The sequence below is a fragment of the Brachionichthys hirsutus genome, chromosome 14, assembly GCF_040956055.1.
Source record: "Brachionichthys hirsutus isolate HB-005 chromosome 14, CSIRO-AGI_Bhir_v1, whole genome shotgun sequence".
In the NCBI taxonomy this organism is placed as follows: Eukaryota; Metazoa; Chordata; class Actinopteri; order Lophiiformes; family Brachionichthyidae; genus Brachionichthys; species Brachionichthys hirsutus.
The window spans coordinates 10,419,918-10,478,610 of NC_090910.1; the positions used below are offsets into that span (position 1 = coordinate 10,419,918).

A 58,693-nucleotide genomic window follows, 5' to 3' on the forward strand; every position below is an offset into this window, starting at 1 on the left:
GTTAATGCGCCGACACGCACACGCACACGCACGCACACACGCACACACGCACACACAGACGCAACAGTGGAAGCCGGGCCTCGCTCCTGCTGATCCAAAGGAAAGTCGAGTACGTCCTTTGATCTCCGCGTTAAAGGGACAGTTTGACGTTTTCGCTTTCCTGCTGAAATGAAATGATGTCTCTAGAGAGAGTCCGCAAAACAAAAGAATTCAAAGCTGCCGTTACGAGGCTATGACGTCATAGCCCACGCCACGCTCTGGTGAGCCTGAGTGAATATTTCTGACATGCGGCTGCATTTGTGTCGTTGTCCGCTTTTGTTTGTTTCTTACTTTAAATGTTGTCTTATTGCTGGATGTGTGTGTGTGTGCGCGTGTGCGTGTGTGCGTGTGTGCGTGTGTGTGTGTGTTCGGCTGAGGTGAAGCAGATTCAGGTGGATTTGGGTACGAGGTTGTTCTTCCTGGGATCAATGATGCAGGAATCGGTGGCGCTTCCTCGGGGCCTTCTGGTCGTTCTCCTCCCTTTCCATCCTCCCTCCATCTCTCTCTCTCTTTGCTGCTCTGGCTTTCTTGCGGAGGACTTGTTGGGGGGGGGGGGGGGAGGGGGGGGTCAGACGAAATAGTGGATTAAGAGCCGCAAAGTTTCACCGATCAAAGAATTATTTCAGGGTTTTTTTCCAGGAGAAATCTTTCTGGCGTGATTTTGGAATTTATCCAATCAGAAGAGGGGTTTGTTTTTTGAGGAGGCGGGCCTTAGCTTAACAAAACCCGGCTTGTTTGAGGCAGAGGATGAGCTGAAGGTGAAATAAATAAGTTAGATTTTAACCGTGAATAATTCAGCGTCTCCGAGCTCAAATGCAGCGCAGGAAAAGGGGCGGAGCAAGCCTGTCCTTTATAGATGTTTTAATGAGTTCGTTTTTTCTGTTCTAGACCCGGGACTTCTTTTGAGGTTCACATTTTAAGCCCCTGAATAGCCCCCCCCCCCGCGCTGCTGCTCCAGTTTCAGAGTCGCTGCAGCCGACGTTGCTCTCACCAGATTGGCTGTTAGTCCTGGGTGCAAGGCAGATTATTCCGTTGTCACGGTTACAGCAAACAGGAAATACCCCCGAAGCAGGTAAGGGCCTCAGGCCCTTGTTCTGGCAGGGCGTCGCTGCTCGCGGGGGGGGGGATTGGGCTCATTACTATGCCACCATCTTCCCATCTGCTCCCACAATGCACTCCTCTGAGCTCGACCTGAAACACAACATCCGACCCGACATCCGACGGGCTTGGGCTCTTGGCGTGACCTCCGGATGTCCTTGTGGCATTTTCAAACAGAATCACTTCGATCACAAAATATGAGCAGATGAAGCTTTGATGTTCTGCCACCGTGGGAGATTTTCCTCTTTAATCCCCCCCCCCCCCCCCCATCCGTTAAGGCGCGGGGCGGCGTGCTTTTGTGCATTCCTATTGATGCTGCCTGGCGGCCATTGGGCAGCTTTTTGCCGTTAAGCAGCTTGAGCTGGGTTTTGTGCGCCGCTCTGAAACGGAAGAAAGAGAAAACCGGAGCGGTCCAGAAAGGGGGAGGGACTTTTCTCGGGGGGGGGGTCCCTTTCGTGCACCCCCATCTGTCTGTGACAATAACGCTGTGGCGGGCAGGTTGCTGGCTCCTCTGAAGCAGGCTAACTGGGAATGTTAAAAGGGAGGGCAAATCCTCCATTTATGGATTTCTCTTCATTCATTTCTCCCCAGACGAGTAAATGTTATAATCTTATCGTCGTTTGGAAGGAAGAACAACTTGCGAATACCGTTAGATTGATAATCAGGCGTCTCTGTAAATGCCTGAAAACATATTTTTACATCGCTATAAACCTGCACAAAAGATCTTCCCCCACAGTTGAAGCTTCACATATTTATTACAATGTTTAATGATGAAAAGTATATAAAAAAAAATCATATTTATATTAACAAAATGTGTTAACATATCAGATTTAGACTATTTTATAATGTAGCTCTATTTCCGTTTTTTGGTGTTGAAAGTGGGAGGGGCTTAGCTGGAAGTCACTACTTCTATGCACCAATCAGATTTCAGCAACACCTGAGGCAACGCAGCAGATTTTGCATGTTTTATTGATCTGGCATGAGACTGGGCTCTTCGTCTCCCTCTTGTGGCCAAACGGGAAGTGCACAATAAAAACAAAAAAACAAAAAACAAATACATTTATTGAGAAACTGTAATTCAGAGATCAGAATAAATACATAAATAAAAATCATTCCTGATGCTTTGCGTTCAATCATTTGTGCGTCCGGGCCTCGAACCTGGATCCCTCCTTCCATTCCTATAGTTGCACCGGCCATGCCTGGCTGCTCCCTCTGCAGGTCATGAATAATCCTGCCGCTCCTTTACCCCCTGTTACCCCCCTCTACCTACCCCCCCCCCCCCCCCCCCTGTCTGCTGCACACAGGAGTATTACCATTCGGTGAGGGAGACGGTGGGGCTCTGGCAGGGAGTACTCCTGCGCTCGAGGCTCTTTCGTGCATCGACCGAGCGGCGGCTGGCTCTCTTTGTTATCGTTGAACCCACTCGCGGTCGCTGGAGAGACGGGAGATTGGCACAGTCCGGGAATCGTCCCAAACGTTTTGACCTGGCAGCAAACGGAGACCCCCCCCCCCCCCCCCCCGCACGGCTGAAATCACGCGTGTTTCACGTGTTAGTGCTGCGTGACGTCAAAGGGGGGGGGGGGGGCTGACGCTGTCGCAGTGGATCGATGCTCCGGTGGGGCAATTTAGCAGCAGAGTTTAGGGTTCTATCGGTTCCTCAAAGCCTCCCTCTTATCAGCTGCAGTGCAACCGTTTCAACAGCAGGTGTCGCCACCAAGCAACACATGGGGCAGGCCTGCTTGATCGATAAGTAGATTTCTCATCTCTTTACTCTCCATCTTGTTTTTTATTTCTGTCTGCATATGTGTTTTACGTATTGCACATGTCCAACAGCTCAGGTTATTTTGGGCGCCTCTGAGGGACGAAGGTCGTGACCTCTGACCTGAAGGTCAAATACTCGCCTAACCAGCTGTACAAATAATATCTGCTGCTTTCTTTTTTTCCCTCCTCCCCACACGAAGCGGCCGTTTTTGTATCCTTCAAGGCTTTTCAGTGTCTCACGCTGATTAAAGTGAGTCAAAACATTCCAGCATGAACTCCTGAAACGTTTCCCTTCCAGCGCCTCCTAATTGGGGATTAGAGCCTTTAGGAATGTCAGGATCTGCAAGACGAGACCTTGAACCCGCCACGCTTCACCTTCACAGAAACTCGGGACGTTTCGCTCCCGTCATCCGGGAGGCGAGGGAGCCGGTCAGAATGTTTCCGCTTTTTTGCGGGCTTGTGGGTCGGAACCGGTCGTACTGATCGTAGCCCGCTAGCAGGCTAGTGGGTGAAAGCTAAAGCTAAAGCTAATGAGGGGCGAGCAGGAAACACTCCTAACCCACAAATGCACTCTGACAAAGGCCGGCGGAGCAACGGCGGATGTGAAGGTGCTCCAAACGTGACTTCGGGCGCCACGGAGCGGGTTTAGATCCCATTAGTCCTGGACTGGAGCGCTGCCTCCTCTCATGAGGTCGCGACCCCATCGTCTATGGCGGCCGCCTGTGTGTGGCGTTGACGCTACGCAACTTGGCCCTTTTTTTAAAAGTCTTAATTCTTTTTTTGAGATTGAGCCCAGGACTCGGAGCTCCGGGTCCCGACCGTGCCCCCCCCCCCCCCCGGAGGAACGGCTCACTGACTCTCACCTCCCCCGGCCTCCTTCAGACCAGGAGGCAGCCTTGCGTTGCGATGTGTGCCCTTTATCTACCAATGGAATGCAACAGCTGTGCGGTGGTGGGGGGGGGGGGGGGGCATCGGTGTGGGCTGGCTGAAACCCCCCTGCCAGACCCCTTGCGAAGCACTCCTCCCCGCCGCCCAGCACCTCCTCCGAGCGACGTGCGGGGCTCAACCGAAAAAGTGAGCGAGACACAGCGAGGGACGCGAACCGGGCTGCTGCACGTTCAAAATAGACAAGGGGAGGGAAGAGAGAGAGAGAGGGAGAGAGAGAGGGAGAGAGAGGGGGGGGAGAGAAGGAGAGTCAGGGACAAGCAGCGCTGAAGAGGAGAGCACAAAGAGAAGGAAAGTGGAGCAGGGGAGGGGAACAGGAGGCTGGGAGAAGGGAGAGGGAAAGACAAAAGAAGGAGAGGGGAGACGTAGCCGGGGGGACGGCGGGGACGGAGGGGACCGAGCAAATGGCTGCGGAGGAGACGGCGGGGGGAGCCAGGAAAGCCACCAAGAGCAAACTGTTTGAGTTCCTGGTCCATGGAGTGGTGAGTGCGATTCCCACGAAGGGAGCTGGACTCTGGCACGCGCCTGCGTGTGTGCATGTGTGTGTGTGTGTGTGCATGTGTGTGCCTGTGCGTGTGTGTGTGAGACGTAGCCGGTAAAGCCGGCCATGTGAAGGTTATTTCCAGCCTCCCACTCTCCTCCCTCTGGATCCCGGTAAGGAGACGGGCTTGAGAGGAGGAGAATCGGAGCGGCGTGGATGGATGGAGACGGAGACGGAGACGGAGACGGGGACGGGGACGGGGACGGAGACGGGGACGGAGCCGGAGGAGGGATGAGGAGCAGAGGATTTATAAAACGAGAAATAGAAGCTTCAAAAGCAAAAAAAAAAAAAAAGGGAGCCAGCTCCCCGATCGGAGCGCTGTGGAAGTCACAGACATCCAGAGGAGGAGGAGGAGACGTGGGGTGGGGGGGGGGGGGGGGGGTTCGGTGTAGGATTCGAACCCGTCGGTTCACGAATCGTACCGGCGTAGTAGACGGAGCCGTGGCTGGAAATCACGCAGAACAATCGGTTCATTCACGCGAAGCCGGCGTGAAATGTTAGTCGCTCACGGAGGAGGGGGGGGGGGGTTAAGAGCGGAACGTGCGGCGGTTTTTGGTTCGAATCTCGACCCTTCTCTGTCCAAACTTTGACATTGAGTTAGTAAATGAGGCTGATAACGCTGCATGTTCCGGTGACGAACGGAATAAAAACGCTTCCAGGCTTTTCACGCTTCAAGGTGATTTCAGCCAGTTTCATTTTTGACCAGAATTTAATTATTTTCAAGCTTTGATAAATGAAGAAGAGAGAGAGCCTAGAAGCAACGTGACCTTTTTTTCATTTCCGCTTTTGCCAGAAGGCAGCGAGTCTGTTATCAAAATGTCAACTGATGCCAAGCTAATTAGTTTTTTCTCCTTTCGGCTGTCATATTTTTGGAAAGTATTTGAACCTTTATTCGAGACTCATCGGTCGGCATCGATGGCGATGCAAGTCGATCCGAGCTTCGACTTCGAGTTCCGCAATACAGACGAGCAAAACGGCAATAAAACATCCGATTTTGATGCCGCAGAATTATTGATAATCTGACGATGGCTGAAATTAAACTTTCTTTTCATTTGTCCCGCCTTTTTTCTCTCCCCAAAAAAGTAATATTTCAACCCGACCGGCCGTCCTGAACTCTAGAATCACTTCCCGATCCTCAAGTAACTCTGAAAACGTTTGATCTATTTGATCATTTCTGTCACCACGTTTTTGGGGGGATTAAATGTTCTGCCGGGAGAATCCGGGGCCAGGATGGAGAAGAAGCAGACATCATCCCCGTGGATGCTGCAGTTCACGGGCCGTCGCCGTCTCCTCTTTGAGTCGTCGCGTGAAGACGTGGAAGCGCCCGGGCCTTCTGTGCGGTCCCTGCATGCCTCCAGCTTGGAACGCAGCCTCCAGAGCAGCAGAACATTAATGACCATTTATTCTGACGCCTGATTATGAAGCAAAAAAAAAAAGATTTGATTTGTTTTCTGGAAGTGCTTTTAACTTCCCTTCGGAACCGAACCTCGCCTTTGCAGGGATTCTAAAACTTGGCGGCACGTCTTGAATCGCAGAGAAGGGTCAAAAGAGACTCCTTGTCATTTTGTTTGCGTCCCGGTCGACGGCGGTGGCCGGTTTTAATCCAGATGACGTATTGCGTCTTTGACGGGGAGCGGTCACCACAGAGGCCGGCGTCCTGCACGCGGCGACAGACGCCAGGAAACGATGGCCCAGGTGATTGATGAGCCGCACGAACGCGTCCTCTCGACAGACCAATTAACCTTGATGAGGATCCGGCTGCTCCGAGCCAAATATTTCCCTCTGATTATTAGCGTCTCCCCATGCTTGCCTCTCTCCCTCTCCTCCTTTTCCTCTTTACCCCCCCCCCCCAGATTGAAAAGTCTCGTTCTAACAGTCGGGGTCAGGTTCCTCACCGTCCTACAGCGGAATAGAGAAATAATTATTATGCGAGATGTGTGGGGGGGGGGGGGTGACGTTTACTTTGCCCTCATGGGGCGAATGTAAGCGAAGGAGGCGTGCACAGATGCACAAACGTATTATAGGATGGCGTTGTTGTGGTTTCCGAAGGTCAGGGTGTTCCTGCCTCCCGTTGGCAGCGTGCGTTGCGTGGGAGAGCGTTTGGCCGAGTTCTGGGGCCGATGGGTGGGCTCAGGCCGTTCTCCTTTTTCGTTATCTGCCTCCCCCCCCCCCATCGCGTGTTGTTACACCTTCTAAACATGGAGGTCAGCGAGGTTCGTCTGTGTGGGAAATCCCGATAAATTGAAACGCAACGCGGCGCGTGGTGACTTTGTCATCTGCAAATGTTTTGCGTGTATTTATACGAGATCAGACCAATGGGACTTTTGAACATACGCTTCACATTTGCGCTCAAATCCAGATTGTCATTTCAACTTGCCTCAGATGCCAAAAAGGGTTCACATCCCAAAACATCTTTTCTACTGGTTTCCTTTAACGGTATTCATCCCTATAAGATAGTTTTAGTTTTTCAGATATAAGAGGGGTTTTTTTTCCTGCCACACAAATGCAATCAAGATTTCATCAGCAATGCAGGCAGCATTGAAATGTGGTATTTAAAGGAACGAAAAGCAGCTGCATATTTTACCTTGATTGACTCGCAGGGAAATTCCTGAGACGGGATCTTAAGAAAGACGAGAATTTTATCAAAATTACTGGATGATTAGGGGAATGCGTCAAGGCTGAGAGCAAGTAGTTCAAACAGACTGCGTAGTTTTATCTTGTTTCTGCCATATTGATATATTTCTGTAGGTTTGGATTATGTGCAAATACAAGCACATCATCTGCATAGCAACATCCTGTCCATCAAGAAGTGCTCATAAGTCTAGCAGGTTCCTGAGCTCACGGGCGCATTTTCAAATAAAGATTTTGAAAAGACAACAGCGATTGTGAAATAAGTAGATTTAAAATGAAAGAAAAGTAAAGAAAGCAACAAAGCATCACATGACGGAAGCTGAAATCAGAGGATGAATCACTGTTTGGGGTTTTTGAGCTTGGAAAATGACTGAAACAATCTGTCAGAATTCAAAAAGTCATCATCAAATACATTCATGGGAAATAAGCAGATTTATCATCTGTTTTCTGTTATTCTATATTCGCACGAAAGCTGTAATAATTCACATTGTTAGAGTCTGATCGTCATTGAAGCCGAAAAGAATCAAGACTGTTGATAAATGGTAATAAATAAACATAATCAAGACTTGCATTAATCATCGTCGCACCTGAAAAAGCAATCTTCTTCTGAATATCTTAGAAAACAAGTGAGACTTTTTCTCAGGTTTTTGGGGTGTACTAAATATACCAAATGATAAATCAATTATCTTAACTTTAAGCCTCGTCTTCACATTTATAGTCTGTCGGCTGTTCAGCCCACGGACTCGTATGTTTAGTGCAGTGTGGGTTAAGTTTGGCCTCTTCAAATCCCTCCGTGGATGCCAACACACTTCTCAGATATCCGTCCACATGGCGGATTCGATTGCTGCCTGGCTGGCTGTCTGAGCTTCGGGCGACGTGCTGGAGCCGGTTCAGCGGGTCAGATTATAACATGTCGTGTGTGTGTGTGTGTGTGTGTGTGCGGAGCTGAAATTCATCTCATCCAGCCGTCGTTCTCCGGGTACGTCGTCTGAAAGGCTCAGACTTTCCAGACAGGTGTAAATGCACATCCGTCCGGCTGCTGCGCATCCAGTCCGGGGACCATTTGGGATTAATTGTCCATTTTAGGTGGGACGTCCAAGAAAAGAAGGGCTCTATGCAGTCTGCATTGAAGCAGGTGGCTGCCATATGTTGTCTTAGCCCTCCTGTTTGGTTACCCTTGTCAGTTGCCCCGACAAACCATGCCCCCCCACCCCCAGCTAGATTGACAGCAGCGCCTGGCCGGGGCGTTTTATCGCATAATCTCTGCTTGGTCACATGCTGTTCTTTTTTTTTTATTACTATTATTAAATCTGTGACTGCATTTCCAATCACCGGCGCTGTTGGATTCCAAAGGGACGGTCACATGTTTGTGGACGGTCTGAAGATCACATCTCGTGCACGTATTCGCACGCGAACAACAAATGGTGCGACATTTTTGGGAAATGAGCGTCGGCATATATCCTTGTCCTCTTTTACAAAAGGTTTCAGCCGCTTTCTCCGGTGGTTTGAAAAAGAAAAAGTCATCTTTTGTAAGGCTTTTGTGAGTGACGGAGGCGGAGAGGAGTTTTAATCTGTGGGTTAAAACACGCAGTGACCAGTTGTCTGCCCCGTTTCAGAGGATTTATTTATATATTCATGTTCTTCTACTCCTCTTTTACCTCACTCCATTTTTAAAAACACGGTCACAGGCTTATGAAATATGCATCACTGCATATCAGGCCACACAATAGTCAGGGCCTGCTCGACCCCGCGACCTGAGGCCCAGACGAAAGCCCCCCCCCCAACCAAATTATCTTTAAGTTGATTAAATGCTAAATAATGTAAAAAAACAACCTTGAAATACATTTGGCAGAATTTTTGGAAAGTAAATATGAAGGCGTTACAAATGAAAGGTAAAACAAATAAGAGCGAGCTGCTAATCTAATGCCGCTGCGTTGAAGCTAATGCTAATCCGGTTAGCAAGCTGTTAGCTGTTTGGCGCAGATGGCAGGAGCAAATGAAGTAATGTTCAGCCTATGTTCATACTATGTTTGAATTATGTTTGGATTTAAATTTTGAAAGAAAACAAAGTGGTACAAAGTGTGCATCGTCCCAAAGCATTACGAAATTAAAATCTTTCTTCGTTCTAATTTTAAAAAAACGTAAACTTTGATAAAGCGTTTCGGAGTGAAACGGTGCCGTTTGAGCGAAGGTTTAAATCGAGTCCTTGAAGTTTGATTGGATTGTGAGGGGAGTCTGCGAGCATTAGCGATAGGGAGCTGCTGGATTGTTCGCCTCCACCCACGCCTCCCTTAACTCCTTCCATCAGGAGGACGATAAGGATTCAAATTATAAATTGCACTTCATTCGCCTTCTTTGGAAATGCAAACTTTATTCGCAGCCGTGGAAACGCTGAGGTAGTTAACGTTACAAATCACACTTTATTGAATTCATTGATGGAATAGTGGACAAAGATGAATCTGAGCACTAATTCCTGTCAGAATATAAAATAATTTTGCAACGGTCGTGTTTAACATGTAATAAGAAATGAATTAGCAATAATCAATATGCAGGATTAATTCAATAAAAATCAAATCACAATGTAATAAAAATGTATGCTTTTATGCTTTTAGTCAATTCTTCATACGTCGCTGCGCCCTCTGGAGGACCGTCAGGGACATTTTTACCAGACTCTACGTTTACTCCTGTAAACCGTATATTTCTTTTATCCTGAGCGGTGGTTTGTGCTCCGATCCGGGTCAAAGTTTCCTTTGATCGCACAAACCCAAAAGTGGCTTCAAACAAAGAAGGGAGGCGGGACGCAGCTGTTGCTATGGGAGTGACAAGCGCAGGTGAGCGAGCGCCCCCCCCCCCCCCCCCCCCAGTTGTTCCCAGGCGTCAGGATGGGAGTGTGGGACTGTGGACTCCAACACTGTTTGCATTGTTCAGGAGTGTGTGTGTGTGTGTTTCAGATCATGGCTCAAAAAAACAAAAACAAAAAAAACCTGTGTTTTGAAGTCTGAAGAAGAGAAGGCGAGACAATGCTGTTTGTTCTCAGAGCCGCTCCTTTCAGTGTGTTATCTTTAGTCGGGACAAAATAAAGCTACTCCGGAATCAGCTGATGGGTTTTTTTCTTTTCTTCAGATGTCGAGTTATTTGTGTTCTGCCAAAATGGCTTTAGCTGAAACCGTTCGGCTCCATAGTTCATGTTGGTTTGTGTCGTAAGCCGTCCAACAAACGCAAAACCCGCACGGCCTCCGGGCTCCGCCTCCGAGCTCCGCCTCCGGGCTCCGCCTCCGGGCGCTTTAGCGAAAAGATTCCAAACATCAGCATTGACGTCACAGCGTTGCCTAATGCGTGTTGGAGTTCATCATCACGCTGCCTGTTTGAATACTCAAAGGTTGCCGAAGGTCACAGCGGGGAGGGGGGGAGGGGGGGGGGCACTCAGGTTGAAGAAATAAAAATAAAAAAGCTAAATCTGTGAAGTTGTGATTCTGAGCGTGAGTCTTTGTTTCTGAAGCTTCTTTCAACTCAACCTGACACCAAAAAGAAAAAAGACAGCGACTGATCTAAAGTTTCCTTTGTTATATTTTTAGAAGCTTCAGTTTGACACGAATTAATAAAATAATTTCTAAATGTGCAGAATGTGAAACTTTTGCTCCTGCTTCTTTTCGCCGCAGCGTCCTGGCATGCCATCTGGAGCGAGGATGCCCCACCAGGGAGCTCCGATGGGCCCCCCCGGGCCGCCGTACGGAGGCAGCCCGGCGGTGCGGCCCGGCCTGCCCGCCCCGGTGATGGAGCCCAGCCGTAAGAGGCCCGCCCCCTCCCAGCAGGTCCAGCAGCAGCAGCAGCAGCAGCAGGCCGTGCAGAACCGCGCCAGGAAGTGAGTGGAAAGCCTCCACCGGAACGCCGCATGGCTCACTTGTAGGGCTCCCCTGCTTTTTGTGCGTGGCGGCGGTCGCGGGTTACGCTGTGAACTGGTTCTGCTTGTGTTGGCGCCGCTCCTCCTGTCCAAACATGGACACACAGTCATGGGTCGTGTGCGAGAATTCTTTTTTAGCGCCCGCCATAAGTAACGAGCACAATTCCATATTGTCATAATTCAGCTAATCTTAGACCTCATGTCGTTTGGGAAAAGTTCTCTCATGCGTTTAACGGTCCGCAACGTAGACCCGTCTTACTGGGACCAGTAGCGCAAGGTTTCAATGCAAAGAAACATTTATTGTGGGGTTATTTCTGTCTCGACCCCCCCCCCCCCCCACACACACACACACACACACACGCAAGTCCAGCTGGTGAAAGTATTTTAGATTCCTTCTCTTTTTATTTTTCCGTTCTATTCTCTGATGCATTTATGAAAAGAAAAAAAGGACAATGTTGCGTCCACCGATTCAAAAACGAAAGTGAAGCCGCGACCCGTCGGCTTTTAATTTGACTCTCGTGCCGCTCGGCTCTTCGCACCCTTCGCCGTGCTCGCCTCTCTGTGCATCATCATCATCATCGTCATCATCATCGTCTTCCAAACTGTGGTTGTATCCGTGCGGTTGCCGTCTGCTAGCGCTTTATTGTCGCGCCATCGATTGTCTGATGTTTGATTATCGGGTGGAAAGGATCCGACGCACGCACACACGCACGCACACACACACACACACGGTGAGTGGATGGATGTCTCTTAGGAGACAATCGTGTGGCAGGTATGGTCATTAGAAAGGAGATCAATAAGCGCATCATCCAGGGACGGCACATCTTCCCGTGGGTCCGATCAATGGTCCAGGCGGAGTGTGTGAGACCTGATTGGTTCACGGCGTGTTGTGTGTCTGTGTGTGTGTGTGAAGCATCGCCGTTTTGGTTCCCCCCTGGAGGCTTTTTGTCGAAGGCGCTCGCTCCCCCCGCGGAGACGCCTCCCAGCGCATGGACACACACGCCCGGTTACACGCCCATCCCAGTGGCTGCCCTTGCCTGAGCCTCCCAGTCTGCTCCCGCTAACGGAGTGGAAAACACGTCCCAAACGCACAAACAGCCGGAGCCGCCAGGGGCCACGACTCTAATCGCACAACCTTCGAATCCCTCACCGATTCTCAGGAAGCCGGTCGGATTCCCCGGAGCCAGCGAGATGCCGGCGAGGCAGATGGACATGAGAGAGCCCCAATCAGATCCCACGCTCGGATCAAAGTAGGATTTTATTCTGCTGCATGTCTTCCTTTTGGTGACTCTTTCACCTGAGCCCGGCTGCAGGGCCTCGAGGTTGACCCCTAATATGTAGCATGCTTTGGACCGGAGCATGGCATGGCGTTCCTTTTAGCGAGAGAGGAACAATCAAAATAATCCCCCCAACCCCCTTTTAGAAACAGTTTGAAATGGCGGATTGTTGTGTTGGAGATTTGTGTGTTTCCCTTTGCACCCCTGGATCTTTGAACGCTCCTTTGCATCAGGCTTGTTGGCGTATTTTTTTTTTTTTTTAATACTGATTTTAAACCTTTAATTCGGAGACATTGCATTGCATATTTGGCATGCTGATGTAATGCACCGCCTCACAGATTGTTCCAGTGCGCTGTGACAGGAAATGTCTCTACACTGCAAAACAAAATCCCCTTCTAGAAACAAGACAAACACACAATAAAATGATAGTTTGGTTAATTTTATTAATAAACAGTGTTTTTTTCAGGTATTTTTAAATCCAAAAATCACATTGAATTTGTCTTTGTGTGTAATGACGTATCAAAGTAATAGTCAGGTCAACACAGAGGTTTTAAACTCGTACTTAAAGGCTGTAACTATGTCTGCTCAATTACACTGTTAGCCTAGCTATTTCTTCAACACCCGGGAATGGCCATTTAAATTTTTACAAGACAAATCCAGAAGGATCCGTTGTGTTTTCATGCAGCGGTTGTGTCCGGCTATTACTTGTCTGGCCTCTCTTTAGCTTAACGGCTACAGATTCAGACCGTTCTTCTTCTTCTTCCTTTGATTCTATTTACCTGTTCAAAGGGCTTCCATTACCCACAATGCAATTCGTTGAATATCGGCTATTTGTTTTAAAACGTTTTATTTTATTTTTGCAGTGTCGTTCCATCCTGCATGGGTTTTCATTGCTGCTCCATCCACCCATGTATATATATGTATTTATCATAGCTTAGTAAGAAGGTTCTGATGCTGACCCGGCCTTAATATCCCGAGTCCATCCCCGGTAAGTAACGTAGGTGGCGCCGGTAAACGCCGGAATTCACCCGTGAAAATAGCGTCTGCATGATTTTAATCAGCGTTATTCCCCTCGAACACATTTTGTCATCCTTTCTGATGCTGCTGGAGTCGGGCTGGACCGCTGCACACACACACACACACACACTCACACACACACACACACACACACACTCACTCACACACACACACACACACACACACTCACACACACACACACACACACACACACACACACACACACTCACACACACTCACACACACACACTCACACACACACACACACACACACTCTCACACACACACACACAGCTGGGATGCTGGGGCGCTGGATATGGCCCAGCATTTTAGCAGATGGCCTGGGTGCTACGTTATCTGTCACCATAGTAACATCTTTTTCCTCGTTCTCTCGCTTTCTCTCCCCCTCGCTAGTGCTAAGAGGAGGAAAATGGCAGACAAGATTCTTCCGCAAAGGGTGAGGCGTCATTTATTTATTGTTTTTGTTCTTGTTTGTGTTATTTTTGTGTGGAGAACAGAAAGATCCTGGTTGGGGAAGGAAGAGGGCCGGATGGTTTTGTGTTGTTTCCAAATGAGAGGATAAGGGGAGTGATCGGGGGGGGGGGGGGGGGGTCTATCAGCAGGAGGAGGCGGACGCTGAACCGCCAGGAGTTGCCACAGGTGAGTCTGTGCCGATGTGCCCCCTTATCCCTGACGATGGAGGTCTGGACAGCGTGAGCGGGTCTTGCCCCCCATCCCCCCCCCCCCCCAACATAACCCAGACGGAGAGATAAGAGTCTGCCGCACTCGCCCGTCTGCTCGGCACCTCCGCCCGGTGAAAGGCTCCGAGATGGAGATAAAGAAGGAATGAGAGGGAACAATGAAGGCAGCCATTTAGAAAGGAGGGGGGGGGAGCGGGGGGGGCTGAGCGAGGGGAGTGTCTGTGCACCGTTTGGTAAGTGAGCGGCAGTCCTTGATGCTCCGGCGACTTTCAGCGGTTTGCTAATGGAGTCTGGAGTCCCGTCTGGTCGGCTGCAGACGCCGCATCTCACTTTTGTCCCCGCGGCGACGGCGACGGCGCGGTCATCATTTTACCGATGGACCGAGCAGCGGCAAAAGGACGCCCCCCCCCCCCCCCCCAAAAGTTAATGAACGTAACGCGTCTGGGTAACATCAGCTAAGGAACGCTATCGGTTAATTCTCCTCCAGATGCGTTCTGGGGCGGCAGGTTACAAGTCCTTCATCTCCTCACAGGCGGAATGTCACATTTATCTGATGCCCCCCCCCCACAAAAAAAAGAAAAATGCAAATAGGATTATTAGGAGCAGGAAAATGTCCTTGATGCGGAGGCTGACCTTTCCTCCTTGTTGCCGCGGCTCATCCTCGCATTAAGTCCCGTTTTTCTCAAAGTTAAACCATTCCGTGGAAGGACGCTACATGTCTCCCGGTTCTAAATGCCCTTGGAACCAGACATCGCCCCCCCCCCACGTAACCGGGACGGGACAGACGGCTCAGCTGCTTAAGCTTTTTATTCATATTCAGCCCATATATGTGAATAAATCTGGCTACTTTAATCTTGAGATTTTGCTGCGGTGGCGATTCAAAGGATTTAAAAACTCCTCCTCCCTCCTGAGCAGATCCGCGAGCTGGTCCCCGAGTCGCAGGCCTACATGGACCTACTGGCGTTCGAGCGCAAGCTGGACCAGACCATCATGCGCAAACGTGTGGACATCCAGGAAGCGCTGAAGCGACCCATGAAGGTTAGGACAGGAAACCCGTCGTGCGCGGACTCCGCCCCCTTTTTAAATCCACTCGTCCTGCCGATCGGTCGGTTTAAAACTGCGCTTTTCTAATGTGCCCTCGTGTCAGCAGCAAAAGCGTAAACTGAGGCTGTATATCTCCAACACGTTCAACCCCGCCCGGCCCGACGCCGACGACTCGGACGGCAGCATTGCATCCTGGGAACTGCGAGTGGAGGGGAAGCTGCTGGACGACGTGAGTTTTTTTTGTTCGTCGAGGATGTGTCGGATTCGTTTCGCGCGTCTCCTTCACCTCGGAATCTATGATTCACAGCCGGGGAAGCAGAAGAAGAAGTTCTCCTCGTTCTTCAAGAGCCTGGTGATCGAGCTGGACAAAGAGCTCTACGGTCCCGACAACCACCTGGTGGAGGTGAGCCCGAACGTGGCGCCGGTCGGCACGGTGACATGGAGAGCCTTTTCTCCTTTTTCTAATTTCGTTTTCAACATTGCACGGCTTACTTTTACAAAATCAAATCATTATCTGCCCTTCGCTTTTTTTTGTCTCCACGAAAACTGTTAACTAAAAAAAAAATCCCACTTAAAGAGTTCCAGAGTGAAAACGAGAACTTCTCAAGGCTCGTCCTCTTCAGAGTTTTTTTTTTTTTTTTTTCTTTCTTTAGCAAAGCACTCAGATGTTTCGCTTTGAATGATTTTCCATCAAAAGAATCTTTTCTCTACCTTGAGGCACAATTAGTGCTTAATCTGTCGCGAGTCCGCCGCTGATTGGAGGACGGCGTTCGCCTGGATCGCGTGCGCAAAGTCGCTGCTGATGGGACGTTTGAGTGCTTTTTCAGAGCAGTCGGGATGAAATTGACTTTGCGAATAACATTTCGTCTGTAGTGAAAACACGGGGGGGGGGGGGGGGGGGCTTCCCGAGATATTAAAACGCACAAATAGAATACCGAAACGGATCACTCTCAGCTGCTGCGGCGGCGTGGCTAACGTCGAGAGAGACTTAAGTTTGCGTCTGAAATCTATTCAGTGAAAGTGTCGACCGATCAATCGCAGCGATCGGCGAAATATATTTGAAGGACTTTGATTTGCCGTTTCAGTGGCACCGCACGCCGACCACGCAGGAGACGGACGGCTTCCAGGTGAAGAGGCCCGGAGACGTGAGCGTGCGTTGCACTCTGCTGCTGATGCTGGACTACCAGGTGAGGGGGGAGGGGGGGGTCCAGAATCAGACTCCCCACTGTAACTAATGCGGCGTTTCAGGCCTCAAAACCTCTGATAGCTGCTGTAAAGCCCCCCCGAGGTGGGCGACTGTAACATGTGACGTCGTCTTCCACAGCCCCCCCAGTTTAAGCTGGACCCTCGCCTGGCGCGCCTTCTCGGCATTCACACTCAGACCCGCTCCTGCATCATCCAGGCCCTCTGGCAGTACATCAAGACCAACAAGCTGCAGGACTCCCACGACAAGGAGTACATCAACTGTGACAAGTACTTCCAGCAGGTGTGGGACGCGTCCCGGAAGCGTCGCTGAAAGCGCGCAGGAAGTAACAGGAAGTGCCCCGCAGGAAGTCTGGCAGAGGAATAAACCTCCCGCGGTCGTTTCAGTCGCACCCCTGACTTTGACGGACTTCCTCTCAGGTGTCGCTTGTTCCCCCCGACAGATCTTCGACTGCCCTCGGCTGAAGTTCTCCGAGATCCCTCAGCGCCTCACCAACCTCCTCTTGCCCCCGGACCCCATCGTCATCAACCACGTGATCAGGTCAGCGTTCCGTTCTCCCGCGTCCACAACCCAAGTGAACGATCCCGTAGAAACGTACTTTCGTCTGCCCCCCCCCCCCCCCGCAGCGTGGATCCCAACGACCAGAAGAAGACGGCCTGCTACGACATCGACGTGGAGGTGGAGGACCCCCTGAAGGGCCAGATGAGCAGCTTCCTCCTCTCCACCGCCAACCAGCAGGAGATCGCCTCGCTCGACAACAAGGTGAGGTCGCTGCCGCGCTCCGCTCCGGCTCGGCTCGGCTCGGCTCGGCTCGGCCCGTAGTTCTCCTGGTTTGTCTGTTCAAAGAAGTTTTCTTTTCTTGGAGGTTCGTCGGCTCCTCTTCCGGCTCCCCGGTTCTTCTCCCCTTTTGCAAAGAGGCTCTAAAAGACGTTTTCGTTAGTTTACGGCTTGATTTTTCAAAATAAAACACATTTTACACTAATAATCGATACAACGGAAATCGTATAAATGAGTTATTCTTTCTGTGCGGCCCGGTAACAAATGCCTCGCGGTCCGTTGGGGACCCCCCGCTGTAAATCACGCCATCATGCCCCATGACCCGAAAGGTCGGCAGAATTCTTTCATTTCTTTTCTCACGGCCAACAAACGGTGATCGTCGTTCAGATCCACGAGACGATCGAGTCCATCAACCAGCTGAAAATCCAGAGAGACTTCATGCTCAGCTTCTCCCGAGATCCCAAGGGCTACATCCAAGACTGGCTCAAGTCCCAGAGCCGAGACCTGAAGGTTCGACTCCTTCATTTATATCAACCAGTGATGTCATACATGACGTTCATAAACGTGCCTTCTCATTGGCTGCAGCTGATGACGGATGTGGTGGGCAACCCTGAAGAGGAGAGGAGGGCGGCGTTTTATCACGAGCCCTGGTCCCAGGAGGCCGTCAGCCGCTATTTCTACTGCAAGGTGAGGGACTCGCTCGCCCTTTACTCTCGCCTCGCCTCGCCTCAAGCCTCTCGCTCCGATCTTCAGCTTCACGCCCGTTTCCTCTTCCGCCGCCGACAGATCCAGCAGAGGAGGCAGGAGCTGGAGCAGGCCTTAGCCGTGCGCAACGCCTGAAGCGAGAGACGCTCCTGAACGGGATCGCGGAGCGGCGTCTGCGTCTGGATGCTCGTGAGGCCGCCCGCCGCTGTCGTCGGGTTTTCCCTCACGACGGCGGCGGACACGGACGTATGGAAGGCAGATCCCGATCCCGCTTCCACCCGCTGTAAATATTCCACAAACGCATCACGAGAAAACTTCCCGCCGTGCTTTTTTGGATTCTCATCTCAGACGGATCGCCGCGGCGACGGTCAGAAAAGCCACCCGGACGATCCTTCGGACGCGGCGCCGTTTTCCATTTCTGTTCTTAATGTACGTGCTTTGGTTTCGTTCTCATTGGGAGATTAATTACACCAGCAAAGCCGAGAATACCGAGCGACTCAGAGGGCTGCAGGGAATCTATAAATCCATAAACACGGGGGGGGGGTCTCATATTTGTCTTTTTACAGTAATTCCCTCTCCAGTATTAGTTACATGAGATAAAAGTATTATCGTATGAACCGGACCGGGTTTGTTCCGAGCAAGAGGAGTGTTTTAATGAAGGAAAAGCTAGTCCAGATTTTCAGAGTAACGTTATTTTCCTCTTAATCCCGGCAGATTGTCGATTTTCTTTAGCCAAAGTCGCCCGATGCGTTTATGATCTGAAGGTATCACCGTAGGTTGCAAAAAAAAAAGAAGAAGAAGAAGAAGATCACTGAAGCAGAAGTGGGCAGAAGGTTCCTCGTCCGGGTTTTAATAGAAATCGCAGAAATGTATACAGAAACGGTCCAAGAGAGAATTTATTCCCAATTTCGGCGCATGAGGCCTCAAATTTGAATTGAACCCAGATTCTGGATCATTCTGCTCATTTCTACCCTTTTATTATGGGACATGAAGAAAAAGCTCGTTTTTTTCTTTTCTAGAGATGTGAATGTAAATAAGTTTTTTGTCCCTTAGCGGGGGCCGACTGTACAGTCTACGCCAACAGACTATCTGTGTGTTTGTTTTTTGGGGGGGGGGGGGCATGAGTTTTGAATCAGTAGGGCAGGAATGCGAGTGTTCCTCTGTGTACTATCTCGGGTCGGGGCGGTTTATTTTAGATCCATCCCGTAACTATCGTGGGAGCGACACGCTGCAACAAAGAGACTCGTCCCGTCTCAGTTTTTTTTGGGGGGGGGGGGTTCTTTGCACTGTGCTATAATTCTCCTTTCTCATCCCAGCGTACACACACACACACACACACACACACAAAAAAAGGGATTGGATGATTTCACAATGACCTATGCATGCTCCATGGACGTTAACCAATACATCTAACGGGAAGGTACGTGTACATAGAACAAGTTGCCGTAGCGACGTGTGTGAAAAGACTTGTTGAAATGCCTTCTGGAGACCATTTTGCCAAAAATGATAAGTCCTACCAGCAACTAACAGTCGGTGTGATTTTTATTTTATTTTATTTTATTTTAAGTTATATTAACTGCACTCATTAGAGGAGAAACAGTCATTGTTAGCATCTTAGACCTGGGAGTGGTACTTCTTTGTATGGCCTTGGCATTCACATTATGTAGTCACTGATTCACTAGCGCCCTCTTGTGGAGGAAACTAGAAGCTGCAACTCCTGAGCGACCTCATCTTTTGAGCGCCACAGTGACAGACTGCTGTTGACATGCTTGACCCACCGCCTGCATGTATAAGTGAAGAGTGGGGGCTGCTCTTCCTCTCCGTTTACACTGTTTTCAGAGCGTCGCCAACAGGGAGGGGGGGGGGGTCAAATCACACACCTGATTACTGTATGGAGCAGAAACGTGCGCGGTGATTCTAGGAATACGAGAGAAAGGGGGGAGAGAGAGCTGCGACTCTGTGAGACGGCCTGGATGTAAATAAAAAAAGCGCTTGCCAAAGTTTGTAAATGCCACGATTCCTAAAGTGTTTTTCTTTCGCCGTTTTCACGCCGTGAACTTGGATTACGTTACAGATTCCTTAAAAATGATTCACGCCTGTTAGACATAATCCGGATTAGCTGCGAGATGATCTGAAAGGGTGACGCATCAGTGAACGGTTGCCTGGATGCTCACGCCCATTGCTGGGTGCAGCATGCTGACCTGCATCAGAGGTGTGGTGGGGGATGGGATGGGGGGGGGGGGGGGCAGGACAGGCTCTTCACTGTTCTGTCCTCGCCGTGAGGAAGCAGGTGGGGGCGCCGGCTCTCACTCTCTCTCCCCAGAAAGAGTCCCTTTCACTCCATTTTGTTACTCGCTGGGGCGGATTGACACATTCTGTGGGCGTGGGGGGGGGGGGGGGGGGGGAGGGGAGGCCGTGTGAAGTGGACCCATTCAGGTTTTTTTATATATATATACACACCTTCTCGCTGTCGAGGTTAGCCGCCCACGCCATAGCAGACCTTGGCTAGGTAGACACCCCCCCTCATTGGGGTTTAGCCTGAGCCCCCCCCCCCCCCCCCAAGCGCTCAGAATGCTGGCCGAAGCCCAAGGAGGCCCGGGCTGGGGTGGAGATTCTTCTGGAACAAACTGTTCTGGAAGCTCGTAAAAGGACTTTCCAGGTGAACGAGAAGAACGACAAACATCCGTCGGAACACTCAAAGGCACGACGAGCTGCAGGCGGATCCGTCATTCCGTCGGATCACGGTGTGAAGATCACAGAAAAAAGCACAACTCTGACCACAAATATTATTTAATACACTTTCAGGCAGCAAATCGCTTCAGCTTGTTTCCAGTATTATTATTGAATGCGGTACGGAACCTCCTGGATCTTCTTGGACACCGGGGCTCGATCGGATGCAGAATACAACTCGTCCACATTTCGGGGAGTCGTGAGAGAAGACGGTAAAAAGCAACGAATAACACTGAACTCGTCTGGAGTCGAGCTCAACCTTTTGAGGATTGCAGCGTCTCGGTTCAAAAGGACAACGTTAAACTTTCCGTTTGTGTCCTTTGGTTCAGGCACTACGCCGGGGCGCCGCCGGACCCCTAGGTGCTGTTGGCCTGCTCCTGCTCGAACAGAGCCATGGCGAGGTGGGGGCGCGACCCCAGGCCCTCCAGGTTGCTGAGCACGCAGCGGTGGTAGATGTCCTCGCTGAACCGCGGGTTGCACGTCCGCTGCACGTACTTCTGGATCAGAGCCGGCTCCACGGCCCTGAAGACGTGCAGCCCGGAGTAGCGGACGAATACGTTGTACACGTCCATGCTTTCCAGCAGCTCCTCGTTGTCCAGGATGTCTGCGGCCATCTTGGTCCTCGCGGTCATGTAGTCGGCGTTGTAAAAGCACGCCTCGTCGAAGATGTGGCGGTCGAAGCGGCCGTCGCTCAGCGACTCGGAGTCGAACGCCGAGGGCGGGGTCGAGGCCTGCGGGTCGCGGTAGACGGCGGGACTGTACTCCTGGAAGTGGACGGGGAAGAAGACCTGCCAGCTGCTGATGGCGTTCATCCTGCACCGGTTCAGGAAGTCCGCGTTCACCTCCGTCCCCACCCTGGCCAGGAAGAACAGCGTGTCCACCGGGTGCTTCTTGGAGATGATGTCCATCAGCTTGACCTGCGAGGGCACCTCCGTCTTCACGCTGATCCAGGGGATCTTCACGTCCCCGGAGCGCTTCTCCACCTCGCCGATCATGGCCTTGACGCCGGCGAACACGTCGGCCTGGCTGACTCGCTGCGCGTCGAACGGGTCGTACACGAACAGGAACGTGAGCAGGGCGTTGTCGCGGGCGTCCAGCGCGTTCGTCGCGTACGTGTCCAGGAAGTTGCCGACGTGGTCCCGGTCCTGGGCGGTGACGGGCAGGATGACCTGCACCCGCGTCGCCTCCGTCACGTAGGGCATGGGGATGATCTCCACCGCGCTCAGAGGGCGCAGGAAGTTGACCCGCTTCACGATGACTTGGCTGCGGTCTTTCTGGGTGTAGGCTTCCAGCGCCAGGTCCAGGACGTACTCCATGCCCCGGGTGGGGTCGAAGCGCCGGTAACCGTTGAGCAGGCGCCGCTTGCGGAAGTGCAGCTGAGGCTGGTAGCGCTCGTTGAGGTGCTGCAGCGCCACCTCCAGGACGGCGTCGACGTCCGCCCGGTCGGCGCCTCTCAGCTCGCACTTGGGGGAGCCGTCGACGCACCAGTAAATGTGCTCTTCCGTGAAGTACTGCCAGGTTATGACCTCGAAACGAGACTTTGGTGTGAAGGGGGGGTTGATGCCGATGGGCCACGTGACGGCGGCGGTCCCCTCGGGGGTCAGGTCGCTCAGGTTGTTGATCTGCACCTGATGAGAGAGACGCGGAAAGTTAGCGCCCACGAAAACGCCGCGGCCGCGAGAGACGAACGAAACGAGGCGCGACCCGTTTTTTTTCCGGTGAGACGCACCTGCAGCTGCTGGATCTGTCGATACGTCAACTCCAGCTCGAGCCGGCTGAAGCGCTTGTGTAGTTTGTACATGAGATCCGGCTCCGACACCGGGTGGACCGTGAAGGCGTTCTTAAACTGCGCGCTGTCCTCGCGTTCCGGATCGCCGTTTTTCCCGAGCTCGAAGTAGCGGTAGGTCATCCCCTGCGAGCCGCGGAGAGAGGGAACATCAACGCGGGGGAGGGGGGGGGGGGGGCTCCCGTGAACTATTTAGCCGACGGCTCTCCCACCTGGTGCGCCTCCACGCAGCTCAGACCCAGGTAGTCGATGATGCAGCGGCCCAGCCACTCGTCGGGCCTCACGCTGAGGATGTCGTTACGGCAGGTGTCGAGGTGCGGCTGCAGGCGGGCCAGCAGGGTGTGGGACAGCAGGTAGCCGTAGCCGCCGTGGCAGTAGCGCGCCTTCTCCTCGCCGCCGATGAACTCCTCCGCCCGGCCCATGTACAGGTCCTGGCCCGCGCTGAGGTGGCCCACCAGCTCCGTCAGGCGATCCGCTTGCATGTAGGTGTCGTCCTGGGCTAAGAGGAACCAGCTGTAGGCGGCGCCGTAGTGCCGGTGGAGGTGGCGCACCGTCTCGTACATCAGCCACACCGGACGGTCGTCGCCCTGGGCCACCACGGTCATGCCGTCGGGCACCTTGGGACTGCGCAGGCCCGTGAAGAAGAAGGTGCTGTGGAAGTGGTGGGCGACGGTGCGGTTCACCGCCACGGCCAGCGTGTTGAGGGTCGCGCGAGAGGTCAGCACGCCCACGAGCAGCCGCTCCCGGATGCCCAGTTCGGAGACGATGTACCGCGTTCTGGAGACGCGGTGGAGGAACAGACGGAAGAAAAGAAAGATCTGCACTTGTTTCCAACACAAATACAGACTTCAACAAGGATTCTCTTTTTTTTTTTAAAGACAATCCATGTATTTATGTTGTTGTGGGCGGGACTTAAACTCAAATCTCTGGATTGAAATTGTTTCATTTTGTGAAACAATTCTGCTAAAATAAGGATTATAATATGATGCTATCATAAATATGTCCCTGAATTTGTTCAGGGACAGAAACTCACCTGAGGACTTTCTGATGCGACTTGTGCGGGTCTTTGTGATACGGGACGACGCGTGGCTGGAAATCTTCATCTCTCGTTCCGTCCCTGGACTCACTCTGGGCTTCTCTTCTGTCCAGGAAACGAATCCCAGCTCTCAGTCGATCCCGGCAGGAGTCGTCGGTTTCCCCTTGCGTCCAGGACACCATCAAAAGGCTCAGGCTAAACCCCAATGAAAGCCCGAGGACGAGGGGAAAGGCAGGCCTGAACACGGCCAGGAACGGAGAGAGCCGCATGTCTGCGATCTACCAGCTTTACCTGTTCTGGAGTTAAAGGGGATTTGTCAACTCTCCTATGAGGAAACAACGTGTTGGAACTCACTGCTAAAACGTTTTAAAGCAACTATTGTAATTATAATCGGCATTAAAAAAAAACGTTTTTTTAATTCTGCTTTTTTTCACTGAAGATAAACTGTAAACGTTATAGTGTAAAAAAAAAAATTAAAAATAGAATTTGTGTGGTTACGTCATGAAAACTGCATAAAGTTTTTAATTGAAACGCTCGCGCTCAATTCAATTCACGCTTAGTTAGTTTACCAGGCTACCCAATAGCGCGAGTATCCACATCAAAAGCGGTCATAGTCGACCTATAGATAACAAACTATAACCCGGTAACGGTAAACAGTCGCTAGTATAAAACACCGTCTCCACCGGAATGCGTCTGAGGTTATATTCTGAGCGTTTACCGTTAAATTGTGTGTCGGGCGAACAAAACATTAAAAAAAAAGCAAGCTAGCGTCGCCTCCGCTGTTCCTACAGACATCGTACGTCAGTCCGCGGTCCATCTTCCATCACCCATCGAACGCTGGATTGAAGATATAGATCCACTTTTCCGTCATGGGCCAGCCAGTCGCAATGTTTATACGACCCGTCATGCATCATTTTGTCCGCCACATACAACCGCCGTGGAAGGAGACGGTCCCCCCCCCTGACCGTCTCACCGCTCAAACCGTCGTCGTCACTGACAGGACGGAAGCTTCCGCAGCCGCGTCACTGCCTGGCTCGTGTCGGTCTGTCTGTCCGATAAAAAAAAAAAAAAAATGAGTTTTTTTCTGTCTTAATTACTGTCTGTCTTAAATCTTAATTTAAGTCTTAAATCTTAATTACGTTTAGGTTAGATTCAATCATGCCAATAATTTAATTTATCAATTTATTACTGATGGGTTCGTTTCTGATTTGGCACTTTTGCCAGCGATTACCGCAGTCACACCGGAAGGGGCGGGTACATCCATACTCGCCGCCCCTATTTACCATATATGGTCAGTCTCGCGGCGCGTAGGCCGGTTTCCTTTCACCCGGCGAAACGTGTACACGAGACGACGTTGTGCTCCAGATAGCAGCGATTCATATTAAGGTGAGATGGACAGCTACGTCTCGAGTAGATAACAGTCGCCGTTATCTGTTATAATAAATGTAAGCTTGGGGGTGGGACTCACCCATCGCCGAATTAGCTCTCTTTTGATCTGGTAGCTTGTTGGGCCTTGTGTGAAGTTAGCTTTAGCGGCTCAGGCCTTTAGGCTGTGAATGGCTAGCGAGCTAACCCAGTCAGAGCCAGCTTTAGCTAAATTGTGATAAACATTCTCCCATGGATGAGACATTTGATTGCGGTCAGCGAACACAGCTGTGTGGGTACTGTCGCGGGCTAGCTCATTGCTAATTAACCATTCTGTTGTTAATATTAGCGGCTAAAGCGACCATTAGCATTAGCAACAGCTGGGCTATCAAGCGGTATGAATTGAAGATACCAACGTGCTACCCGGGGAGGGAACATTTCGCTTAACGTCCACGTTAGCGTCGCCGTTATCAGCGATTGCCAGGAACAAATAAATAGTATTATCAGTAATAATTAAAACAGGAAAGGAATATCTCGGTGTTGTAATTAACTGTAGTACCGGTGGCGTTTACTTGTGGGGAATGTGTGTAATCCTATGGAGTGACTTTGTTGATTTTTCTACTTTTTTGAATAGCCGCACGCAATCATGCCGTCCGACTTGGCAAAGAAGAAGGCAGCGAAGAAGAAGGAAGCCGCTAAAGCTCGCCAACGTACCAGGAAGCCCGATGAGATGATCGACGGGGAGGTGGATGACCTGGAGAGCCAGACTAACGGAGCCGAGAGCAACGGTAACAGGCCTTCGCCTCTTCATCGCATCGTTGGCGTCTTTGCCGTGGGAATATTCATTTCTAAAAAACGTGTTTGCGTCTGCAGGGATCGCCGGTTTGACGCAGGAGCTCGATGAATTTGAGCTGGCGAAGACCGAGGCGCGGGCGGTGACCGGCGTGCTGGCGTCCCACCCCAACAGCACCGACGTTCACATCAGCAGCCTGTCGCTCACCTTCCACGGGCAAGAGCTGCTCTCAGACACCAGCCTGGAGCTGAACTCGGGCAGACGCTACGGGCTCATCGGCCTCAACGGCACGGGTAAGTGCTTCCTCCTAGCGTGTCGCTATTCCGTATACACCAGGTCCTCGTTCACATCCCTCGACGCGGGTTGCAAACGCGTACTATGACAAAAACAAACGAGCGTTATTTCTATCTTTCCAGGAAAATCCATGCTATTATCGGCCATCGGGCATCGTGAGGTTCCGATCCCCGAGCACATCGATATTTACCACCTGACCCGGGAAATGTCGCCCAGTGATAAAACGGCCCTGCAGTGCGTCATGGAGGTGGACGAACAGAGGATCATGCTGGAGAAGGAGGCAGAAAGACTCGCCCATGAGGACTGTGAGTCGCGTGTTGTGTAATAACGGCACATGGAGTTTGGGGGGGGGATTTGTTCCTAAATGCCTTCCTCTCAACCCTGCGCAGCGGAGTGTGAGAAGCTGATGGAGCTGTACGAGCGTCTGGAGGAGCTGGACGCGGACAAGGCAGAAGTGCGAGCCTCTCGGATCCTCCACGGTTTGGGTTTCACCGCCGCGATGCAGCAGAAGAAACTCAAGGACTTCAGCGGGGGATGGAGGATGCGTGTTGCTCTGGCCAGGTAAAACATTTAGATTTCGGTGCACCTCGGTTTTTATTATCTGAACGCCGAGTCGATGCTTTCGTGCCTGCGAAGGCGACGCTGTTTCTACATTTCAAAGTTAGTGGATTCATGTCGAAACTTTTCTGACCCTCCTCTTTTCCTCCAGAGCTCTGTTTATCAAGCCCTTCATGCTGCTGCTGGACGAGCCCACCAACCACCTGGATCTGGACGCCTGCGTGTGGCTGGAGGAGGAGCTCAGGACGTAAGTTTACATCCGACGTCGCGATTCAAGTCCCGAAACAAAAGCTGGTCCGTCCTCCTCACCGCGCTCGTTGTCGCCCAGGTTCAGGCGAATCCTGGTGCTCATCTCGCACTCCCAAGACTTCCTGAATGGCGTTTGCACCAACATCATCCACCTGCATCAGAGAAAACTGAAATACTACACGGTAGGAATGCTGCTGGAGACCACGGCTTTGTGCAGAAATCTGCCTCGGATCATCGGGGGGTATCTTGAGTTGACTCTGTGCTAAATACGGGTTTAATTGTGCGTCGGCCTTGACCGTGCGGGTCTATTTTTTTTGCTTTAGGGTAACTACGACCAGTATGTGAAGACCAGAGAGGAGCTGGAAGAGAACCAGATGAAGCGCTTCAACTGGGAGCAGGACCAGATCACACACATGAAGGTAGAGGAGTGAAGGCACCGACGCCCAGGCTTCTCCAAACAGATGCCAATTCATTTTTAATGTTTTTATGCGTTGTGTCACTTTTATAGAATTACATTGCCAGGTTTGGCCACGGCTCTGCGAAGCTGGCCCGACAGGCGCAGAGCAAAGAGAAGACGCTGCAGAAGATGGTGGCGTCTGGCCTGACTGAAAAAGTAGTGAATGACAAGGTAGCGTGCCGCGCCGGCGGCTCGGTCGCAGCCTTCAGCCGGAGGAACAAACACTTTTATATTCATTCATAACGTCGTGATTAATGCCGCCTGCCTCTCCCACAGACGCTGTCATTTAATTTTCCTCCCTGTGGGAAGATTCCTCCTCCAGTCATCATGGTTCAGAATGTGAGCTTCAAATACAGCGACAACAACGTGAGTACAGTTGACTTTTATTTATGTATATACCTTTTTTTAAATGGTTTCTCAGTTTTTTGTCTCTTTCTGCAGCCCCACATATATAAGAACCTTGAATTTGGTATCGACTTGGATACACGAGTGGCCCTCGTGGGGCCCAATGGAGCGGGGAAGTCCACGCTCCTGAAGCTCCTAATGGGGGAGGTAGGTGTTGGACTATTTCCACGTTGTGCTACAACAAACCGGGGGAAGTATTCCAGGATGTTCCGTCTTTTTATTTTTCATAGCTCCTACCCACCGACGGCATGATCCGCAAACATTCTCATGTCAAGATCGGCAGATATCACCAGGTAATGCGCTGAACCGTTCGGCGCCGGCACGTCTCCTCGACGCATTTTAACCCGATTAATCTGCTTTGAACCCGTCGGGAGTCCTTCATAGACCGCGTTTTTAATCGTTGCAGCATCTGACGGAGCAGCTGGAGCTGGACCTGTCTCCTTTGGAATACATGATGAAGTGTTTCCCGGCAATCAAGGAAAAAGAGGAGATGAGGAAGATCATCGGTCGTTACGGGCTGACGGGAAAACAGCAGGTAGGGTCGGGGTGAAGACGAGGCGGCGTCGTCGTCTTCGCCTGCGACTCCCTCACACCCGACTCCGTCTTCCAGGTCAGTCCGATCAGGAACCTCTCGGACGGGCAGAAGTGCCGGGTGTGTTTTGCCTGGCTGGCCTGGCAGAACCCTCACATGCTGTTCCTGGACGAGCCCACCAATCACCTGGACATCGAGACCATCGACGCGTTGGCGGAAGCGGTCAACGAGTTCGACGGCGGCATGATGCTGGTTAGCCACGACTTCAGGCTGATTCAGCAGGTATAAAAAAAAAACACACGTTAACCCGGAGATTTTAGTTACTCGGCCGCGGCTCGCGTCATTGTGACGTTCTTCTCCTCCTCTAGGTGGCACAAGAGATCTGGGTGTGTGAAAATCAAACCATCACAAAGTGGAAAACGGGCATCCTGGCATACAAGGAGCACTTGAAGTCACGGATTGAGAAACAAACACATGACATTTAAAGATAAGCCGAATATCGGAGCCACTCCTTTAATTTGCATCTCGGATTTAATCTACAGGGGCCTTCGAGGACAGACGGGATTTGTAGAACTGAAACTCTCATGCAACTTGATGGACACGTCTCTCGTACATGTTGTACTGTATTTCCTCCCGTCGCCTCAGGCTGCACTCTGATTGGCTGAATCACCCGAAGCATCTCAGTGCATTTTGGAACGCATTCCATTGTGCCGTCTTCATGGGGAAGTTTCTTTTTTTCCAAATGTTCTGTTTTATCCCAAACACCAACAGCTTTTAGGTCATATTTGATGTTTAAGAGTTTATTTTTTTTCCCCCCCTGTATAAAAGAGGAGTTCTGCCTTATTTAACGATGTAATGCAATTAAAGGTTTGTCTGAATAAACGGAAGATAAAAACAGTATTTTGACGATGTTTTAAATTTAATGAATACGGTACTCGTATCTGAAACCATTAGGGAAAATCAATATGAACGTCGCTGTAAACAAGAGGACGACACTGGTCAGGATGGCGTCCCGTGAGGCTTCCGCCTGCGGAGATCGCGCAGCGTGCAGCTGACCCCGCCTTCCACGTGAACCAATAATAGCTCGACCGTCATAACAATTTTATACTTGGCATGACAAAGGTGTTTAAAAGGTTCTAGGCAAGCTATTTGTAAGATAAACCCAAAGCATCTCCAGAATGCTTTGAAGGGGAGTAATGCCAGGTGAGCCGTGCCTTGCAGTAAACCGAACATACCGGTTATAAAAACCTCTGCTTGCGTTATACGATGTGTTCGTGTCTGATTGAAATGAAATGTTTCTCTTGGGTAGAGGTACATTTCTTTTCTTCAAGTATTCCATACAAAAATCTATTTGAGAAGAACGGCTTGATTCAACATTTTCTAGGCAGCCGAAGAGTCGAGTGCTGGAAGACGAACTGCCTTCACATGCTCTAAAAAAAAACAACCACACCTGGTTGACTTTACAAATTAAGGTTTTCACTTTAATCCTACATTATTCTCTCAGTCGACACGGTCTGAAGGTACATGCTGCGTTGTTACATTCCCAAACACTAAATATTCCGCCTGCTGGCTCGAAACGTCCTGATAGCTCCAACCTATAAGGCTGCAAATAAAGCTTCAATATTTCTGAATGGCAGTCTAACAGAGGGGGGGGGGGCTGCAGTAAATACAGATTGATTATACATGATACGTAAGCTTCAGAAATGACCTAAACAACCCCCCCCCCATTTAGGGTTCCAACTTGCTAGCTTGTCAGATGAGTGTCCTTGTGGCAGCGCGCTTCCTCACTGAGCTTGCCACTCCTCGTCGGACACCTCGTCGCGGGGAACGGTGCGAGTGTTGCTGGCGCGGATGCTGCTGATGTTGGTGAAGGACAAGAGGTTAGCGATGCCCGTCAGACTCACACCGGTGCCGTCCAGATTCACCTGAGCCAGGTGCATGTGTTTCAAGAACTTCAAGCCTAGCGGTGGGGGGGGATTCAAGAATAAACATTATAAAAAACTAAATAATTGCTGTAGCGATGGGGGGGCGAGTGGGGAATATAAAATCGGACGTTACCGTGGTCTGTGATCCGCGTGCGGCTGAGATTAAGTTTGACGAGCTGATTGCAGTGGATCAGACCCCTCCTCACGACCGTGTCCCCCACCTGAGTGCTGGCCAACCCCAACACCTGAAAGTGGGACAACCGCCATTAAACTAAGTCGATATTAATAAGAAAATGTAGGCGACACCTTAAACCCTGAAGAATAGCTGCAACTAAGCCGGAGGCGCGTGAGCATGTGACTAGCTGTCACTCAACGACGACACGCACACACACAAACACACCTGGAGGTGTGGCAGGCAGATGACGAGATCGGCCACGCCCCGGCTGGAGACTGCCGTCCGATCCAGGCAGAGCTCCTGCAGCTCCTGCAGGCCACACAGAGGTGGAAGCCCCGCGTCGGTCACCTGGGTGTTGCTGAGCGACAGCTTCTTCAACCTACGCAGAGTAGGTCGGATGTCAGCATCCGACTGGAAATAACAACGAAGCGTCCGCGTGTTTCGCGCACAAAGCCGCTTCAAAGCTGAGGGACGACCTGGTCATGGTGGCGAGCTGGCCGACGCCGTGATCCGTCACCTGGTTGTAGTCCGTCAGGTCCAACTCTAACAGCAGAGACAGCCGAGACAGGAAGGACAAACCGCCGTCTGTCACAGAGTGGCGTCCGGGGAGGGTCAGCTGAGTCAACTTCAGACCTGGGAGGAAAGTTAAAGTCCTGCCGTCAGCCGTGCTCCTGCTGGAAGCCAATCCTTCCTGGTTTTACTCACCAGAGACGATCTGCAGCGCTCGATCCCCGTCCGCCACAGGAATCCCTGACAGACTGATGGAGGACAGGGCGGGGTGCGCGGCCAGATGCTCCAAAGAGCTTTCTGTCACACCCGTCCCATCCAGGTTGAGAGTCTGCAGGCCGGACAGCTCGGCCAGAGCGGTCACATCCCGGACCTGACAGAGCGACACCCGTCAAGACGAAAAATAAAACCGCAAAAACGCAAGGCCAGGAAAGCTTCGGGCACCTTGGTCTGCTTGATGCTGAGGAGCCGCAGTTGTGGGACACAGGCGGACAGGACTACCAGCGTCGCTTCCGTCACGGCCGTCTGGTTCAGGCTGAGCTGGGAGAGACACGCAGGAGCCGACCGGAGGTAGAGCACCATCCCAGCGTCGGTCACTTTGGTCTGATCCAGGGACAGGAAGCACAGGTTCTTCAAACCTTGTAGAGGCAAGAAGGAAATGAAGTGAGAAGGGGCTACAAAAAAAAAAAAAAAACATTCCAGAGCTACAACCATCTGGAGTTTGCATCGAGCCTTACCTGCGACGTGCTGCAGACAGGAGTCGGTGAGTTTGCTACAGGACGCCAGGTTCAGGTACTGGAGTTTGATCAGGCTCGACAGGATCGACAGCCCAGAGTCTGAACAAAACAGGTTTTGGGACATTTGAAGACAAAATTATAGATCGAGGTAAATCCCGAAGAGCAGAAAAAAAACAAAGAACCAACTGGACCCCGAACCAAACTGGAACAAGACGATGAACAGTCAACACAAGCCTAGAATGTCCTTCCGGGGACTCTACCAGTGATGAGGGGCGAGTTGACCAGACTCAGGTGCTTCAGTAAGGTGAAGGCCCGTAACTGCCTCAGGAGCTCGTTGGTGGAGTAAGGGTAGCAGTTCAGGACAAACGTCTGCAGCGGGCAGCCGAAGAACAGCTCCAGGGTGCGCGGACGCAGGAGCCTCTCGCGGGACATGTGGTTGAGCAGCAGCTCCGCCAGTTCTGGGGTGAGGCACGCCAGACTGCTGCTGTACTGCATGCTGGGAGCTGAGCAGAGACGCGGGGAGGAGACGAAGCCGTAAGTGCAAACGTCTGGCGCGGCAGTAAGCGTAGCATTCCGCGCGTCCTCCTTACCGGTCATGAGGTGCACGGTCGCACGAGTGGCCAAGGCGCAGAGGGAGGGAATGCTGGGCGTCCTGAAGGGTCTTTTAGGGGGCGACGGCTGTGCCTGCGAGGCCCGGGGGTCGTCTTGCTGGGCAGCTCTTTGGAGACGCTCCACCGCGGCGAGACCCGCGGCTCCGGGCGGCACCCGGAGTCCAGCGTCCTCGGGCTCAGCGGGTTCCTCTTCCGGAGCCTCCCTGAAAGCAACGACGGACTCTCACTTTCATGCCGCATCGCAGCTGGGGTTTAAATGCTGGTTTTTCAACATGGCTTGTTTCGGTTTCTCAGAGCCCAAGTGACTGATGTATGCTACTCTGTCCGGACACCCACCGGAGTCGATTGCCCTGCTCTGGCCAGCGGTGCCTGGGCTCAAATTCTCCTCTGAACCGACCCTCTGGAAAGAAAGGCAGCCTTGGCATCCCTGTGGGGGAAAAGAAAAAACGCAAATAAAACTGCAGTGGAGATCTTTTACCTGCATACTTCTTAATCCTACTCAGTCTTACACGCGACACCGATCACCTCCCCTGAGGCGACATTTTCATTAACATTGCAGTCAATGGAGCAAACTAACTCGGGCAGTCAGCCAAAGACGAACGGCAGTTGCTTCAAAGTGTTCTGGTTCCGGGTGAGAACTTTGAAACGCACTTTCGAAAAGGTTGTCTGCGAAGAATCTCAGTCATTCAGATGAGATGTGGTCGGACAAGTTCTACAGACCCGCCCGGGTAATCTTATTACAAAGCATTCTATAGCTATCTTAAGTTAAAAAAGGAGAGAAGAGCAAACAAACGACATTTGCGTGAGTAACGTGACCTTCAAAACAGGGAGCAGTACCATTGAGCAAGAGAGGTGGGTCTTCTTCCTCCTCTTCTTGTTCTTCACCGGCAGCTTCCTCTGCGTTATCGGGAACCAACCGCTGGCCTCGTCCTGTAGAAAAGCACCGATGATGTCATCTGAGGAAACCGCTAAAAAAAAAAAATCTTTGCATAATGTCTTGAGCAAGGTGGAAGAATTCTGAGTGCACGGAAAGAAAACGAGGAGACGACTGCAGCTATTTTTACGAACCGAAGGAGACAAGCTTTGTTTCTGTTTTTTACTGATTCCAGCCTATTGCAAAAAAAAAAAAAGGCTTTTTCACTCTTCAAACTACGAGTCGCGAATATTCAGCTCGTACCGTAAACCTATAACACGGCAAGGAGGAAGTCTTATTCCGTCCTCACCGTGTGGCGCGCTGGCGCCACCACCAGGGACAGATACAGACTGCAGCGTGTTTGCGCGTGCTGCGGAGAAGGTGGAACAATGATGATGACATTTATTTATTACTAACCCCAGAAATGAGACTGTCCAAATAGTGACGGACCCGCTCCGGGTATCCCAGCATAACTCACGGCCTCTTCCCACAGCTGGTTGGGTAGCGGAGGAGGCAGGACGAGGTCCCGCCCCCCCACCCCCTCGAGGACTGGGACGTGAGGCTGAGGCTGAGGCAGCACGCCACGCGACGACGGTTCATTCTGCGCCGCCGGTGGAGGCTCTGCGGGACTCGGTGCATCCTGAGGGCTCTGCGGAGGAGTGGTCTGAATGCACAGCGCCGCGTTGGGCGTGAGGCCGAGGGAGCGCAGGGAACAGGCGAGCTCCGCCTCGCCGAAGCGTTTCCGAGGGAAACCCTGGAGGAGGGAAAAGGAGGACAGCGCGGGGTGACGCCCGCTGATGTGCTCCACGACGCGACGCAGAGGAGCGTCCGCCGGGAAGTGCTCTCGCATCGACTCCCCAGACGGCAGGCGAATCTGAAACAAAAGGAAAAAAAAGGGTTTTAACAACTGTTATTCTGACTTGAATTCTCCGCAGCCTCACCATGAGGACGCAGTCGTTATCCACATCGGTCTGACTCTTCCCTCCGAGCTTCTGCCCACGATCCCTGGGAGGAGACGTCTCCGCGTTGACGTTCGTCTGGGTCTTCTCCTGCAACGTTCTCCGATCCTCAGCTATCCGCTTCAGCACCAGCTCGCGCTCCTGCCAGGGGAAAAAAAAAAACACACACACAGAAGTTAGAAGCTTAGAAGACTCAAAGCGAACAGAATCTGAACCAACATCACCGCCGACCTGTTTCTTTTGTCTTCGCTCTGCTCTGGCCTCCTGAGCGACACGTTGCCTCTGTTGCTCTTCGAAGTCACTCTTGTCCTGTTTAATCCGGGACTCTACCGGTGGGGGGTCCGGGGACAGGCTGCATGGTTGCGATGGTCTCAGCAACAAAGAAGGGGATGCTTTGGAAATTTAAAAAACAAAATACCACACATTTAAACCTTGCACCCTAAAAACCATTTACAGTATTGTCACACGAATACATTGAAATATGAATAGAACATTACAATGCTGGATTAAAAAAAAAATTCTGCCGCTACCTGCGGCAGGTGTGCGTGTGTCTGAAGTGCTTGCTGCCTCTTTGGGACGGTTGAATGCTGAAAATGCTGTCTCAGCCGGCTGCGACGACTGCTTTACCAACTTGTGTCGCGGATACCGACCCTGAAGGAGCCTGAGAGAAAGACGCAGAAGTCCTTTCCTGATAGAGTTGTCTTTTGAAAGGTCAATTACATCAACTTTTAGTGTAATTAAGATCTAAAAATAATAATAAGGGCCGGGACAACTCACCACTCAGTTGCATCAGGCACGGAAAAATGGCCCGCCTGTATAGCTGCCTGGATCTGTTCCTCTGTGAAACCCATCTCACTCAGGATGAGGATTAACTCCCCAATAGTCTACAAGAAATAATACAGACAAACAATTGAAGACATTTTTGCACGAACAGAGTTCGGGTTAATCCATTTAATCGCGATCTCTGCCTTAATTATCACAGGACAGCAAAATCAGGCTTTCTTTATTTTCATCATAAATACATCAGGGTAATAAACTCAGAGTTATTGTTTATAATGAGTTAAAACACACATTTAGGCTGTTTTACTTTATATTATTAGTTTATATTGATCATCCAAGGCCAATCCTGCACCACACATTAAAACATTATCACTCTGTAGTAAATGTGTGGTATATTTTAAGACCCTGCTTCGTAAATATCCGGTAATCACCTTCTATTACATCAATATTTACATTATTTCAAATGCATTTTTCCCTTTAATGATCTATTCTCTAGCACCGTGTGACATCGACGTGCTCCCGGTTTGAATGACGCCTTTTAAAGTCGCTGAGTCGCCTGTGCATTTATGACATAAACGAAATAGCAACAAGCTAACCTAAAGCTAACGGTACTTTCATAAGCTGTGCCCATCCAGGCTTTGATGCAGTGACGGCTTCTCTGTAAACAACGTTAGCATGCTAGCAGCTGTTGGACAGCAATGACGGGGCTAATGCTAGCGTTAGCAAGCTAATACGCGCTACGGCGTCATGTCAAACGCAGCTCGGTAATTTTCACGCTTACCGGCGGGGCAGAAGAACTCATGCCGTTGTTTCGAAGTTAACGCAGAGAAATCAGAGCGAAACTAATAGTATTTAGCCAACTTTGATGACTTCCTGGTTGTGATGCGCAGCCTGCTAAACTAGCAACACTGGCCTGGCCTCGCCCCCCTCTGACGTCACGGACGAGCAACACACTGTCATCTACTGGAGCGCTGGAATAATTCAATTAGGCTATTAATTGTTGACAATTATATCAATTTTGCTTATGGAATAAAAACCTAGATGTATAATAGTTTACTTCTGTAAATGAATCATTACTTTTTCTGAAACGCTCTTTCATTACGTCAGTGCGTAATAATTGACAATAGGATTAATATAACTTTGTTAATATATATATATATATTTATTAATGTCCTTCTAGGATGATGTGCTTCATAACGGAAAGCCGTCTTCATCAGAAATATGATTCATCATTTACGCAGGCGCAGCAATTTCTGTTTTAATATTACAGCAACAAGTTCCGTGAAACTAAAGAGGCACACCGGAAATTTAAATATTTTATATTTTCAGAATAATGGCATATAATGACGTTTATAAGAAGCAAAAGAAAATTGTGTCGAGTTTTGATGTAATAATTTTGTATGTCTGAGTTATCCTGAGCACATTCTAATCACGAAACCGCGTTTCTATATTGAACAAATTCAATAAATTACCCGTACATTTGACTACATATTTTAATTTGAAACCTCTACCGGAACAATATTCGTCTTTTGCTGTGAAAGTTTGACGCCGCTGCTCAGCCGCTAAGTCATTTAGAGAGAGTTTGCGGTGAGTAAAGCATCGGTAAGTAATTCACCTACAACTTGTGACTCATTATTTGCACCTGAATGGAGGAATTTAATGGGAAAAAAACGAACTTTTGATCTCAACTATCGCCATTTTGAGGGTCAAGAGCCGGACACTCGAGCTGTCCACTGACAGCCAGTAAGTTCACCGCCACACATGCGGCGGATGGCGCTTTTGTTTCTCCCGACTAGTTAGCCGTGTCGTGGAGGGTAACTAGTCCCGTTAACGTGGTCGGAGTTAGAGGTTTGTTTGGGGCTAATGCCGCAGAAGATAATTTTGAATTAGTTCCCCTTTTTTTTCTTTTTTAGCAAGCTAGCGGTCACTCCTCGTGGCTGTAGCCTCGGAGTGAACGTATGATGCGGACTCAGGTCTGAGTCCTGCGGAGGAGTCGGTGTGGAGGTGATTCTCATTCATTCATTCATTCATTCATTCATTCATTCATTGCGCACTGGCGGAGCAGAAATCATTGCCTTGTTTCTCAAGGCAGACATAGGGTGAGTTAGTTCAGGATAATTATTAATTAAGACATTAATATTAATTGCTGTTATGTTTAGCTGCTAAATTGTCATTTCAGAGATCCACAACGACATTCTTCCTTTGGCCAATGACACATTACAGGTTTCTACAATTCAGTTGCAGATAATCCACCGTGCGAGTTACGGATATCTGTAATTCCGGTTTGAGATCTCTTTTAATTCACCTCGATTCAAGATATCTGCATGTTCGTGTTCAGATATCCAGAGATGGCGTGTCGCATCATGATCGGTCTACTAAAGTCTGTCTTGTATTGTGAACTGATTTGTGTGTCCCTGAAGGAAACGGGTGGAAGCTCCAGGCGTCGAGCAGAATGTCTCCACGTTGGTCGTTGCAGAAAGCAAGGAAAGCCCAGACTGATAGAAACGTCTGCTTTTTCGTTTATGACGGCCTCTTGCTGTTTTATTTTACCCCTTTTAACCCTCTGGAGGTAAACAGACCCCGAACTTCATCAGTAAACACAGCAAGTCTTAAAAAGCTGCTTCAGCTTAAACTAAACGGTTATTTTTTAGTTGCTTCAAGATGATGAATGAACGTTGTTCTCCTGTGGGAATCAGAAATGCATTATATTACCATTACCCCCCCCCCCCCCCCCCGCCCCAGCAGACCCAATAACAAATAGAATCACATCATGTTATTTCCCAGGCAATTGATAAATAGCTGGTTTGTATTAGACCCGTAGTACGAGGCCCTTGGCCTCTTTGTTTGTGCTCTGGGAGCCTGGAGGATCTTTTATTCCCGTCTCATGAGGGGTAAATACGGTCATTAGGAGCCTCGCTATTACCGTGTTTCTGTGAGAACAGGACCCGGAGTCGGCTGGGACCCGTGTGGAATGACTTGTCAAAGAATCATTTACATGAAAGCATTTCAACTTTTACGAGGGAAGCTTCGCGCTGCTGAGCCGCTCCCAAGAGCCTTTCTGCTTCTGTGATCTTAGCTGCTAACGGCTACTTGTTGCTTGTTACAGTCGTACGTCTTCAAAAATGTCAGAGGCCCCCCTCCCCCCCCCCCCCCCCCCCCGGCCTCCGTGGCTCACGGCGTTTAATATAGATGGTGATTTGACACGGCTAATACTTCGGCTGCTGGCTCGGGGCCGGGATCAACAATGCCCCCCCCCCATTACATGAGTGATATGAAGTTATGAAGCTGCAGATGATGATTAAAGCCGCTAAAAGCACCGTCTGTGTCTTATCGATGGATCGAATGACGGCGTGTAATGTGGAAGGGGTTGTTGCTAGGGGGTAAAGCCAGAGACGGTTTACCCCCCCAGACAACACAGATCTCCTCACGATCTGCCCGTCGCCAAACAAAGCCAGCAACCGGCGGGGGGGGGGGGGTGAAGATTTCCAAGTCTTTACCGGCTAAAGACTAGCTAAGGCTAGTTCAACTCTGCAGGCAATAAATAGTTTGAGCGCTGATTGCATTTGTTTTTTTCTGGGGTGGAGGACGAATGGGAAGGCTAAAAAAGACAGGTGCTGGGTTGGGCGGGAGCACGGCCATGGCGGGGGGGGGGTGAAGCGTTTGACCGGGACAAAGAACAAATGAAAACATGGACACACAGCTGTGTGAGACGTTAAGGGCCCCGGTGGCCCTGCCAAGGGCTCGTGGCGTTACCGTGGCCACTGGCGTGCGGAGAGCAACGAAGGGAGGCGGAGATTAAAGGGTCAAGATGGAGCGGGGTGACCTCTAAACTAGCGAGCTATTTCGGGGGGGTAAAACGCTCAGAGACCAACGTGTAGCAGTGCCAAATTCCCAAAGAGATCCACAAGCACGGCAGCTGTCGGCGGTGTAGGGCGAGGGCTACGGCGAGGGCGAGGGCTGCGGCGAGGGCTACGGCGAGGGCTACGGCGAGGGCGAGGGCTACGGCGAGGGCATCGCAAAGGCCGCACAGGAAGCTTGAGACTTTTAAATTACTTGAAAGGCGAGAGGAATGGCAGGAAGGCTGGAGGGAGGATTTCTGAGTCACGGTGACACTTTGTATAAAAGTTGTCATGGGGGGGGGAGGGGGGTGCTATTTTTATTCTTCCGTTTCTTTTCAGCGGAGAAATACGTTTGGACTCGTCTTGATGCAAGCTGCTCGCAGTCGAGGAAGCAGTTTGACCTTTTGTGGTGGAAACGACTGAAAACAGAGAGAGTCGCAAAAGCGGCTCGATCTGAGTGTCGCCGTTGTTTTCCTCCCCCTGAGCTGATCCTCGCTGTGTTGAACTATCCGTGGTCATATGTGCGTTAAGTCAGAGGCAAAACTCACGTTAATAATCTGAAATGTGAGACAACAGGTCATTTGATGCACACGCGCTCACCGCTGAGTGAGCATCCTGTGCTGTTGTATAAAGTCACACGTCCTGCTGATGGGTATCCGACCTTCATCCGGGAACGTCTGGAGATGTCTGCAGCGCCGGGAATCATCGGCGGTGTTTATTATATGCAGGACGGGGGTTACTTATTCAGCTTATTGATGCACAGGGGCTTGCTGCGTCCCCCCCCCAGGGAGCGTCAAGTCGCCCACGGAAGGTCCAGGACTGGCTTCCTGTCGTCCAGTCTGATGTTTGCAATGTTTTTCTTTTGCACAAAGATATCAATCTGTTTTGTGTGTGTGTGGGTGTGTGTGTGTGTGTCAGGCACAGATGGATTTTTGCGCCTGAGCCTCTGACTCAGTGTTGAATGAGTCCTTCAGTCACATGACTTCTTGTCAGCAGGCCGGAGTAGGAGACATAATCCCGAGGAGGAGGAAGGCTGCCGCTATCAGTCGGCGCATGCCGCTCAGAGAGGGAGAGAGAGAGAGAGAGAGAGAGGGAGCGCTCCGCCGAGCTGCACTCGCTCCGCCGGCGTTGGCGCACCATATCTCTAACTCTCTTTCCTTTTGTCTCTATCTCTGTTTGGTTTTTCCTGCACTCTGACCAGACCCGGGTCTCTCATTTCACTACAATGTCTGCGGTGGCTCCTCTGCTGTAAACATCCGAAGGTACGCTGCACTGACAGATCTGCCTGTATTTTATTTTTATTCTGTTTTCAAACCGTCTTATTTGTGCCGCTTGGTTAACTTTATCAGGCGTTTGGTTCAGATAGAGCGGTTGCACGTGTCGGCTACACTCGGGAAGGATTGATTGTTTTGTTTTTTGTCACTTGTCACACTTTTTCGTTCTCAAGTTGATAATCTACAACGTTAGCCGTGACCCTGCTGCGGATAAATCCGGCGTAGATCCACCAGTTACGCAGCCGAGCAAAAAGGTCTGTCAAACACGTTCACGGATCATTCCAATAAATCCACAATTGGAACGTTCAGACGGCAGAATGTGGAAGTGATGGATCTCTGAACGCTCCGGTCGACTCTGAAGTGTCCATTAAGCACTTCCTGAAGTTTGTCTCCTTAAATCGCTTCGTGCCATGCTGACTCGCTCTTCGTAAAGCTACTTCTTTTATTTAAACTTTTAACCGCCCGCTTCCTCCCCATCCTTGTTATTCTTTGCTTATTGGCCCGTTAAATTCTGTCTAATAATTCTGTATTCTGCCCTCTTTGATTGGCTTTTGTGGACGAGCTTGCAGTTTAACACTCGTGCCGAGTCGCTCTTTGACTCGACTTTCTACATTCAATGGAAAAAGAAAGCGTATCACATTTTGAAAGAGAGAAATTCCTCGGCTTGACTTCCTGACTTTTTTTTTTTATTATTAAAGTTCTCCTTTTCCTTAGCGGTATCCGTAACCTGCCTTTGTGTCCCTAATAAAAGGAGGATTATTATTATAGCCACCCAAATTATTATTATTATTATTAGGGTGGCTATCAGATACATGTTTGTGCACAGCAGGAGAGAACGTGAAATCTATTCTGATAAAGTGTCTGATTATTATTTCAGGTCTGACAGAATTCCAGAGTGACCCTTTTTTTTATATGTATAAATTTCTAGCTCCTCGTTAGCCTCAGTATATAGTTGCCTTCTTCCTGTTTTCATACTTGCTTCCTCCCAGAAGGATAATTTCCCCCAAAGCCTCGCCTTCACGCATTTCAATGTGTCATGCGTGGAAAAAACTGGGAAAAGAAAATCCTCTTTTTTTTCTGGCGGGGGGGGGTGTAAGACAATGTCATTGCAGGGCTCCTGGGTAACAAACTACAAACTGATGTTTTGTTCTCTTTTCTCTCCTGCACTCATTCATCCTCGTCTATTTGGTTATTACTTAAGGGGCGACCGTTTCCTTTCTTTTTCCTGCCCTCTGATTGGTTGTGCCTCATTGCAGCCAAAACACATCATCATTGAGGGACATTGCCTTTGCGGCGTCCTTTTGTTTTGTCCTCCTGATTGCTGTTGATGCAGACCTGCCTTGAGGTTGATAAGCCGGTTCCCATGCCTTCTGCTCAGGATCGCCGGGTTCTGTAACTTTATCCCTGTGTAGCCGGTCCTGCATCTTCCACAGTGGCGGGGGTCTAGATTTACTGGGAATGTAATCCTCGAACATACCCCAGCTAGCTCCAATAGACTCCTTTATCGAGGGATAACTTTATTAATCCCCTGAGGGTGGGTGGGGGTGGGGGGGGGGGGGGGTTGGATTCTTGTGCAGCCAGCTGAGAATAAAACAACATAAACCAGACAACAACAACAACAAATGTAGCATCAGACAGCAGCAATGCGGGAAACAACGACCAATAAAAAAAAGAAACCAGATGGGAGATGCTAAGAATGTGAAACTACTAAAATAAAAATGATGAGTTCCATCAAAAGCATAAAATTGTCCACAGTGCAATTTCCGATCCCGTCTGGGCCGCCGTTATTCCGCGGAGCTTCAAAGCTGGCGTTCCCGGTAGGACCAGCGTGGCATTTAAATGACCTGAAGTGGCCACCATGACGGCGTCTCGGTTTCAGAAGCGTTGGCAGGTGATTTCTTTGTTCGGCCTACATTTAGACACGACTTCCACTGTGGATGAACCCCCCCACAGACCCCCCCCCACACACACACACACACACACACACAATAAAGCAAAGCCATCGAAAATGTAATTTCTTATCATTGATTGTGCTTCAGTGAAACAAGAAGCAAAAAACGTACCTCGCTGTCGACAAGGTCATTCACATGATGGCGCTCAGATATCAAGGAGACTCGTCAGCTCTCTGGGAAGTTGTTTAAAAGGCAGAACAAATTTGCTAGTTTATTAAAAGTTATTGTGATTCTGTAGAGGGACGGAAACGGCTTTGCCTTTAACTTAAGCCTTATAAGATTTGTCACAATAAGTCTCCTGTCGCGCACATTGTTGTCTCTGCAAATCTTTTGTAATCTTGGCCTCATATAACCGAGGTGACGGACATGGAGGTCGGCGGGAGGCACGCGCCGCCGCTTATCAAAGGGTCCTCTGCACAGTGGCACTGCGTTATCTGCTTATCTAACGCTAATGGCTAATGAATGACCTTCAATGGCGGCGAGGGGGGTGTTGCCCGACTCTGAAACCGTGAGCCACAGAATAGAAGGCGATGGGAGTGTCGTTATTTATTAGCAAATGTTAGCGTAGCAAAAAAAGCTAATCTAGTGGCAAACGTCGAAAGACCGCCCAATACGACCGATGAGTTTGTTGCCGGGTGTTCGTGATCATCTTCCGACTGTATTGCGCTGAAATTGCTTCTATGATGTCACCATTCTAAGTGCGACGCTCTCACAATGAAGGGTCACCTGACCCCTGATCTGTTCTGTCCCCTCGTCTCCAGGTTATGCTGCCCAAAAGCAGTCTGAGTCCCAGCGAGAAAGAGAAGGGTTAAAGCCGCGCCAACTCGAATCCAGCTTCCCGGAGCATCGCCAGCCGCTGTCGAGCCATGAGCAATCCCAACAAGAAGATTCCAGATGCTGCAGTAAGACCACACGAGCAAATGAAAGCCCGAGCGTACCGCGGGGAGGTCGGGCGCCGGCGTCACTGACCGCGTAATGAGACGCACGGTTCCAGGTCGTATGCCGTTCAGGTGAAGGAGATTCCAACAGCGAGCGTGTTTAAAGCGGCTCCATTTTAATTCTCTCCTGGATTTATGCCGCCTCAGCAAAAGTTCAGGCCCGTCCGGCAGCCCAGTGTGTATTTTGGACGGGCGTGTGTACAAATCTAGTTGCATCCTTGATCCAGCTCCCTGGCAGCATCAAATAAATAAAGTGTCATGAATTGCTCCTAAAAGCTCCTCGGGTCTGCCGGTGACATTTCCCCTGTCAGCAGTTCCACAGCTGAGCCCGCTTCCTTCCTCTTTTCATTAACTTTTATGGGTTGCTGGTGGTGGAAACACTAAAACAATATTTGCACGCGGGGTCGATCTGATAACGGCGCTGCCCCGGAGCTCGGCGGCTGAAGAACGGCAGCATTCTTTGACTCGGGGAGGCTCTGGAGGAATCCACCTTAGGCTCCGTTACGCCGCTGCAGCAGAAAACGTCCCGAGCTTAAGAGGGAAATCCACCAAATCGAACGGCCTCATATTGTCCGACGTCATCGGTTTCCCACGGTTACGCTGCTGCGGGATTTAATATGTTCCAATTCCAGTTCAGGCATTATGAGGATCGCGTGTTCTTTTCTCATTCATGTTACTCCAAGTTCAGGGCTTCTCGTTTTCTCACAAACTCTGCAGGAGTTTCAGAAGCTTTACCTTTTTTTAATTATATTATTAAAAGTCTGAAAGCGCACGTGTTCTTCAAGCACCCCTCTATGCGTGTGCACGGTGCTCTGAAAAGTCAAAGCCGCTCCGTTCCTCACTGCAAATAAAAAACAATGTGGAAAAGAAGCTTTCCCTTAACTTTGCACTTTTTATGTCGGTTCCTTTTCCAGTGTTGCACAACTGTTACCAAACTTGCAACCCCTGCATTTACCCGCATGTAATCCGGGGGGGGGGGGGGGGGGGGGTTGGTTGGACATGAACCACTTAATCTGAAATCCGACCCCGTCGTCATTCCGGACATGGAATGCAGGGAGTTCGGGAGATGGAAGTCAAAGAGATTCCACAAATCTACTGATCCGTGAAAGATGTGCAGGGAGTCCACGGGTTGAGATGCTTTATCGTTCTTAGACCCCCCCCCCCCTCCCCCCCGCCAGTCTGTACAGTATTTGAATATGAATGATCTTCTCTTTGCTCTCACAAAGGCGTGGATTGATTGTACAGCCGACAATATTTAACGTCGTGATCTTAGACGTCCAGCCGGCAGGAGCGCTCTGGAGATAAAGCTGTTTGCCGTGGGACCGAGCCCGTCGCTGTCATTGGTCGGTCTGTCGGCGCCGACTCTCCCACGTTAATCATTGCCGCGTGAACAATGTGCGCTTGTGTGCACGCCTAGGCCCGGGAGAGTTCAGGCGATTCCCGCTTTTTAATTGTCGAGAGGTAATGTTGTGCAACCGGCTGTCTTCTTCCCACCTGACGGTCTCGTCCTGCTCGCGTGGCGAGAAGAACCAGCCGGGTGGCGAGTTCCTCATTGGGAAAGTCAACATAGCTATCTCGCTGTATTTCGAGTGTGCAGCAAACACACCTGTGCAGTTTGATGGACTTTCTATACACATTTGAGGTGAGTTTTTTTTGGCCACGCGTGGAATTCTCAAGTGTAGCGTGTGCGTCCATCGTGGTCGGTTGTCTGCGTGTGAGGTCTGCCCTCCATTTCTATGAGGTCAACAAATATTCTGCTAAATGGGATAAATCTATCCCTAAATAAACGCATCAGCTGGTTAATCTTTGCTTTTAGATGTGTTTTTGAGACGTGCTCTTTCTTCACCCACGGCGCATTGACATCTCTCAGGTTCGGGGAATCAACGTCGACTTAATGTGTCACTCATTACAGACGCCCCCCCCCTTCCCCCCAATGGTAGCAGGTGGGTTTCCGCGTTTTGCAGCAGGGGACTGTTGGTTCTTACTTTTGAGGAGTAGTCATATTAGGCGACCTGCGGATCCCGCTGGTTCACCTTCACACGGAAGGGCAAGGGGTCAGAAAGTATAAAAGCATCCAAACACTTTTCATCATCAAGTTGCGTTACAAACTACGACTTCACGATTCTTCCGTCAATATTAGCCGTCAAAAATGCTCCTCAGATGTTTAGTTTCTAAGCGTTTGCATTGCCCTTGACTAAAGAGCACCTTGGTCAATGTTTAGGCTTTCATGTGACAAAGTTTATGAAGCTGAGAGGAATGTCAACGCTGGTTTTTTTTTTTTGTTCCTAGCTGTTCAAACACGGCTTGTCCTTTCAGTCGCCGTTTGTCCTCCAAAGACGAAGCGAGACTCTTGTTTGTCCGGCCCGGGGGGGGGGGGGGGACATTGGGCAGAACGGTGAAGGTGGCCGCTTTGCCGATAGGGCTCTGATTAGGGCATCACAAGGTTTTTTTGATAAGCGCAGGGGGGGAGAGGGACGTCTCCTGCTGGCGGTTCTTAATAGAGGTGTCGAGGGTTGGAGCTGCAGCGTTGCCATGGTGGAGGGCAGCAACGCTTTGTTGCCGCAGAAACATTGAGATTTAGCTCGCACCGCCATGAGCGAGGTAAGTCCCTGAAATCGCCTTAGTGAGATGGAAAATTTAAAAAAAAAGAGAGAGAGAGCGAGAGAGACTACTCCTGCTGGAAGTTTGATTCATCATCAGGTGCTTCTTGTGGAAATTTCTCGTCTCTTTTTTGCGAATCGCTCGCACGTCCCTCCCACCTCTCTGGGGTTTTTTTTTTTTTTTTTTACCATGAAACCATGATATGAATGAGAGCCCTTTTAAAAACAAACATCTGGATGGGATATGTGCACCCCCGAGGTCTTCGGATCAGACGTGCGATTGCATTTGGAAGAATCACAGAAGGATCCGTTTCTCAGGTTCTAAGAGGCACTTTCTCCGTTTAGGCCGGTTTGGTTGTTTTGTCTTTTAGCTGTGTTTGTGTTCTTGGCGCTCTAAAGCGCTAAGAGCATTTTTTCAGAGGGTCTTCTTTTTTCTCCTTGTTGGGTGAATCCGAGCCTTGGGTCAACAATAAAGGTGCAGCAGACACTGGACCGTCTGTTCTTTGGCTCAGAAGTCTCAGCTTGTCCACAGAGCCGGGTTGTTTTAACGCCTGTGTGTGGCATGTAAAGCAGGTCGGAGTGAAACGGCAGCTATTTGGGTCACAAGCATCAGCTTTTCACGCTTTCTTTGGATTGTTTACAAGCATCAAGTCGAGGTTACAGGCCTGATAAATCCGTGTGTTTCCGTCTACATGTGATGAAAAGCATCATCTAGCACAGCTGGTTTGCTACGCAATGAATAGTTGATAAATCGGGGTTTAATATATTTGACATTCCTCTAATCTCTGAAGTAAAGGTGTAGCTTTTTTCTTTTTTTTTTGTACACAATCATGTATTTAAAAATAAATAAAAAGTCTTACATTTGGGGACTATTTTATATTTTAAATGGTTAGAAAACATCTGAGCTTTTCTTGTATGGATTCTGCTTGTGTCTCGGTGTCAAAGGTCGCGAAGGTCATCAAGTTAAAATCAATAAGGGTTTGGGAATCTTTGACAAAACTCGACCAAGTTCAATCGATCCTCATCAAAAACTCCTCTAACCTCATTGGTTCTCGACCTTTTTCCCGACACGGACCCGTTTTTAAATAGTCCTAGGTCGTGGTCCTAGGTCGTGTCTTTTAATCCAGGGTCCTTGATCTCTACGGGTCGAACCGATAACCGTGGGTTATTCTGCAGTAGCCATGGCAACATTTACTCTACCACGAGGTCGCTACGGCGGATCCTGTGGATCCCTTCACCGCGCCGTTCCAGTTAATCCTCATCTCAACATCCCGCCGGCGGCGCGGACGCAGCGGGTTCCAGCGTCCTGCTGCGGGGAAACCGTTTTCTCTTCTCCCACGTGATTCTTGTCACGCCGCCGCATGGAAAAAGAGTTAACGGATCTGTTGCTTCCAGTTCGTGGCTAATCTTCAGGAAGGGGGGGGGGGGGGGGCTCCTCTTGCGATGTCCTCTGGCTGGATCTGCAGAACCGAAGCCCCCTCTGCCGTTGGCTTGAGAGCTGCAGACCAGAATGAGGCAGGAAGCTAGAAGGGGTCAATAAAACATGCTCCCATTATTAGTTTTAGTTCAGAAGCGTTTCGCAGGTATGATTAGCTTTTTTTTTCTTCAGTAGTTTATATTAAATCTATTTTATTGACTTACAAACAAAAAATTTTTAATGTATCTTTGCTGTTTGACTTGCAGCCAGAGGCGCCTGCTGGCTCGTCACCGCACGGGCCTCTTCGTCCTGAAGAGGAGGATGACGGGGACCTGAACAAGTCTCTGGGCGTCCGGCGGTTCCAGCAGATCCTCAGCCCGACTCCTGCGGTACCCGACGAGCAGCACCACGGCTACCACGAGGAGGACATCGAATGTAAAGGCGCGCCGTCTGCTCCGTGATGCTCCTCCAGCAACGCGTTGACCTTTTTTTTTTGCATCCTGCACCCCCCCCCCCCCAGACCACCGCCACTCCTCTCACCACAGCCACCGGCCTCTGTCCAAGCTGCCCCCGGATGGACGGAAGAAGAAGAGCAGGAAAAGGAGAAGGGACAAGGATCACAAAAGCAGCCACGTTTCCGGCGGCGGCGGCACCATAGAGGAGGGCGAGGACGAGGAGGATGAGGACGAGGAGGAGGAGGAGGGGGAGGGGACGGAGACGACTCCCGCTCCGGCTGAATCTGAAACGGCCGAAGATGTGGAGGTAATATTTCAGTTCCTCGTTGTGTTGATCAATCGTGGAAGCGTTAATCTGAGTTACCCTCAGATTAAACACAAATCAAGTTTAATCTGAGGGTATCTGAATACGGTTTCCTCTCCTTTTACTGGTCACTTCTTCTTCATCACAGAAGCATCTTCTCCTCGTTCTCTCTCTCTCTCCTCCGACAGTTCTTCCTTTCCGACGAAGACCACGCGGTCGGACGCGACCGGGAGCGTCTCGGCGCGTCCCGCGAGCTGGAAGCGGCGCCGCAGTCTGGGGAGGGGGCGGCCGCTGAGGATGCCTCCTCTTCAGAGTGAGTCGAGTCTGCTCCTCTGGCTGATGGAGGGAGAGAGAGAGAGAGAGAGAGAGAGGGAGGGGAGGGGACTGGCTTGTGACCCCGCTGGGGGCGATTGCATAAGGAGACGTTCCTACAGAGGTTCTGATTGGGCGAGACCGCCGAGGCGTGCGCTTGATTGGCCGTCGAGGTCCACGCCGTGCGTTGCCATGTCTCGGGCATCCGGAGGACCTGCTGGGCGTGAGCTTTGATGGACCCGAGTAACCCGCTAATCAGAGGCCCGTATTTCACCTGTCACTGTAGCCAACGCAGCACAGCACACCTCGCCGGCCCCCCCGGCCCCCGGCCCAACCCCTGCGGCATTCGCTTTCCCACTTCATGAGGGTCTAATCCGAGCCGGGACGAAGCCGCACACACGACTGTCGGAACGTTTCAGTCGGTCGGTGACGGCGGATTCATTTTAGAGAAATATATTTTGCCGTTTTGAACCGCTGCAGACGGCTGACATTTAAAGGGCGGTGAGTTCATGGCGTTCAGTCGGCTCTTCTGGATGTCGTTTGTAATTGAAAGTCTAGATTAAATGTTTGCCCCCCCTCCCCCCTCCCCGAGATGGAAGCATGGAATATTAAAAGCACCAGGTAAAGTTTACGGGGGTTATAAATAAAGTATTAGGAATAATGAGGAATATTAAAGTGGCATGGATTAGAGAGAAACGTTTGTGGCCGAGGGAAAACAGCCTCGAATAATCGAAGGAAAATTCTGAGGTCCGATCGCATCTGAGTTTCTCTCACTTTGATCCAGTAAGCCGGCGCCACCGGACGCCTCGCCTGAACTCCCCGCACTCGTCCGGCAGTCCAGCCGAGGCTACGACCTTCAGGAGCGCCGGCGCACGGGCAACATGACGGGGGCCGAGCAGACCAAGTACCAGCGCGTCCCCACCGATGAGAGCGAGGCTCAGACGCTGGCCTCCGCCGACCTGGACGGCATCAAGAGTGAGTTTCACGACGTCCCTCCAGCGTGCGGTCGCCTCCCGGGTCCCGACGCCTCTGAACTGTTGTTGTGCGATTAGACGACGACATCGCCGGGTGTCCCGTTGCTTAGACGCCCTTCGGAACCATCGGGGGGGGAACCTTAAATCCTTTCTGCTTTGCAGCCCGCGCCCCGCCGCCCTGTGACGCTCCTGCCCCCCCCCCCTTCCCAGCACGGGGTCGCCAGGCCGGGGAGATTTACGTCGGGGAGTTGACCCCTCAGCAGAGAGCGAGGCAGACAAGCCCAAATGATTAGATTAGCCAATCCCGGCTGAGGCCCGGGACTCGAGCCAACATGGTGGCTAATTGTGAAACCTGGACCTCGGTTCAGAACCTTTTAATCGGGTCCGTCCTTGAGGGGCTCATGAGTTCCATCATGATGGATCTCAGAGACGCAAAATTTATCCTCTGTGTCCGTAAATCCCGTAAATCTTCCTGGGAAAGTGTCTCTCGCCGCTGGCCGCCGCTCAACAATAGGAATTATTACATCGCCGCCCCTCCCCTTTGTTCCGCCTGAGCAAATCAACACTTCTGACAGAATCGGCTCCCTCGGGGGGTTAAATTGAGAATTGAGTCTTAACCTACGCCCATCCCTGGACCTCCTTTTTCTGTGCGCGATGATCGGGTCGGATTCGGCCCCGGACGCCGCTGAGACGTCACGGAGTCGCTCGGCGAAGGAGCAGAGTGAACGAGATGACGGGCGAGAAATCTTCGGATTGGAAAGCCTTTTTTTTTTTTTACTTGGATTTGAGATGAGCCATCAATGAACACCCGTAAAAGCCTGTTAGATTGATTTTAATTTGACCCCCCCCCCCACAGGTCATCGCTTCGAGGATGTTCCCGGCGTGCGCAGACACCTGGTCAGAAAGAGCACCAAGGGTCAGATGGTGCACGTCGGCAAAGACCACAGAGAGCCGACCTGTCGCAGCCGAAAGCACGACCGAACCCCACACGAGGTGAGGGGCTCCCGGGGGGGGGGGGGGGGGTTACCTTTAATCCCAACAGGTGATTAGTGAATTCTGATCCCGCTTCCCACTGGTAAACGGCTTCAGATCAGGTCACAGGTTTTGACACCACCTCAGAATTCTCACAATGTTTTGTGACGCTGCTGATTATTTACGCGCCTCGGGAGCGGTAAGCGATAAAGCAGGGACTCATTTGCATAATTTATGTAATGAGCGTATCATATAAACAAAAGAGACGTTTTTCCATTTGTTCTTGAAAAGACTTCTTGTATTTCACACGCTGAAAGACAAAATGAGGGGGGACAGAATAGCTGCGGTAACTAGACGCTGCAACTCCTGAGACGGAGCTATCTTTTTTTAATGCCCCCCCCCCCAGCCTGAGGAAACAACAGGTCCCTGTCAGGTGTGTGAGGGAGGGAGGTTTACTGTGAGTCACCTCCTGCACCGTTTTGCTCCTCCAGCCGCTACCGCTGGTTCTGTACCGCTCTGCCTCGCGGATAGGAGGCGTCCTGATGGACGCCGATCACTTTCAAATGGTTCCGTACCAGAAGGTGAGACGAGGTCGACCGGGCAGGTTCGACCTGTGTGAGCGTGATTTCACAGGCATGCAAGCGGGCGTGTTTCCGTTTAAGGAGTGTGTTCCTGTCCGTTTTGGGCTTCAAGACTGACCAGCATGGTTTTCCACTGATAATCTGTCGTCAGATATTTAAGCGCTCCAGATTGTCGTCTGTCCTCCTCCTGTGTCTTTCTTCTTTCACTTCCTCTTCCTGCTGCAGGGCGATGGCGTGAGGTTTGTGTTTGGATTCGAGAGCTAAAACATAAAGTGCTTGAATTTAAAAACGGTGCATGTCGTTCTGTGCGGCCACCGCGGACGTCCTCGACCGCGTCCTCACGCCGTCTTCGTCTGTGTCCTCAGGTGTTCGTGGAGCTGAATGAGCTGACCATGGACAAGAACCAAGAGATGCAGTGGAAGGAGACGGCCCGATGGATCAAGTTTGAGGAGGACGTGGAGGAGGAGACCGACCGTTGGGGGAAGCCGCACGTGGCCTCGTTGTCTTTTCGCAGCTTGCTGGAGCTCCGGAGGACAATCTCGCACGGTCAGCGATGGGATTATCAGTGGGCGTGGCCTCCGGGCCAGGAAGCGCCGAGCTCAGTCCGGTGTCTGTCCACAGGCGCGGTTCTGTTGGACCTGGACCAGAAGACCCTGCCCGGGATCGCTCACCAGGTGGTGGAACAGATGATTATTTCTGACCAGATCAAAGCTGAGGACCGAGCCAACGTCCTGAGGGCCCTGCTGCTGAAGCACAGGTGACCCCCCCCCCCCGACGAACAAGCAGCCATTTCTCTTTGAGGGGAAATTACAAGGATCCACTGAGGAATTTCACTTTTGTTTTCAGCGTTTTCAGCACCGCTGGCAGAGTTTTAAAATTCCGGAACCCTAACGACCTCTGCCGTGACCTTGAACATGCTAACGTAGCGCGGTTTATTCTGTTTCTCACTTCCTGCTACTTGGGTGGCTTCGTGCTCGGTCGCTGCCTCTCTTCCTCCTCCTCCTCCTCACCCTCTCTCTTCCTCCCCCCAGCCACCCGAGCGATGAGAAGGAGCACGCTAGCACCTTCCCCAGGAACATCTCGGCAGCCAGCCTGGGCAGCCTGATAACGCACCACCACGGCGCCAATCACAGCCACCAGCCGGAGCCATCGGTGACCGACCCGCTCATGGGGACCGTCCACGCCACGGGGGACGCCGACGCGCGCGTCGAGATTGAAAAGAACGATTTGCAGGTCGGTCTGGTCCGGAAAATGTTTTCCCGAAGCGGCGCATTTTGGGTTTTCTCCGTCACTTTTTGGTGCCGTTTTCCATTTGCAGCAGAAGGAAGCCGCCTTGACCCCCGGCATGCATCGCTCCAAATCCAAACACGAGCTGAAGCTGCTGGAGAAGATCCCAGAAAACGCCGAGGCCACCGTCGTCCTTGTGGGTGAGTGGAAACCGTGGGAAGGGCACGCCTCGCTGTGTAGTTTTGTTGACTGTCGCGCCCCTTGGTCTGTCAGGCAGCGTGGACTTCCTGGAGCAGCCCACCATGGCGTTTGTGCGCCTGCAGCAGGCGGTGGAGCTGGAGTCCGTGCTGGAGGTCCCCGTCCCGGTCAGGTTCCTCTTCGTTTTGCTGGGACCCGCTACAACGAGCATGGACTATCACCAGATAGGACGTTCCATCTCCACGCTGATGTCTGACAAGGTGATGGGGAAGTTAGACAAAGGAGGAAATGACCTCTTTGTTGTTGTTTCTGTCTTTATATTCTCAATATGTACTTGCCTTAAGTCGCAGATTTGAATTCACCGTCTTGTCTCCAACGGCCGTTTGTGCCCCAGAATGAAAAGTAAACGAGAGTACAGAAGTGAAGTGAAATGTTTCATTGGTTTAAAATCAAACCCATCTGAATCGCCATCCAGCAATTCCACGAGGCGGCCTACCTGGCGGACGAAAGGCAGGACCTGCTGAACGCCATCAACAGCTTCCTGGACTGCAGCATCGTGCTTCCGCCTTCGGAGATGGGCGGCGACGAGCTGCTGCGTTCCGTCGCTCGCTTTCAGAGGGAGATGCTGCGCAAGCGGGAGGAGCAGGAGGTCAAGGAGCCGAAAAGTCTGGAGGAAAAGCGTGAGCGCCTCCGGTGTCCGTGCATCGGTTCCGTTTCAGTGACTTGCGGGGGGGGGGGATTAACGAGGCGCTCTTCAAACAGAGGCTCTCCTGACCCCCGAGAAAAAGCCCGACGACCCTTTGGAGCGGACCAGACGCCCCTTCGGAGGCCTGGTGCGAGACGTGTGGCGCCGTTACCCGAAGTACCTCAGTGACTTCAAGGACGCCCTGAACAGCCAGTGCATGGCGGCCATCCTCTTCATCTACTTCGCGGCGCTCTCGCCAGCCATAACGTTCGGCGGCCTGCTGGGTGAGTAAACACGGGGGGGGGGGGGGGGGGGGAGAAGAATCATCCAGACGAGAGGATTTGCCGATAATCACCCGTCGATGAGCCTTTGCGACCCCTCGCCGGCTTGTGATTTGTTTGTGTCCGTCCGTCGCCAAGGTGAGAAGACGGAAGGTTTCATCGGCGTTTCTGAGCTGATCGTGTCGACGTCGATCCAGGGCGTGCTCTTCTGCCTGCTCGGAGCGCAGCCGCTGCTCGTTGTGGGCTTCTCCGGACCCCTGCTGGTGTTTGAAGAAGCGTTTTACAGCGTAAGTCTGAAACGAATCGGTTCCCTTGGCAACCAAGACGTTTTTTCTGCTATATGTGGTGGTGGATGTATTTATAAAAAATCTTTTGCTCTTTATCCTCACAGTTCTGCAAATCAAACGGCATCGAGTACCTGACGGGCCGCGTCTGGATCGGGTTCTGGCTCGTCGTCATCGTGGTCGTCACGGTGGCCTTCGAGGGAAGCTTCCTGGTCCGCTTTGTGTCCCGCTTCACCCAGGAGATCTTCTCCTTCCTCATCTCCCTCATCTTCATCTGCGAGACCTTCATCAAACTGGGCAAGGTACGCCTGAAGATGGCAACCCCTGATTACAGAAAGGTTTTCTGTTGCGGCACGCTTATGGGTTCAAGCCCCCAACACTGAAACCGACGGGACTGATCTCTGGTATTCAAAATGAGGATGGTTTTTCTAGCGGGTGAACCTGAAACCTTTTCGGATTGATTTGTCTTAAATGACCTGGATTAAAGAGTTTATTTATAATCCAGGCTCAGGATTTTATGGATTTGGAGGCTATTTGTGGTTGTTTATAAATTATAATCTATATTTGCTGTGGTCTCGGCCTAAATATTAATCTGAACTCACTCCATCTTCCAGATTTTCAGGGACCACCCACTGAAGCGTTGTTCCCTCAGCAACGGCACGGAAGCGGAAAATATCACGGTTGCCCCGAGCAACGGCAGCGAATCCGTGAGGGTGGGGGTCCAGGGGGAGCCCAACACGGCGCTGCTCTCCCTGGTTCTTATGGCCGGGACGTTCTTCATCGCTTTCTACCTGCGCAAGTTCAAGAACAGCGCGTTCTTCCCGGGGAGGGTGAGGAGCCGGATCATCTCAAGGGGGTTTCAGGTTCAGTTGGGTTCAGAGGCGCTCTGGAAGACGAATAATGAGATCGGTTAAAGGGTTCGGGTTAGCTAAATTAAGCTGCAGGCTTCAGCTCCGTGTTTAACACTCTGGCGTGAGTTGTGGAGTTAAACGATTAAAAGCCCAACCAATAAGGTGCGACAGGAAAATAAAACTGGCATTCTTATTGGACGCTCGTCTCACGCCCTGTGGTGGGGGGGGTTCAGTTTCGCAGGATCATCGGAGACTTCGGCGTTCCGATTGCCATCCTCGTCATGGTCCTGGTGGATTACGTCATAAACGACACGTACACGCAGGTGAGATGATCGGACAACTCGGTCAGCCTCTTCCTCATTGCTGCCGCTCTCACCCCCCCATCCCCCCTCGTCCTCCCTCCAGAAGCTGAGCGTTCCTCGAGGCTTGTCCGTGACGAGTCCCAGCAAGCGCGGCTGGGTCATCAGCCCTCTGGGTTCAGACGGCGATTTCCCCGTCTGGATGATGTTCGGCTGCTGCCTGCCGGCGCTGCTGGTCTTCATCCTCATCTTCATGGAGACTCAGATCACCACGTGAGTCTCCGCTGACCCCCCCCCCCCTTTGAACTGATCCCGCCCCCGTCCCGTGGCTTGACGCCGCTTCCGTCCACGCCCTGCAGCCTGATCGTGAGCAAGAAGGAGCGGATGCTGGTGAAGGGTTCCGGCTTCCACCTCGACCTGCTGCTGATCGTGGCGCTCGGGGGCGGCTCGGCTCTGTTCGGCCTGCCGTGGATGGCCGCCGCCACCGTTCGCTCGGTGACCCACGTCAACGCCCTGACCGTCATGAGCAAGGCCGTCGCCCCCGGAGACAAGCCTCGCATCCAGGAGGTGAAGGAGCAGAGGGTCACGGGGCTCCTGGTGGCCATCTTGGTCGGTCAGTGTTGGATACTGAACTCTCATTGCTGCTCTCAAAACCAATTAAAATGAAGGCCTAAATCCATGCCCCGCCCCCCTCCCCAAAGGTATGTCTATTGTGATCGGCGACCTGCTGCGCCAGATCCCCCTGGCGGTGTTGTTTGGCATCTTCCTCTACATGGGCGTGATGTCGCTCAATGGAATCCAGCTCACGGAGAGGATGATGCTGCTGCTCATGCCGCCGAAGTATCACCCCGACCACACCTACGTACGCAAGGTAAGGAGGGCGTCGCAAAACAACGCGGAAGGTGTTCAAACGTTGCCGTGTCCCCCTCCAGGTCCGCACGCTGCGCATGCACCTGTTCACCTGCATCCAGGTGGTGTGTCTGGCAGCTCTGTGGGCCGTCATGTCGACCCAGGCGTCGCTGGCGTTCCCCTTCATCCTCATCCTCACCGTCCCCGTCAAGATGCTCCTGCTGCCCCGCATCTTCACCGGCAGAGAGATGGCCTGCGTGAGTTGACCACAGGAGGGCGCTGTGGGTTCCTTTTTGATAATGACGGCTGTCTCCCGTCTTCTCCAGCTGGATGCAGACGACGCGGAGCCCAAGTTTGACGATCGCGAGTGTCACGACGAATACTCCGAGATGCACATGCCAGTGTGACCGGCGCTGGCGTTTCAGGCCCCGCCCACGCACAAGACTCCTCCCGACAGGAAACGGAAACGCCCGTGGAGCTCTCGACCACGCAATCAACTTTTATCTGCGGCTAAAACCCGCTCCTATCAGGCGAGTCGAAGGAGGCGAACGCTTGGTCCGGTCGGTTGTTACTTCGGTTAAACTCTGATGAAAGTTCCCTTTGATCAGATCGATAGGGGGGGGGGGGGGGCGTCCATCTTAGGAGATCAAACAGGTCCGCGTACAGGTAGCATATTTTAGGAGACGAGAGATTCTAAATCACCTGATGCGATCTACGCCTCAGAATTAATTGACGATCTCAGATGATAGATTTGGGGGAAAAAAGGATTCACTTTTAGCCTTGGGGCGTTGCTCTGATTCACACTGACTACGTGGAGGATAAATGGGATTTATTCTTTTGTATTAACGTGCTGATTTAATAATTTTTTCATGTTTGAAGCTCACCCAAGCGCCTTATGAAGGAAACGTTACGCTCAGAGGCGTTTTCCTTTCCTAAGCCCGTCTCATTGTAGACAGCTGATCGCTTTACTCGCCTCCTCAAAGCTTGTAGCACTTTTTCTTTTTTTTTTAAAGCACCAAATCTGAACAATGACTCTTTTGTCTGATTGTTTTTAGCCGCAGCATGATTTATGTTCTCTTTAGTTGTTAGCGACACTCCTTTAACCGTGCATGTTTTTGTACCTGAACGCAGCAGCGTAGATGGATGGGCTTTTCATGATCAATTCTCTAGCTTGCAGTGAGTAAAGGTCACCAGCAGAGGGAGCGCTACACGAAGTGTCTTATTATACTTATCTTTTTGTAATCATAAAAAGTGTTGTTGCAGAAGTGGTTAAATCGGTGTCGTAACGCGTGCTCTAAATGTCTCTACGCACACATTTAGAGCACTAAAGTACTGACGTGTGGCTCTATGGGAATTACTATAATTTTTTGGTTTCTATGTCAAAGTGCCAAAATCTTTACGTACGTATTTTTGTGATCAGAAAAATAAGCTGCTTTTAAGAAATCTCAGATCTTCTAACATCTTTCTCTGCTGCAATTAGCAAAAAATTTAATCTAACATTCCGTATTTTAACACAATTTATTATTCTTTTTTTGCTGGAACGTTTCAATCTCACCTTTTGTGAAACCTGGTCGACCAAATTTCCACACAATCGTGTCTAAAAAAATATATATATATCTATATTCATGCATAACTGAGAGGGAAGGATTTTAAAAATGTTATATGCATCATTTTTGTATCTCGCTGCATCACTTGCAACGTGGATTTGAATGTCGGATGTTAAATTTCAGTCCTGTTACTGTCCAGCGTGGAATCCAGGCACTATTCCCCGTGGGTCGGTCCCATCTCGGCCCGTTGGGTGTCACAAAGAACCGGAGTACCCGTGGGGATGGTGAAAAGATCAGCCGCATGTGTCTGTTGTGTTTCTAAGGCTGACGCACGTGTTACAATAGTTTGCACTTTGGAGATAAAAATCAAGCATCTCTTCGTTATTTATCTGTTGGAATACGAGAATGACGCAACCGTTTGGCTGCTTTGTGATGAAGGTGAAGATGAGGAACGGGGGGGGGGGGGAGTTGAATACAGTGTCTGTTTCATGTTTGCTTAATGTGCCTGTGAATGACGGCCGTCTGCGTTATACCAAAGCATCCTAAAGTGCTGATTTGTTGTAAGCAATAGTCCAAGAGGCTAATTGCTGATGTTCCCGTGTTCGTTGAATTAAAGAGTTAAAATATTGATGACAAATAAAATTATTTTCTATTTAACCCGTTCTGTCGCGTTTTTCCTCCTAATTTTCTTTGATTTTTGCTGGAAGATATTCGGCGTGGCGGCACAGGTGAGTGCTGTTTGGGCTTGAATCCAGGCGATCCGGCTCCTCCTCCAGCTTCTTATTTCATGTTGTGCAAAAAAAAAAAAAAAAAGCAGTTTATGATAATTCAGATGTCTGTATTTTGTGTGTTTGGTTCTGTTTGAAGTTGCGGTGCATTGAACTCTCCAAATAGAGCTTCATGTATCAAATGAGGTCGCCCGAGGGGAGGGGGGGGGGGGGGGCACAGACACTTCACTTTAAGTTTGCAACACATAAACAGTCCAAAAAGGACGTGTGTAATACAATATCCCAGGAAGTAGACGCAGCCCACCTATCACTTCCACCTTTTAAGAGGCCCGAAGAGGGAAATTTATTTAGTCGCTGTAGCTGTTTAAGTCCACTAGGAGGCAGGGTTGAGTCCACGCCAGAACACTTCTGCGCATACATTGGCTGCTGTTGGGTTTGCCTGCAGGTCGTCTTGGTATATTACTGTTTTTTTTTATTTTTACATGGTTTATTTCTGGAATATGAGATGATTCTGTTTGTTGTTGTCTCTCCTAATGAGTGTTGGAAGCTTCATCCTCACAGACGTCTGTCTGAAGGCAAGTTTGGGTTTCTGCCAGGATAAAAAAAAAAAAAAGAGGGCTGGATGTCCTTTTGTCCTCAGGAGTGGGTGATCTGTCTCTTCTTCGCCTCAGCTCAAACAGACGCAGAGGAAGATGGCTGCTTTGCCGCTGCTGCTGCTGCTGCTCGGCCTTCAAACGTTGATCTCTCCCTGCAACAGCCAGGAGGACAACTACGCCAGACTCCCCGAAGCCTTCAGGAACGGCGTGGACGTGGTCCTGGAGAAGCTCCAGTCCGAGGATGGAAACCAAACTTTTGTCTTCCTTCGAAGTTTTTTCCAGTCAGACATCCAGGTAGAGTCCAGGTGCGGTTCACGACTGTGAGTAGAACCCTCTCTTGTTCACAGATGTTCTGTTCTCCTTCCTTCCAGCCTGACGATAACGTAAAGTACATCTACCACCACTTCCACGTCAACGTCACCGCCTGCGCGTTCAACGCCGCAGCCTGTCAGTCCAGAGTAAGTTTGACCACAATCAAGACATTTGAATTTGAAGTGCTTGCTTGTCCTGATCCGTCTGCACGCGGTTGGGTCTGTGCAGCCGACGATCGACTGCGCAGTCTGTTACAAAACCTTCAGGAACCGCATTGAACTGAAGCCCAAATTCTACGTCCACTGTGTCAACAAAGAGGAGCTCACACGGGTCAGTTTTCTCGCTTCGTTCAGACTTTAAAGCTTCGTGAATCTGTTTTTGAAATCGGTCGACGTGTTTGTTTTCCTTGCAGCATATGAGGGTGTCGAGAGAGAACCACTGTAACCGGATGGGTAGAAGAAGTGGAGGCTCATATCTGGCAATAAAAGGAATCGATTTAAATTACGATTTGTAATTTAATACGTGTGCATGATTGATTTCTTCTATTTTGTTCATTATAAAATCTGTTCAAAGAAATCCGATTAATGCCATTAAAGTTTACTTTATCTGCAATATATGTATTAAATTGTCCATTTTTTTGTTTTTTTTTGCTCATGCCAGTACTCAAGAGAATAATGCTGGTATTGCCTTGAGTAGCAAATTCTGAAAAAGTGGAAAGAATGGGTCACAAACATTTTATTTAAAAAATAAAAAATATATCTCAAA

At 50.7% G+C, this 58,693-nt stretch overlaps 5 protein-coding genes and 1 long non-coding RNA gene across 7 annotated transcripts; 3 read left to right on the top strand and 3 right to left on the bottom strand.

Annotated features, from left to right (window-relative positions):
* The first annotated feature begins 4,081 nt into the window (after nucleotides 1-4,081).
* Nucleotides 4,082-23,434, top strand: LOC137903684 (SWI/SNF-related matrix-associated actin-dependent regulator of chromatin subfamily D member 3). The gene is made up of 15 exons (XM_068747816.1): nucleotides 4,082-4,325; nucleotides 10,675-10,877; nucleotides 12,077-12,166; nucleotides 13,625-13,667; nucleotides 14,827-14,949; nucleotides 15,059-15,184; nucleotides 15,263-15,358; nucleotides 16,041-16,142; nucleotides 16,280-16,441; nucleotides 16,602-16,699; nucleotides 16,786-16,921; nucleotides 17,324-17,446; nucleotides 17,522-17,623; nucleotides 17,723-17,924; nucleotides 23,307-23,434. Exons 1-14 carry the CDS (start codon nucleotides 4,248-4,250, stop codon nucleotides 17,774-17,776), a joined length of 1,536 nt encoding a protein of 511 aa, XP_068603917.1. The 5' UTR covers nucleotides 4,082-4,247; the 3' UTR covers nucleotides 17,777-17,924; nucleotides 23,307-23,434.
* Nucleotides 20,356-24,182, bottom strand: chpf2 (chondroitin polymerizing factor 2). Of its 2 annotated transcripts, XM_068747815.1 has the most exons (5): nucleotides 23,912-24,182; nucleotides 23,191-23,489; nucleotides 22,370-22,934; nucleotides 22,101-22,283; nucleotides 20,356-21,999 (listed from the first exon to the last, which is right to left on the bottom strand). In XM_068747815.1, the coding sequence occupies exons 2-5, from the start codon at nucleotides 23,460-23,462 to the stop codon at nucleotides 20,728-20,730; spliced, it is 2,292 nt and encodes a 763-aa protein (XP_068603916.1). In that variant the 5' UTR covers nucleotides 23,463-23,489; nucleotides 23,912-24,182; the 3' UTR covers nucleotides 20,356-20,727. The 2 variants fall into 2 exon arrangements, with proteins under 2 accessions (XP_068603916.1, XP_068603915.1); XM_068747814.1 differs by lacking the exon at nucleotides 23,912-24,182 and having other exon boundaries at nucleotides 23,191-23,628.
* Nucleotides 24,183-24,520: 338 nt separating this feature from the next.
* Nucleotides 24,521-28,746, top strand: LOC137903650 (ATP-binding cassette sub-family F member 2). The gene is made up of 15 exons (XM_068747778.1): nucleotides 24,521-24,579; nucleotides 25,193-25,346; nucleotides 25,432-25,644; nucleotides 25,768-25,950; nucleotides 26,035-26,206; nucleotides 26,355-26,450; nucleotides 26,532-26,634; nucleotides 26,776-26,871; nucleotides 26,961-27,080; nucleotides 27,186-27,275; nucleotides 27,351-27,461; nucleotides 27,545-27,607; nucleotides 27,721-27,849; nucleotides 27,925-28,128; nucleotides 28,215-28,746. The coding sequence occupies exons 2-15, from the start codon at nucleotides 25,205-25,207 to the stop codon at nucleotides 28,329-28,331; spliced, it is 1,839 nt and encodes a 612-aa protein (XP_068603879.1). The 5' UTR covers nucleotides 24,521-24,579; nucleotides 25,193-25,204; the 3' UTR covers nucleotides 28,332-28,746.
* Nucleotides 28,747-29,237: 491 nt separating this feature from the next.
* On the bottom strand, nucleotides 29,238-34,031 carry si:ch73-173p19.1 (uncharacterized). Its single transcript, XM_068748268.1, has 14 exons — nucleotides 34,023-34,031; nucleotides 33,656-33,814; nucleotides 33,132-33,588; nucleotides 32,639-32,731; nucleotides 32,138-32,228; nucleotides 31,781-32,004; nucleotides 31,451-31,693; nucleotides 31,191-31,289; nucleotides 30,898-31,091; nucleotides 30,652-30,826; nucleotides 30,423-30,579; nucleotides 30,172-30,325; nucleotides 29,905-30,016; nucleotides 29,238-29,806 (listed from the first exon to the last, which is right to left on the bottom strand). Exons 1-14 carry the CDS (start codon nucleotides 34,029-34,031, stop codon nucleotides 29,631-29,633), a joined length of 2,343 nt encoding a protein of 780 aa, XP_068604369.1. The 3' UTR covers nucleotides 29,238-29,630.
* Nucleotides 34,032-34,244: 213 nt separating this feature from the next.
* Nucleotides 34,245-35,372, bottom strand: LOC137903586 (uncharacterized). Its single transcript, XR_011105783.1, has 3 exons — nucleotides 35,235-35,372; nucleotides 34,451-34,557; nucleotides 34,245-34,334 (listed from the first exon to the last, which is right to left on the bottom strand). It is a non-coding gene; the product is annotated as an uncharacterized lncRNA (long non-coding RNA).
* Nucleotides 35,373-45,048: 9,676 nt separating this feature from the next.
* Nucleotides 45,049-55,152, top strand: slc4a2b (solute carrier family 4 member 2b). Its single transcript, XM_068748269.1, has 23 exons — nucleotides 45,049-45,057; nucleotides 46,740-46,908; nucleotides 46,994-47,235; nucleotides 47,421-47,545; nucleotides 48,329-48,519; nucleotides 49,375-49,511; nucleotides 49,982-50,071; nucleotides 50,437-50,617; nucleotides 50,693-50,828; nucleotides 51,103-51,304; nucleotides 51,393-51,498; nucleotides 51,572-51,756; nucleotides 51,972-52,176; nucleotides 52,259-52,465; nucleotides 52,601-52,749; nucleotides 52,854-53,048; nucleotides 53,361-53,576; nucleotides 53,831-53,920; nucleotides 54,003-54,169; nucleotides 54,256-54,509; nucleotides 54,598-54,767; nucleotides 54,829-55,002; nucleotides 55,072-55,152. The coding sequence occupies exons 1-23, from the start codon at nucleotides 45,049-45,051 to the stop codon at nucleotides 55,150-55,152; spliced, it is 3,681 nt and encodes a 1,226-aa protein (XP_068604370.1).
* Nucleotides 55,153-58,693: the final 3,541 nt, after the last annotated feature.

Coding starts and splice junctions, on each gene's coding strand:
- LOC137903684 (XM_068747816.1), top strand. CDS start 4,248: ATGGCTGCGGAGGAGACGGCGGGGGGAGCCAGGAAAGCCACCAAGAGC. Junction 12,167..13,624: donor GATCCCACGCTCGGATCAAA/GTAGGATTTTAT, acceptor CCCCCTCGCTAG/TGCTAAGAGGAGGAAAATGG. Junction 17,624..17,722: donor GCCGCTATTTCTACTGCAAG/GTGAGGGACTCG, acceptor CGCCGCCGACAG/ATCCAGCAGAGGAGGCAGGA.
- chpf2 (XM_068747815.1), bottom strand. CDS start 23,462: ATGCGGCTCTCTCCGTTCCTGGCCGTGTTCAGGCCTGCCTTTCCCCTC. Junction 22,284..22,369: donor GCTGCGTGGAGGCGCACCAG/GTGGGAGAGCCG, acceptor CGCGGCTCGCAG/GGGATGACCTACCGCTACTT. Junction 22,000..22,100: donor GACAGATCCAGCAGCTGCAG/GTGCGTCTCACC, acceptor CTCTCTCATCAG/GTGCAGATCAACAACCTGAG.
- LOC137903650 (XM_068747778.1), top strand. CDS start 25,205: ATGCCGTCCGACTTGGCAAAGAAGAAGGCAGCGAAGAAGAAGGAAGCC. Junction 26,207..26,354: donor ATGCGTGTTGCTCTGGCCAG/GTAAAACATTTA, acceptor CTTTTCCTCCAG/AGCTCTGTTTATCAAGCCCT. Junction 27,608..27,720: donor AGATCGGCAGATATCACCAG/GTAATGCGCTGA, acceptor TAATCGTTGCAG/CATCTGACGGAGCAGCTGGA.
- si:ch73-173p19.1 (XM_068748268.1), bottom strand. Junction 33,589..33,655: donor ATAACGACTGCGTCCTCATG/GTGAGGCTGCGG, acceptor CTTTTGTTTCAG/ATTCGCCTGCCGTCTGGGGA. Junction 30,326..30,422: donor CAGCTCGCCACCATGACCAG/GTCGTCCCTCAG, acceptor TACTCTGCGTAG/GTTGAAGAAGCTGTCGCTCA.
- slc4a2b (XM_068748269.1), top strand. Junction 48,520..49,374: donor CGACCTGGACGGCATCAAGA/GTGAGTTTCACG, acceptor CCCCCCCCACAG/GTCATCGCTTCGAGGATGTT. Junction 54,170..54,255: donor ATGGAGACTCAGATCACCAC/GTGAGTCTCCGC, acceptor CACGCCCTGCAG/CCTGATCGTGAGCAAGAAGG.